Here is a 72,089-nt window from a genome sequence, read left to right as displayed (position 1 = left end):
AAGCGATCGCTCTCTCTGAATGAGGGCGGCCGCTTATTTTTTTTAGTGCGGCCTTCTTGTCGCTAGCTAAGCTGTGGGTTATGATCCACAGCTTAGCGACAGACCAGGGTGATGGTCGCGATGGTCAAGACCATCGCGACCATCGGGGCTTGCGAAGAGACCCTAAGGTTGGGTCTCGGCAGCCGCAAGACCCAGGGAGCTTCCTGCTCTGATTGAGCAGGAAACTCCCCACTGACATCACTGCTGATGTCAGTGTGGCCGCCCACAAAATGGCAGGCGTTCGCTTGGGAACGCCTCCGTTTGTGTAGCCCCCCCGGCCACGCCTACAAAATGGGCCAAGCTGTCGATCAACATCGACAGCCGGCCCTTTTGTAGTGAGCTCTGGAGCGAGAGAGTTTCTCTCTCGCTCCGGGGCTTGCGCACGCGCAGTGCTGCCGCTGCGTGTGTGCAGGACCAAAACATTTAACCGGTTACAAGCGCGCAGCGCTTGCGACCGGGTCTGAATGAGGTCCAATATCCCTATCACATGCTCACACACATACACATTAGGGTTAATATTGTTGGGAGCCAATTAACCTACTAGTATATTTTTGGAGTGTGGGAGGAAACCGGAGTACCCGGAGGAAACCCACACAAGCACAGGGAGAATATACAAACTCCACACAATTAAGGCCGTAGTGGGAAATGAACCCATGACCTCAGTACTGTGAGGCAGTAATGCTAACCATTACACCATCTGTAATCAAGATAATATCATATTAAACATAATAATGGGAAATAGGGGAGCCTGATGATCAGAAACACCTACAATATCCAATGCAAATCCCAGGACACTACCGAAGGACAGCCCCATAAAAGCTGCAGTGACTAACCTAGGGCAAAGAGAATCAGGGTGAGGAATTTTTTTTTACATTTTTCTCTTTTCTTCTGGGAAAGGATGGAAAAACAGAGGACAAAGGTTAGACAAAAACAACAAAAAATCCTGTACTAGTGAAACATGGCAGGGAATGGAAACCAACCAAAGTGCCTCAGGGTAGGAATGTTATGTAGTTAAACTGTGGCATGGAGAACTGCAACTAAATGCTAAGCTCCGTGTAAATGAAAAATCAAGTAAGAGCAAGCTACTAAAGGAAACATGCATAACAATCTGCAATAGAACATGTACAAAGGCGGGAATAAGCAGCTAGCACATTGAATAAAATACAATTAAGAAATACATCACAGACCTAAAGATGAACAGCAAGATCTGCCAAAAGTGTAGACTGAAAGTGAATTACTGTACTATCCCTGTCATACTGTAGGTCCACTATCCCCTTTTGCTAAGTATTGATTTTACTAAAAGGGCAAAATGTCTGTGTATTTAATCCAGTTTAGATGACATTGGTGGCAGCAGAATCAGTCAGGCAGTGGAAAAAATATTTCTTCACAAATTCAGCGATGATGGCACCACCTGTAAGCTAGGATGCATTTAAAATACTTATAGCCAGGATGCCCAGAATTAAGACATTTTCAAAAATTATCTTAAACAAAAATTCCCATGAGCTAAGTATACATATTGCATTCAGAGATCACCTAAAAATCTATGCAAACCTATGCTGGTTACCTCCTAGACCAGGGGTGGGGAACCTTTTTTCTGCCGTGGGCCATTTTGATATATAGAACATTATTTGCGGGCCAGGTGCAGACCACGCCCTGGTCTAGGAGGTAATAATTATAAAGTATGCTTACCAAAGTCAATATAGTCAGGATTTACTTTTCGTATATGAATTTAATTATGTTACGCACATTAACCTCTTTCAATGTTCCCTTTACTTTTAAGAAGGTGGATCTAGTGATTACTCCTTTCCTTAACCCATCCATGGAGAGATGGGCTTCCCATAAAACTATATTGAAAGTATATCACATTTTATGCCCCCAAACTTTTGAAAACATTTAAAAAGTTATGTGAGGCTGGATCATATCCCTCATGCATGTCTGACACTCCAACAGCAGCACTTCTGCGTTGTAAGGATCTCATTTTTCCCTGTATCAAAATATTATCTAAGGATCTTAATATGATTAGACTTAAAAATCGTCCACCCAGATCAGATAAGTTTTATATTCGGTAAATCTACATATATGAACCTCAGACAACTACATAAACATTTACAAATAATGCGTGAAGAGGTTGATAAGGCACTGGTGGTATTAAGTAGATAGGCTTACTGGAAATTTAGTGGTAAATTTACTAAGCGGCGTCTTTTTCAAGTCATTATTTCTCAGCAATTATTACCCCAAATTTAATAAATGACACTAAAAGCAGAACATGGCGTGTTTTGCTTTTAATATCAGTACTATTCTAAATTTCAGGGTGAAACCCACCAAGAAGCAGCTACTCACAAAAGTTGCTGCTTAGTAAATTTACCCCAGACACCAGTGAGTAGCATGGATGGTTAAAAAAGTAGGAAGGAGGGTTTTTTTTTTAAATATATATTTTTTTTAAAATAGACAAAAAAAATGTTTCAATATTTGTAATGTTAGGTTTTATTTTTTATGTTTGTAATGTAAATGTATATATATATATATATATATATATATAATTATTAAAAAACAAATTTTGACTTCAAAAAATAGTATTTCCCATAGAAGGATATTACTAATGATGGAAATGTAAGTAAAAACAATGGCCCTCATTCAGAGCCGTACGCTCTGAGCAGAGCGCACGCTCTGAATGAGGGCCGCCCTCCATAATTATGGAGCGTCCTCATGGACGCTCGTATAGCTGTGGGTCACCACCCACAGCCTATACGAGCGTGCAGTTTTGACCGGCGACCATCGAAACTGCGAGCCGGAGCCTGCGGTTGAGGTTTTCAACCGCAAGGCCCGGAGTGATTTTTGCTCTATCAGAGCCAAAATCACTCCCACTGACATCACTAGTGATGTCAGTGGGCCGGCTTCTGACGGTAGGCGTTCCCTTGGGAACGCCCCCGTCAGGGAGGCACGCCCCCGGCACGTCCACCAAAGGGGGCGTGTTGTCAATCAACATCGACAGCACGCCCCCTTTGATCAGACACAACGAGCGAAGGACTTTCCTTCGCTCGTCGCGTCTGGCGCATGCGCACGACGGAGCTCCCGCCATCGTGCGCATGCGCAGTGCACAACATCGACCCACTTGCGAGCGGACAGCCGCTTGCAAGTGGGTCTGGATCAGGCCCAAAGTTCTGGAATAAATCTATTAATTTATATAAATCCTTTGGATGCAAATGTTATTTTGCCATCTTTCACATTTACAGTATATTGTAACACATTTAAATGTGTTTTGCAAAAATGGACATACCCTCAACTTTCTTACTCGATTGAATAAAAAATGATATTCCAAAGATTATTAATTTCCACAGAAGGTCAGACCTTCCAGATATTAAAAATGTAATGAAGAGATTTAATTATAAATGGAAAACATATCTCGATGCTTAGAATTAGGCTAGTGAAATAGTCCAAGTTTATCTTACGAACTGAAATCTTTAAATGCCATTGAAGAGAGTATCAGGTATAATGCCATAGAAACAGGGATCCCTACAGCTGCACTAGCTGTAGGGGTGCCATATTATGGCCCGTATTCAATTTGAGGTGATAAGTCCATTTCCATGATACTTTTTCGCCGATGACGTAATTTTCGCCTGTTTATACTCTCCGCCGTATTCAATTTGGAAGACTTTTCGCCTAGGCGGAAAGCCAATGCAATGTAATAGGCGGAAAAGTTTTGCCTATGAATAGCAGGCAGAAAAAAGTGCAGAATTGGGGTTTTGGGGTGCAACTTTGTGGGAACCCCCGTGCAGCCTTCAGACAGTCCCCCAAAGGTAAACTGTGTCAAAATAAAAAAAAAAAACACATAAGAACACCCAAATCACTTTCAATTTGGGGGCGAAAAAAAAATGTTGGGGACAAAGTTAAAGAGTAACGAACTTGACTCTGGGGGGGTCCCCAAGTATGCCCCAGGTGTTTTTTTTTCATTGCAGGGGTTTGCGGCAGCTGGATTTTTCATGATTTTTTCAACTTACCAACTTTAAAATATGCCAGCCCCCATTTTCAAGTACCCCAAATTTGCTGGGATGTTATTTTCAGTAAAAAATACTCCTGAATACTATTCTGCACCACTTATACAAAAATGCTATTTAGCAGCTATTGAGCCCGTTTAAAACCACCAAATACCTTCAGCAAGCCAAATCAGGGGGTACCATAGCTAACCTCCATGTCAGAGCATCTTTTGGGGGTGTTAGGCTGATTTCCCCAAATCTGACATGACTTTCCACTTGTTTAAGTTTTGCCGGGTCCCGTTTTCGCGTACTTTCAAATTGAATATGGGGATAAGCGGGCACGCGCGCAATACTTTTCCGCCTGCAAAACAGGTGAAGTAGGCGAAAAGTCTGGGAGGTGGAAAAGTATCGCGGGTCCGCTCAAATTGAATACGGCTCTATGACATAGAAGCGCCATGCTTATATACATTGCTTCCCATTTGGGGCGATACATGAGTTACATAACAAAATTTTGCTATGGAGGCCCTAAAATATCTAGTTGCACCCCTGAATATGAGCATTTGCTCAGCAGAAGAAATAACATTATTGCAATGATTATAAAGTGTCTTTGGATGTGATACTTCATTTATGTATATATAAGGAAAACAATCAAAGCTATTCATTTGTAGCATATGGCAGTTGAAGCAATCCCATATTCCAGATGTTGTTCCTTGCACATCTGCTTCCCCCAGTGTTAGGGCTTATACAGTGTCCACGCAAATAACAATAATATACTCACGGGTATAATGTGGCTGTGTCATGAATGGTGGCAGAGACCCAAAAGTTACATTATGTTTCAGCACATAATAAAATGCAATGTTATGTACTACACAACAAATATCAGTCATGGCTTGTGCATTTTTAACATTTGTTATATATTATGTGCAAATTGACCTGGTGTCCTTTCTCTAATAGCCATAACAGTAGATTTCTTATAAAATAGTGATCACAGTCCACGTATCTCTGTCATACTATATGTAGTAGTAGCTGGGATACCCGGCATTGCCCGGGTTGAAGACTAGTCCCTGAAGTACACCTGCAGCCTTTATTTGTTTAGATTGTCCTTGCCTATAACCCATTCAATTGATCCTGAAAAGGACCATATTGTTTGTTAAGATGCATGCAAACAGTGACGTAACTATCGTGGGTGCAAGGGGTGTGGCTGCTATGGTGCCCGAGCTGCCTCTGTGGCCCACCGCTCCCCCTGTACCCAGTCACACACACAAGGTGGGCCAGTCCATTCAGGGCTACTGAGGGGGGCCCAGGTGTCAGCAATGGTAAATTGGTGCTGCCCCGCTAGCTGATTACAGCCGTCGCACTGACAGGCAGTCATGAAGAGACAGTGCCGCCGGTTGTCAGGCAATCAAAGGTTGCGGCCTGGCAGCCAATCAGCAAAGGTGGCTCCTGATTGGCTGCCAGTGCATGAGGTCTGATTTGCTTGCGACCGGCACCAGATTTAAAATGCGCCAGCACTATATGTCTATGTCTGCTGCTGTCTGCTGGAGCACCAGCTGTAATTGGCTGATGGCCCAGTACCAAATCCGCAGCTGTTGGCTACTGATGGCACACAGGAGGTGGTGAGAGGCTGCTCGAGGGACATGGGGAAGTGAGTCTTGGGGGGACATAGGGGGTCATTCAGACCCGGTCGTTAGGGCCGATGTGTTCGGACCGGGTCGATGGCCCCCCACAGAGCATGCGCACAACGGCGCCGGCACCGTCGTGCACATGCGTGAGACCTGCTACGACCGACAGCGCCGGTCATAGCAGGTCTCAATCCAAAGGGGGCGAGCTGTCGATGTTGATTGACAGCTCGCCCCGTTTGGAAGGTGGGCCGGGGGGGTGGCAGCCCAAACGGAGGCGTTCCCATGGGAACGCCTACCGTTTGGGGGAAGCCCCACTGACATCACTAGTGATGTCAGTGGAGAGCTTCCGGCTCAGACAGAGCCAGAAGCTCTCCGGGGCTTACGACAAGGGAGACCCTACCCTAGGGTCTTGTCGTAAGCCCCGATGGTCGCGATGGTCTCTGACCACCGCGACCATCACCAGAGCAGTCGTTAGAGCTGTGGGTGTTAACCCACAGCCTAATGACCGCAACAGAGGCGGGCGGTCAGGATGCAAGCAGCCGCCAAGTTTCTGAGCGACCGCTTGAATCCTCCGACCGCCTCTGAATGAGGCCCATAATGTGTAAGGGGCACTACTGTTGTATGGAATAATGTGTTATATGGGGCACTGCTACTATGTGGAATTATCTGTAAAGTGCATTACTGTGGTATAATGAGTAAGGGGCATTGCTGTGTAGTGTAAGGGGAACTACTGTGTGGCATAATGTATAAGGGGCACTACTACTGCATGACATAATGTGCATAAGGGTTACTACTGTGTGGCTCTGTGTGGCATAACCTGAATGGGGTCTGTGTGGCATAACATGAATGAGCTCTGTGTGGGGGCAAATGTATGGGGATTTTTTTTACCTCTGGGGGCTCTTTTAATATTTTGTTATGTGGCCCACAACGTTCTAGTTACACCCTTGCTTGCAAACAGAGAGGCTCTGGATTTGTTACTTGCATGAGTCATCAAGTTTTCCGAGACTATAAAAGGATACTTTTATAGCTATCTCACAGATTTTTGGTAGACTTCCAATTTCCAATTGAGCCAGCCCTGGAACCTGTGTAATCTAAGAGTGGCCCTTATTTTTAGGTTTTGTATGACAGTATGTGGCCCTGACAAAGTTCTGGTCAAACTACACCACAATGCAAAATTTGTTGGAGCTAGTTCCAAAATTCTGGCCATGCATTAAGGACAAATAGTTGGACAGACAGACACACTTTCTCACTTATTATATAGCTATATATTTTATGTAGTAATTCTGATGAATTCACATGGTATTTCTTTTCAAACTTGTAATTGCTGTGGTTGTTTTTAAAAAAAAAATTTTTAAATAGTTGCTTAGAATTATTGCCCTAGTTGAAGCTAAATCACCTCTTTAATTCTAATGTTTTAGTAAATCAAACTTTTAATGCATTGTAATTTCCAAGCATTTAATGTAGAGATAATAATTCTTGAAAAGCTTTCTGCGATGCCCAAAATTCAATAATAAAGTCTGGTTTTACAGATACAGTCATTATTTTTGAAATTATCTAGCTAGTTGCAATCATCGCAAATTATCAACCCTGGTGCCATAAAGTGGTGTTATGCCATGAACTGGTGGCACAGTAAACCTGTACCTATGTTTGTTTGCATTGGGGGGGTGGGTTGTAGTAAACTGAAAGAAAGAGCATTAATAACCAGGTAGTATGCCACAGACTAAGTTCTAGGTTCCATTCTGCTTAATTTGCTTGTAAGACATTAACTTGGCAGGCAAGACATCCAGTTTTGCTAACAATAGAAAGCTATGCAGTAGAGTTTTGATGGGTATTAGTAATGCGAAATAAGATGCATTTCAGAAATACACTAATCAGGGTAAAATGCAATGCCTGTCAGGTGTAAAATAAGACACATTGGTCTGAGTATTGTATACAGGGTACAATGATGGGCAAAATTGCTAACGAGAATGACATACATTAGGGGTGTTTATTTCAGATAAATGTAAAATGTCAGTTTAGCCATGTAACTAAGGGCCTGATTCAGAGCCGGATGCTATTTGCGGACGCTCGTTCTAAAAAAGGGGCCGGATATTTAAATTGAGCGCTCGCTCTTTGCGGTGTGTTGACGCCTCTATGTCTGAGCGAGCGTCCGAAAAATGCGCTCGCTATTTTGTAAAGATGCCCCTTCGCCGTTCGCATCACACGACATTTCTGGTATTTATTAGATTAATCGGGAACATTGAAAGGCATCTGAACTGCTCGCAGTGGTTGTGGTAGGATTTTCTTGCTGCTATCACTGTGAGCAGTTCAGGCTAAAAGACAACCAAGTGACGTGGTTGATGACGCTCCTTTACTAATTATGCACTCCCATTAAACGCCCTCTTGAACGTTAGGCATGCCTGCGTTCGGATCTCCACCAAGCACCTTCCCCTGTTACCACCCACAAACGGTACATTCTGTCAATCAAATTAGCAGTCCCTCGCTATTTTACCAGCGCACGATTTCCAATCGCAATGACTGGTTTGCGCATGCGCATTACGATCCATACGCATGCACAGTTGTGCGAACATCGCTCAGAGCGAACGAGCGGCCTCTTACGAGCCGAATCTGAATCAGGCCCTAAGTTCCTAGTTGTATAGGGAGAGACATTAGTAGAGGAACTTAGCAATATTTGTGCTGTGGTGCATTGCGAAAATGACAAAGTTGGAATTACGTCTCTCCAAGCAAAATAAATACAATTATTTACATGAGAAAGAAATTGTTACACTAACCCTACTGAGCTAACTAAAGGCTCATTCAAGCTTTGAAACAAACTTTGCAAATAGTAATGTTATATTCTCCTTATCTGAATTGTGGTGGTTCTCCTTATCTGAATTGTGGCTCCCCTGGCACCCACATCATCCTACACGTGTAACATGCTGCTTCATGCCAGTTCCAATAGTTATTATTGTGACACTTAGAACATACCAAACATTACTTTAAGTGAAAGTGGATGTTGCAGAAAAAGGCAGGACTAACAAAGTTATTAAAAAGTTACAAAAATTTTTAAAAAGTGACATTGGCATTTTAATTCATAAAAGCTAAATTACAGCAAATTTCTATCTACCTTGTACATGTCACTCCCTGTCCATGGTTCTACTATAATGTTTTGTTTTCATGCTGTGGTCTCTATTTATTATTGTCATATTTTAACTGTGGTACTTAACATATTGTATTACGGCTTATCTCTTCAATGCAGCATTAAGTGCAGCAGCCAATATGACACCCGCTGGGGAGGTCGTTTGAAAAACCACCTCTCCATTGGTGCAGATTTACCTGTTCCAATCAGTGTAACGCACGTAAAAGGGCTGCGCATGTGCAGTTAAACTGCAAAATCCCAGAAGATAAATCATACAAGATCACTGCTGTAGTGTTAATTAGTAGTGGGTATGTACAAGCCAACAGCTTATGTATGTGCTGAAGAATTCACTGGAGGCTTTGTATGCTGTATCACAAGGATAGTAGTCAGGGTTACAAATCACAAATTGAGGGGCCCATTACTGACAAAATAGGCAGGGCCCCCTCCCTGGGGAAAAGGGGAGAATTGGGCGGAACTGTGGATAATGTGGGTGAAGCTACATCAGATGTGATGCATTAATTGTAGTGTAAACCAGAGATGGCTAGACATGTTGGAGGGGGGAAGGCAAAGGGCAGGGAAGGCTAGATATTACTGTGGAGTCACAGGGCAGGGAAGACTGAACAAAGGGGGGAACTGGGCTGGGAAGGGTGGACCGGGGGACCAGGGTGGCAAAGGGCTGGGAAGCCTAGTTGGCCTAGGGGGAGGCAAAGGTCAGGGAAGGCAGGCTGGACTAGGGGAGGGGCAGGGCAGGCAGGTAGGCTGACTGGACATGGGGGGGCCACATAGAAGGCTGGCTGGACAGGGGCAGGAAACACAGGCTGGCTGGCAGGCTGGAATATGGGGGGGTACAGGGAAGACTGGCTGGACTGGATAGGACAGTGGAGAGAAGGCTGGGTGGACTGGAGGAGGGGGCACAGAGCTGGGTCCTTAGTTTTCCTCAAAGAGAGGGGGCCCGGGTGGCAGTGGAGTGACAAAGGACAGGGAAGACTGATTGGTCTAGGGCAGCAAAGGGCAGGGAAGGCCGGCTGGACTAGTGGAGGGGCAGGGCAGGGAAGGCAGGCAGGCTGGCTGGACATGGTTGGGGGGGGGCTGTAGGGAAGGCTGGCTGGACTGGGGCAGGGAATAAAGGCTGGCTGGACTATTAGGGAGGAGAGCAGGGAAGACTAGCTGGACTGGGGGAGGACAGTGCTGGGAAGGCTGGCTGGATTAGAGGGGGGGCACAGGGCTGGGTCGGCATTCCTGCTTTCTTAGTTCTCCTGAGAGAGGGGGGGCACAGGATGGCAGGCAGAACATTGGCGCTGCTGCAGTTGAACAATGGAGCCGGCCGCAAAGCTAATCACAGATCGTGGAATGGCAGCCAATCTGCAACAGCCACTCCTGATCAGCCAATCAGAAGTGGCCGTTCCTGATTGGCTGCCATTCAACGAGCTGTGATTGCCTTGTGGCCGACTCCATAGTTCAAATGCTGTAGCGCCGATGCTCTTCCTTCCTGCCTGCCGCCCTCTGGGCCCAGGACTGGAGTGGCAGCAGTCCCCCCCTGATGGTGGATTTTTTTTACTAAAACTCTGATTAGATTAGTTTATTCCAGCCCTATCAGAGGCTAAGGGGTTGCAATGCATTGCACAAATAGAGGGACTACAGGAGAAATCTCTGATTACTCTGCAGTTCCGCTCTTCTTAAATAGGGAGAAGCGATGATCATCCCTTTTTCAGCAAATCTCTGTAAAAAAAAGTTATCAGTGTTTGGTAAATCAAGCCCTATGAACTCAAGTGATGGGTCATTGTTGTGCTTTATTTATTTTATTATTTTTTTAGGTCTAGCTATGTACTGTACTGCATACACTATGTGGAAACTAATAAATAAGAGATAATAATAATAATAATAATAATAATAATAATAATAATAATAAGACACAAATAATGTTTTTTGTTAACTGTAAGATTTTACCATAGTACATACAGTATAGAAAACTATCCTAATATCCATTTACAGCAATAAACTTTCCAGCTGTCATTTTTTGTCTGTTTCATTGGTATGAAATCATTGTGTGCACAAATCCTTTGTGCTTCAGTAAGAGAATCACACAACAGTCACTCAAAGACCATTTAGACTGAAGGAGCAAAGCAAACAGTAAAAAACAGCTGTAAATCCAATAATAATTGTATCCATGCAAAATAACCATTAACTACACACTTATAAAAGTTTATGTTTTAAACATAAATTTAAACCAGTAGTGTAATGATGAACATGTTGAAAACCACTTCCTGACCATCTGTCTTTTGTAAACGTCAGGCCAGTAAGAAATGGTAGACGCTGGGGTCCACTTCTGCTGCCTCTGGAACCAGGCTGTCAATAAAAACCTCAGGTTCCAGTGATATACCCAAAGATAAATGATTTACCTCCTGGACACAAGTCTATTGCATACATAGAATTCTCATTGCATTTTCAGAATATTCAGAACCTTCATCAGGGAAGTCGTGGAAACCAGGTTGTATTAAAGTGTACTGTCTTGTATGGGGTATAGAGGAAACATTCTGGGAGACAAAATTAAATAAAATATAAATCTATTGTGATAAAAAAGTGCCCTGTTAAAAATTAGGTCATCACGTTTGCATGATGATCTAATCATGGCTACGGGACATAATGTGTGACATGGAGAGTCCAAGTGTGTCCACGGTTGCCATGTGTGAGCCAGACCTTTCTAATACTGTACTTGAAGAGGTTCCTCCTTCCACCATTTTTGTGCCCTCTGCAAATGTGAGGATGAGCGTGCTGCTCAACATGCTGACGTAGAAATTGAGGATGCTTCTGTGGAATTGCCCAGGAGGATGAGGAGGATATTTACATAGTTGTTGATAACAACAAGGATGATGAGGATGTTTGTGTAAAAACTGTAAATCAGGCAACAGTTGTTATTCATTGTGGTAAAAATCCCATTGTTGCCATTCCCCTGGGCAAAGGACCAAAAAATCCACTTCTCATGTGTGGAATTATTTCCACCCAAATCTAGACAACCTTTGCCAAGCCATTTGTAACCATTGCCATGTAACAGTGAGTAGTGGTAAGGACCTTAACCATCTAGGAACCTCCTCCATGTTACGTCACTTGCAGTGCATTCACCAAATTGGAAAGGGTATTTTAAATTCTGAAACTTTGGAGACAAAAAACGGAACGACAATCAGTCCAGTGTTAACATCCTCATTCACGATCGGAAGTAGTCCTGCATCCAATTTCATAAGAATGACTGACTCCTGTCCTATCTGTTTTTCCTCAGAAGGATCCTTGCTGCTGCTGCTGCTGTTGCTCTAGTGGATCTTCATTCCAGAAGGGGACCAGGAAGAAGACTACTTTTAAATTAACCAAACAATTGATGGTCAAAAAGTTCTTTGCAATGCTGAACAAGTATGACAGCAGACACCCAGTTGCACAGCATTTTACAAACGCCATAATAACTATGCTGGTATTAGATGTGCATCCAGTATCCACAATTAATGCAGTGGGTGTTATACAGTAAATGGAGGTCCTGTGTACCTGCTACCATGTCCCTTCTTGATTCCATTTCTCTAGAATAGTAATTCCCAATCTGTACAAGGACATTAAAAAAAACCTTATTAATGTCCTCCGAAATACCACTGTGCCCACTGTCTACTTAACCACAGATATGTGGACAAGTGGGACATTGCAAACTAAAGATTATGTGACTGTGACAGCCCACTGGGCAGGTGTATTGCCTCCAACAGTGAAAACAGAAGCAGCATCTAACAAATGCCAGCTCATTCAGAGGCAGGCTACTCTGTATATCACCAGTTTCACTAAGAGGCATAACGCTGATAACCTCTTAGAAAAACTCAGGGAAATCATTGCAAAATGGCTTACCCCACTTGGGCTCTCCTCAGGATTTGTGATTTCTGACAATGCCAGTAATATTGTGCGAGCATTACATGTGGGCAAATTCAAAAACATCCCATGTTTTGCTCACACAATTAATTTGGTGGTGCAACATTTTTTTAAAAAAAGACAGGGGCATGCAGGAGATGCTCTCGTGGCCTGAAATATTTCTGGCCATTTTCAACATTCAGCAACTGCATGTCAAAGATTGCAGAACTAGCAAGAACTGTTGAATTTGCCCTGCCATCAGCGGAAGCAAGAGGTAGCAACTAGGTGGAATTCTACCCTCTCTATGCTTCAGCAGATGGAAGAGCAGCAAAAGGCCATCCAAGGCTACACTTTGGCCTATGACATAGGGAGAGGAGCAGGAATGCACCTTAGACAAGTGCAGTGGAGAATAATTTCTGTGTTGTGCAAGTTTCTCAAACCCTATGAACTTGCCTCATGTGAAGTTAGTTCAGACACTGCCAGCTTGAGTCAGGTCATTCCCCTAATCAGACTTTTGCAAAAGCAGCTGGAGAAACTGAAGGAGGAGTTGAAACAGAGTGATTCTGATAAGTATGTCGTCGGACTGGTAGATCAAGCCCTTCATTTGCTTCACCAGGATTCAAGGGTTGTCAATCTCTTGAAATCAGATCACTATATTTTAGAAACCATAATTGATCCTAGGTTTAAGTCATACCTTGTGTCTTTCTTTCCGATGAACATAAATCTGAAAATATTCAAAGAGCTGTTGGTGAAAAAATTGTCAGCTCGGCACGTGACATGGCATCATCTCCTCCTTCAGTTTCTACAGCTGCCAGGAAAAAACTATATTTTCCTCAGTGACCCACTGCTGATGGTAATACAGATCAGTCAGTAAAAAGTAATGACATCTGGTTGGGTCTGAAAGAACTGCCTACAATGTGTGACATGTCTACTGTGACTTTGTCTGATATGGTCACCATTCAGAGAATGGTGGATGATTATTTTAGGGATAGCATTCAAATAGGCATGTCAGATTGTCCATTTCACTACTGGCAGGAAAAAGATGCAATTTGGAGTCCCTTACACAAACTGGCTTTGCTGTACTTAAGTTGCCCACCCACCAGTATGTACTCTGAAAGAGTTTTCATCGCAGTCGGTAAGCTTGTTAGTTATTAGTGTAGGAGATTACTTCCCCAGAATGTGGAAAAGATGATGTTCATCAAAATGAATTGTAAATTCCACAAGGAAGACTTTTACCAGCAATTAAGTCAAAAACTACAGAAGCGTCTATAATGATGGATTCCAGCGGGGACTAATTAATATTGTGTGAAGAAGAAGATGTACACATTGATGGGGATGATGATGATGATGGCGATCTTACCTATGTTGCAAAGCCAGTTTGTATATGGGATCATTTGCCACCAATGTCCACTGCGCGTTGGCAGCTTGTTTTGTGGGGGGTCCAAACAAACCAATAATCTCAGCCACAAGTGGCAGTCCCTGTTGATGAAGTGATTGGTTTGTTAAACTGTGAATGTCCTGTTACATATATACAACATAAGGGTGGGTGGGAGGTTTCCAATGGCCATTCCATCTTGCTCCTTTTTCCTTTCCATTATGTGCTGTTTGGGGCATTGCTGCTTGACATTTTCAATGTTATGGTTTATGAATGTCCTGAAATTGTAATGGCCACAGACATCATCTCCTGCATGCCCCATTCATTTTATTTTAAAGATAATTCTGAACCAACTACTGCTTGTGTCAACCCAGTGGCACAAGTCACACAACAGTGACATTCAGCAAAGGGTTCTCAGCCCTCAAGGCTGCTACATGGCCCAAAGGTCACATCCTGCTGCACGGCCCAAAGGCCACATCCCACCAAGAATTTCTCAGCCCTCAAGGCTGCTACACTGCCCAAAGGCCGTCTCCTGCTTCACAGCTCAAAGGCCACCTGTCATCACTCCTCACCAGCCCTCATGGCTGTAACAGCCACAACTTGTCAAGAGTTCCAGCCCTCAAGGCTGTTGCAGTACTGGTTCCTAATCACAGCTCTGTATTCCATTACTACTCAGCCTGGAGGTTGCATCAACAATTAACTATTAACTATCAATTCTTACTTCAGTCAGTGGCTACACCAATTATCAATTATCAACTATTCTTACTTCAGCCAGTGGCTGTGCCAACTCTCAACTGTCAATTCTTACGTCAGCCAGTGGCTGCACCAATTATCAAGTATCAGCTCTTCTTACTTCAGCCAGTGGCTACGCCAACTATCAATTCTTACTTCAGCCAGTGGCTGCACCAATTATCAAGAATCGGCCCTTCTTACTTCAGCCAGTGGCTGCACCAACTATCAATTCTTACTTCAGCCAGTGGCTGCGCCAACTATCAACTATCAATTCTTACTTCAGCCAGTGGCTGCACCAATTATCAAGAATCGGCCCTTCTTACTTCAGCCAGTGGCTGCACCAACTATCAAATCTTACTTCAGCCAGTGGCTGCGCCAACTATCAACTATCAATTCTTACTTCAGCCAGTGGCTGCACCAATTATCAAGTATCAACAATTCTTACTTCAGCCAGTGGTTGCGCCAACTATCAACTATCAATTCTTACTTCAGCCAGTGGCTGCACCAATTATCAACTATTCTTACTTCAACCAGTGGCTGCACCAATTATCAGCTATCAATTACATCTTCAGTCAGTGACTGTATCAATTATCAACTATCAATTCTTCAATCTTCAAGGGGTACCCCAGCCATCATCTTTGCACAGTCCTCAACTCTATTTATCAATCAGTTTTGATTCCACTTAGGAATCATGACAGCCAGCTAGCTGGATGCAACCTTTTGGCCCTTAACTAGATGAAAAAAAATCAATATTAAGAGCTTTGAGGTGGTCAAAATTAACTGGAAATTAATGAAAATAAATGTTATTCAGGTTAATAATACTGTAGGAACAAAAACAGGCCAAATTTATGTAATTTTAGCTGTTTTTATGATATTTTAAAGAAAAAATCCAGATCCAAAACCAAAAAAACAAAACATGGAAGGGCGTTTTAGCAAAACCAATCCAGATCCAAAACCAGAGGAGATACAGATCCAAAACCAACACCAAAATACGGGGGTCAGTGCACATCTCTATTTTCAACTATGCATTTTACCTGAATTATCAATGCTTAAACACAGCTGAAACTTTCAACTAAGGTTCCAAAAGGAATCCAAATACTTGCATAAGTTTGAGGAAAGATAAGCACCCTGTTTAGTTATGGAATGTTGCTAGTTTGCAGTAAAGGGTTAGGAGAGGGAAGGGGGTGTAGCTGGGGAATCGGTATGAAATATGCCGGCCGCATGGCCGGTTAGTTTCCCGGCAGCGCCTGGCCGACAACAGCAGAGTTCCCGGCAGCGGAAGCCCGACAGCTCTGGAAATCCCGATCGTGGATAGGTAAGTAATAACTAACCTAACCACCTAACCCTAACCCTCCTTAGGGGTGCCTAACCCTGACCTCCCCCCCAAGTGCCTAATCCTAATCCCCCCTCTAAGTGCCTAACCCTAAACCCCCTTCCCCGCTGCCTAAACCTAAGTCCCCCGAGGGGGTGCCTAACCATAAGTCCCCCCTGGGGGTGCCTAACCCTAACCCTCCCTCCACCTAGCCTAACCCTAACCCACCTGGGGGGGTGCCTAACCCTAAATCCCCCCCGGGTGCCCTAAACCTACCCCTCCCCCCCATGCGGCTGTCTCCTCGTGGCGCCCGGCATCCCTTCGATCGGGATGCCGGGCGCCGGTCTCCCAGCATCAGGGAAATGTCAGGTGTCTACATTTAGACGCCCGGTATTTCACGCTCGCCGGGATATGACAGTCGGGAAGCCGGCTGCCGGTATTAAGACAGCCGGCTTCCCGATTGTATACCGTAGCTGGGAGGTTGTCTATCAAAATAGTAGCTTATTTCAGATAGTAAGGTGCAAGGCCTCTACTATCTTTATAAATAGCCTGGGTGAGGAGCCATCTTCTTTTCTCCAGTTTTTCAACACCACCCACCCACCAACCCGACTAAGCTGGTTTGTATGCAATTTTTTATTTTTGTTGGACTGTGCAAATTACAAGTTTTTCCATCCAACAGGTAGAGGTGAAGCCCGGCAGGAAGCAGTGCTCCTAGGTGGCCTGTTCTGGCGTAGGAGTGCCTGGGTAGCATTTTCCTTTTGATAGCAGCAATTTGGTCATCTAGCTTAGGGAGGACCTGGCCTTGATCTTAGGGAGGGTTCAAGGCTGTGTCAATTAAGGGGGAATCGTACTGCCTCAGGCCAGTTTGCGTTGGGCCGGAATCTGCCCCTTTATTTAGTCAAATACAATCATTGGGCTTTGGCCTCGGAGCACTGCTTTCTTACTGCCACCATCCTTACAATTACAATTTGAGCAATAAATTTCGTCTGTGTCCTCTTTTAAGTCCACACAAGTGTCTGAGTAGCTATTTCTAGTTAGTACGGGTTCCGTTTTTTTATTTTGCCAAGACCCCTGGATGCTTCAGAGACCAGTGCGGGGATGGAGGTAAGTATAGGATGTTTATTCCAGGTACTCCAAACAGATTCTACTAGAGAAGAGGACTGACCAGATGGCTGCAGGTAAGTATGTGTGAGTGAGGCAGGTAGGTGTGTAATAAAGTTTTACTTTAGACGGCGTGTGTGTACTGTGTTTTTTAACATTTTAATTTACAGTGGATGTACGTGTGCTGGACGCTTGCTGGCACTTGTAGTTCCACTGTAAATTACAATAGTTTAGAACTATTTAACACATTATTACCCCCATACCCACCGCTCCAGGGGTGCAGGGTAGAGCCCTGGGCTTCAGCCAAAGCCTGGGGTTTCGGGAGAGGGTGGACCCCTTCTTGGGGGGGTCGCCACCTCCCCTGAGATCCCCGGCTTTGGCTGACTGGCTTGGTGTGATAATGCTTTGGCCCTGGAGACCCAGTGATAGGGTCTACTGGCTGTGGCATTACACCCAGGTTGGTTTGGGTCTGGTGCTGGTTTTAAATATATTTAAATATGTTTAAAACCAGCACTGGCCCTGCAGCAAGGAGCTAGTTTCTAAATTACTTGGGAACTCGTTTTGTTCCTTGTAATTTTAGGAACCAGGACTGGCTGAGCAGAGTTTGTCTTTAGTAAATTTGCGAGATGAAAAACATGGCTGAACTCACCTGAGATTGTCATCTCGACCAAACTCGATTCTTTACCCCTTAGCCTGCAGTACTGTAATAGCAAATCCCTTAATGCACCTTGTCTAGCCATCAACAATGCAAATTCATGATCTACAATTGCTCTTGTGTACATATTGCCAAACTGACAAATAGATTTAAAACCCTGACAAAAATGAAAAAATTAGGACATTTGTTAACAAAACTGTGCAGGTATTTATATATTAACATCTATATAAGATATATATTGCTAGCTTAAGTCAATAGTCTAGAGAAGACTGTACCATATATAAAAACAAGTGCTGTATATTATACAAAAGTGAATTTGAAACTTGACCCGGTTCTACTCGGTACCCCTAAATTCAGGTCTGTTCGGATTTCAGAAATCCGGACTAACACATCTCTAATTATAACGTAGTGATGATGTGATAATTTCATCCTCAGTTTTGTGTGAATTATTTTTATTTAGTATTTGCTGAGATTATATATTAGCCCAGTAAACATAACAGATATCCATCTATCACACACAACTTTAGATCACACACACTGAGTCCTTATGATGAGCATATGTAAACTAGAAACATGAATCAATCTTCTGCTATTCTTGTCTCAACTTAAATGGGGAGTTCAAGCTTTGTCACCTCCTGCTAACCTCACACCATGAAAGCCTCTTTTCAGTGAGAGCTAAGATGCCCTTTCCCAATGTCTTTGCTTAGTCTGTCACTTCCAAACAGACATTTACCAGTCAACCAAACAGGGTGGGACATAGCTAAACCTCCCACACACAGGACATAACGTCAATTCTCTACAGAGCTGTACAGTGCAGTGGAGGTAGAATCAACCAGGGAATCAATAGGATGTTTTGTTTAACACCATTGTGCATCCTCTCTTAAGTTACTTGTGGCTTCACTTAAATTAAGGGCCCGTGCATTTAAAATGTTCTCCTATTTAGCTATTTTAGTATGTGCAAACAGATGTATCCTGTATGCGTGTAGGAACACTCAGTGCCATATCTCAATAGCATATAAATGTGTCCTCATTCACCTAGCATTTTTGCTAGGCACCAATTACAGTAGATGCTCTGCCAAGGGTAGCGACTCATAACTTTTTATGAGTTTTGCATCTTATTCACATCATAGTCACATACAAAGTCGCATATAGTATACCAGGCGCACTAGGTTAGTACCTTTGGGGTAGATGTATGGAGCAGTAAAAATAGTAGAGTAGTGTGCCAGTGGAGAAGCTACCCATAGCAACCAAACAGCTTCTACCTATAATTTTATAAAATGTACTTAATAAATGCAACCTTAAAGCTGATTAGTTGCATGGGCACCTCTTCCACTGGCACACTTCTCCACTCTATTCACTGCTTCCTACATCTGCCCCTTTTTCACAACGGATTTGGTATAAAAAGCATAATGATATGTGGTGCAAGGCAGACACGGGTGGCTCATATTGGATCTCTGCCTTTTACCTTTTTACCTAGATTACTGACACACAGAAGTACATAAAATGCAAGCACCCATATTTAGCATCTCATTGCATTGTACTTTTGTGTTATATGTTAAGAAAAATCTTTGACGGGACACTTAATGCAGCTAAGGGTGAGATTCAGTTAGCCGCGGTCATATTTTGCTGGCTAATTGATCGCCATGGGCTATTCAATTAGCCCCACATAACAGGGATTTCTTTTCAGGTCTCAACCAGTGTTGACACCCATTTACATGTTCATTTAAGGGGGATTAACACAGGTATCGGGGAGAAAAAAGGAACCTAATAGAATAGCCTCAGCAATAAAGCCCAAGGCTACCTTCCTTTTTCACCCCCAATAATTTATCGGGGCTAATTGAATCTCCCACACAGTCTCAAAGTACATGGTGCGTCGAGCAGAGCTATTTGGCACAATTTGAGCAAAGGTGTATGTGGTCACTGTATTTTTAAACACATTGTAGCAGGCAATATTTATTTGTTCATAATATTTGTTAATTACTGTAGGTGCACCAAATTTGGAGATTAGTTGAAACTAGTTTTAAAGGCAAAATAGATTTTATAGAGCAACATATAAAACTAGATAACAGCATGCACAAGATTATAACAGCATGCACAAGATTTGTTGGACAATTGCAGAAGATACATATTGGTGATCCTCATCAGGTGGGTCCCTAACATACCTAATACAGACACATTATATTAATTTATCTAGGACTTACCTATAATAGAGTTCATTGAAATGCAAAGACCCATACTAATTAAAAACACCTAAGGACAGGTGGGAGGGGTTAGGCTAGTCAGAAGGGTGTCTTTACCTTAAAGTGTACTAATATTAGGGGTGTGCACCGGCCACTTTTCGTGTTTTGTGTTTTGGTTTTGGATCTGGATCTTTCTTCGTGTTTTGGATCTGGATTGGTTTTGCCAAAACCATCCTTCCGTGTTTTGGGTTCTGAGTTTTGTGTTTTGGATCTTTATTGTTTTGAAAAAAAGCATAAAAACAGCTAAAATCACAGAATTTGTGGGTTTTCCTGCTCCTATGCTATTATTAACCTCAATAACCTTAATTTCCACTAACTTCCAGTCTATTCTGAACACCTCACACCTCACAATAGTGTTTTTATGTTCAAAAGGTTGCACCGAGGTAGCTGGATGACTATGCTAAGAGATACGAGTGGGCGGCACAAACACGTGGCCCATCTAGGAGTGACATTGCAGAGGCAGACAGGATGGCAGTTTGAAAAACTAGGCCTAAAAAATGGTACATAATGCAAAGAAAAAAAAGAGGTGCAAGATGGAATTGTCCTTGGGCCCACCCACCCACCCTTATGTTGTATAAAAAGGACATGCACACTTTAACAAACCAATCATTTCAGCGCCAGGGTCTGCCACACGACTGTGGCTGAAATTATTGGTTCATTTGGGCCCCCACAAAACAAGCTGGCAATTAATATGTCCCTGCACAAACTGGCTCTACGGAGGCAAGATGTTGTCCTCATCCTCCTCATCCACCGATTCCTCACCCTCTTCAGTGTTGTGTACATCCTCATCCTCACAGAGTATTAATCCGTCCCCGCTGGAATCCACCACCACAGGTCCCTCTGTACGTTCTGGAGGCTGGTCTCCCTTGAAGAGTTGCTAATTAATTTTTTTGAACATCATCTTCTCCACACTTTGTGGAAGCCACCTCCTACGCCTTTTGCTGACAAGGTTCCAGGCTGCACTAAACACTCTTTTGGAGTACACACTGGAGGGGGGGCAACTCAGGTAAAATAGAGCCAGTTTGTACAGGGGCCTCCAAATTGCCTCTTTTTCCTGCCAGTACAGGTACGGACTGTCTGACATGCCTACTTGGATGCTGTCACTGATGTAATCCTCCACCATTCTGTCAATGGTGACAGTATCATATGCAGTGACAGTAGACATGTCAGAAATTGTTGCCAGGTCCTTCAGTCCGGACCAGATGTCCAAACTTGGTCCTGCCTGCCCTGCATCACCGCCAGCGGGTTGCTTAGTTTTTTCCTGGCAGCCCCAGTTGCAGGAGAAAATGAAGAAGGAGCTGTTGACGTGTCACATTCCACTTCAGCTGACAGTGTTTTCACCAGCAGGTCTTTGCACCTCTGCAGGCTTGTGTCGGCCAGAAAGAGAGACACCACATAGGCTTTAAACCTAGGATCGAGCACAGTGGCCAAAATGTAGTGGTCTGATTCCAACAGATTGATCACCCTGGAATCCTGGCAAAACGAATGAAGGGCTTCATCCACAAGTCCCACATGCCGAGCGGAATCGCTCTGTCTTAGCTCCTCCTTCACTTTCTCCAGCTGCTTCTGCAAAAGCCTGATGAGGGGAATGACCTGACTCAAGCTGGCAGTGTCTGAACTGACTTCATGTGTGGCAAGTTCGAAGGGCTGGAGAACCTTGCACAACACGGAAATCATTCTCCACTGCGCTTGAGTCAGGTGCATACCCCCTCCTTTGCCTATGTCATAGGTGGATGTATAGGCTTGAATGGCCTTTTGCTGCTCCTCCATCCTCTGAAGCATATAGAGGGTTGAGTTCCACTGCGTCACAACCTCTTGCTTCAGGTGATGGCGGGGCAGGTTCAAGAGTGTTTGCTGGTGCTCCAGTCTTCAGCACGCAGTCACTGAATGGCGAAAGTGGGCAGACATTTTTCGGGCCACCCAAAGCGTCTCCTACACGCCCCTGTTGATTTTCAGAAAATTTGGCACCACCAATTTTATTGTGTGAGCAAAATATGGGACGTGCTGGAATTTGCTCAGTTGTAATGCCCGCACAATATTGGTGGCGTTGTCAGATATCACAAATCCCCAGGAGAGTCTAAGTGGGGAAAGCCACTGGGCGATGATTTCCGTCAGTTTCTCTAAGAGGTTGTCGGCGGTGTGCCTTTTACTGAAACCGGTGATACACAGCATAGCCTGCCTTGGAACGAGCTGGCATTTCTGAGATGCTGCTACTGGTGATGCTGCGTAAGGTGATACATCTACCCAGTGGGCTGTCACAGTCATATAGTCCTTAGTCTGCCCTGTTCCACTTGTCCACATGTCCGTGGTTAAGTGGACATTGGGTACAACCGCATTTTTCAGGACACTGAGGACACTTTTTCTGATGTTTTTGTACAGTCTCGGTATCGCCTGCCTAGTGAAGTGGAATCTAGACGGGATTTGGAACCGGGGACACACTACCTCCATCAATTGTCTAAATCCCACTGCACCAATGGTGGACGCACGTCTAACACCAACATAGCAGTCAAGGCCTCAGTTATACGTTTTGCTTCAGGATGACTGTTGTCGTACTTCATCCTCCTCGCTAAGGACTGTTGGAGGGTCAATTGTTTAGTAAAAGTAGTGGTGTTCCTACTTCCTCTCTGGGATGATGAACAACTCCCAGCAGCAACAGCAGCAGCGGCAGCAGTAGGCGTAGCAATGCAGGATCCTCTGGAGGAATCCCGGATAGGGAGTCAGTCATGCCAGTGACATGGCCTGCAGGACTACTTCCGATCCTGACTAAGGAGGAAATTGTCGAGGAGGGAGTTGACGTGTGGTTTGCAGGAGCTTGGATACAACAGGACAATGGGATTTAGGTGTCCCTGGACTGCTTACGGTCTTAGCCAAAGTTTCTGAACTTGACAGTAACTTCTTATGAACGCGCTGCAGGTGCCGTATAAGGGAGGATGTTCCTAGGTGGTTAACATCCCTACCCCTACTTATTTCACCTTTACATATGGTACATATGGCAAGACAGTTGTTGTCCTGATTTGGATAGAAATATTGCCAGACCAAAGAGGTGGAATGTTTGGTCTTCTGCCCAGGCATGACCGTGATGGGCTTTTTCATCCCACGGACAACAACTCTCTCCCCCGGAGCCTGATTTAAACAAACCTCATCACCATCAGAATCCTCCTCGTCAACTTCCTCTTCAGCGCCAGCTATACCAGTATCCTCATCCTGTTGTACTTCAACAGTGACATCTTCAATTTGCATATCAGCAAGTGGACTGTGGGTGCTCCTTTCAGCACTTGCAGGGGGCGTGCAAATGAAAGAGCCACCTCTTCCCGTCCAGTGCTGGGAAGGTCAGGCATCGCAACTGCCACCACACTTGGGCTCTCCTTGGGGATTTGTGATATCTTCTAAGAACGCACAGTTCTTCGCTGCGCTTTTGCCAGCGTAACTCGTTTGATTTTTTTAGTGAGAGGAGGGCTTCCATCGTCATGTGAAGCTGAACCACTAGTCATGAACTTAGGGAAAGACCTTAGCCGTTCCTTGCCACTCCGTGTCGTAAATGGCATATTGGCAAGTTTATGTTTCTCCTCAGATGATTTAAATGTTTTTTTTTAAGGTCATTTTCCTGAACTTTGTCATTTGGGATTGTATGTGCCCTCTACTATGACACTGGGCATCAGCCTTGGCAGACGACGTTGATGGCATGTTGTCGTCTATGTCATGACTAGTGGCAGCAGCTTCAGCACTAGGAGGAAGTGGTTCTTGATCTTTCCCTATTTTATTTTTATTGGAGAAAGATTGGTCCTCCATTTATTGATATATACATGCGGCTAAGGCGCACACAAACACAGAAAATTATTTTTTATTTTTGTTGGAGACTAGTGCACTTTGTGGGTTACACCACCCTTTAAGAAATGAGCCAGCCGGCTCTTTACTTCTGGGAAACAGGCTCAAGCTTGGCGCTGCTCCTTTGTTGCATGTGCAGCTATAGTGCACACAATTCACAAAGACAGAAAAAAATAATTTTTTATTTTTTGTGTAGAGCACTTTGAGGGTTAGACCACCCTTTAACACACAGACGCACGCTTGGTGCAGCTGCTTTGAGGATGCATGTACAGTTCAGACAATTCACAAACACAGAAGAAAATGTTTTATTTTTGTTGGAGTGCACTTTGGGGGTTACACCACCCTTTAACAGACAGACGCACGCTTGGCGCTGCTGCTTTGAGGATGCACGTACAGTGCACACAATTCACAAACACAGAAAATATGTTTTTTATTTTTTTTGGAGTGCACTTTGGGGGTTACAGCACCTTTTAACGGTCAAGCCAGCTGGCCCTTTACTTATGGGACACAGGCGCACGCTTGGCGCTGCTCCTTTGTTGATGCACGTGCGGCCACAGTGCACACAATTCACAAACACAGAAAATAATTTTTTATTTTGTTTGGAGTGCACTTTGGGGGTTACAGCATCCTTTAACAGTCAAGCCAGCAGGCCCTTTACTTATAACACAGGGGCACGCTTGGCACTACTTTGTTGATGCACGTGCGGCTACTGTGCACACAATTCACAAACATAGAAAAAATATTTATTTTTTTTGATCTTGGGGGGAGCGCCCCTGATGGACAGAGCACCCCCTGGACAACACTACAGCACCCCTTTAGGACCGGGACACTGCACAGGACTTTGGAGTGGACACAGCCCCTATGGACAACTGACTGCACAACACAGTCCAGCCAGCCCCTATGGACTTTGGAGGAGTGGACACCGGGCCTGATTCAGAGCCGGACGCTATTTGCGCTCGCTCGTTCAGAAAAAGGGGCCGGCGATTTGCGGTCAAAGTATGCGCTCGCTATTTTGTAAAGACGCCCCCTGGCCGTTTGCAACATACATCATCTCCGCTATTTATTAGATTAATCGAGTACATCGAAAGGCGTCTGAACTGCTCGCAGTGCTTGTGGTTGGATTTTCCTACCGCAATCATGCGAACAGATCAGGCTAAGAGACAACCAAGTGACGTGGTCGATGACGCTGCTTTGTTAATTATGCACACCCTTAAAACGCCCGTTTTGACCGTTTGGCACGCCTGCGTTCGGATCCCACTCCCTGTTTTCAAGCACCTTCCCCTGTTACCACCCACAAATGCTTCATCCTGCACTCAAATTAGCAGGCACTCACTATTTTGCAAACGCACGATTTCCGACCGCACTGACTGGTTGGCGCATGCGCATGATGACCCATATGCATGCGCAGATGTGCGAACATCGCTCGGAGCGAACGAGCGGCCGCTTACAAGCAGCTCTGAATCAGGCCCACAGCCCCTATGAACAACAGCAGCACAGCACAACACAGCCAGCCCCTATGGACTTTGGAGGAGTGGACACAGCCCCTATGGACAACAGCAGCACAGCACAACACGGCCAGCCCCTATGGACTTTGGAGGAGTGGACACAGCCCCTATGGACAATAGCAGCACAGTACAACACAGCCAGCCTCTATTGACTTTGGAGGAGTGGACACAGCCCCTATGGACAACAGCAGTGCAGCTCAGTGCAGCACAACACTACACTGCACTACACTACACTACACAGCCCAGCCAGCCCTAACTCCCACCCTCCCTCTTCACTGTCCACAGCTGAGTGAGAAAATGGCGCCGACGCGGGTACCTTATATAGAATCCAAAACCCGCGAGACCCGGAAGGGAGGATGATGACGTTATGCGTCGATTTCAGATCCGAGTCAGGCGAGAAAAGTCGAGCCTGACTCTGATTGGCCTCAGATCGGGGGGGCTCGGGTGGGTTAGGATTTCAGAAATCTGAACCCGCTCACCCCTAACTAATATACACAATTACTAAGGAATTAGGGGGAGGGGGTTAGACAATTGTGATTTGCAGTACCAAAAAGGAGAGGGGGTTTTTAATTTCAGATTTTGCCTAGAACATATAGGGTGTGGCTGGTGGATATGAGCCCAAATTAGGTCCTGATTTTATAACCTGAAATAACACACTGGCGGGATGCATCAATGAGAAAAATGCGGTCAAACCCTGAAAATGCGTTTGACTGCATTTCTCATATGCACAGATGCACTCCGGGGTTTGGTTGCGGTGGGTGACGCCATCTTTCTAATGGTGTTACCCATAGAAGCCTATTGGCTTCTCCCCGCAGAGTGCTGATAGAGGGATCCAATCGGATCCCTCCCAGCACCCCCCCCCGGCACACGCGACCTTCTGCACATGCGCAGAAGGACGCCAGAGGGGCTTCTGGGTCATAGACCTGGAAGTCCTTCCACAGCAAAGGGCCACTGTTATCAACAGAGTGGTCCTTTGCAGGGATCATCATGCATACTGGCATTAGCAGCGCCGGCATGCATGCAATGCCCGGCGGAATGCATCGCATTGTGAGTGCGATGCGACATTCATCCCACCTAACTCATAACACCAATATTTCTTAAATAGATGGAAACTGCAGTATCTGTATACAATTAGGACAGCAATATTGGCCATGAAAAGCATGAATGAAATACACAAATCGGCATGATCACATACCAGTAGTTTTACTATTACAGAAACAAATACACACTGAGCCTGATTCAGAGGCGCTCGCAAAAGGCGAGAGCTTGCTCTGAATCAGGGCGGACACTTTTTTTTAATTCCTGGCCTCCTGACTGCTCGCTAAGCTGTGGGTGACCATCGGGCTTGCGACGAGACCCTTGTGGTAGGGTCTCGTTCCCGCAAGCCCCAGTGAGCTTCCTGCTCTTATAGAGCAGGAAGCTCACTACTGACATCACGAGTGATGTCAGTAGGGCCGCCCACAAATGGCAGGTGTTCCTTCAGGAACGCCTCCGTTTGGTCAGCCACCCCCCCCCTCCCCGCCTACAAAACGGGGCGCGCTGTCGATCAACATCGACAGCCGCCCCATTTGTAGCGAGCCCCGGAGCGAGTGAAATTCTCACTCGCTACGGAGCTTGCACATGCGAGGCGCTTGCAAAGTGCCCCACCATCGACCCGCTTGTGAGCGCATAGCGCTTGCGAGCAGGTCTGAATCAGGCCCACAGTTTGTAAGTGTCTTAATTATCACTGCAGTCTGATTAGGGGTACAGCCTTCCCAATTACTAAAGCAATCAGAAAGATGCACAGAAAACACACTTTGCCTGATGAATGTAGTAATGGTGGCTTTTGATATGAATAGTGCCCAATACTGATTCCTTTGTTACACCATTATTAACTTAGCCGACTGAGTATTTTCCATTTACAAATACTCTATGTTTGTACAACCCGTTTATCTGAATCAGAGATGAGTTATATTTTTAAAACTGTTCATAGGAATATTATTCTCATTCTACATTTGTGTGTGGAATTTCACACATTCTCTCTGGCAGAATTTGGCCATTAATGTTCCGCATGGAATTCCCCCAATCACTTTTGTTCTGTCCAAAATATATTTTTGTTATGTAGGGATACAGTATTTTCCTTATTATACCCTGATCAAACAATGGAGCAGAAGGAATTGACACTGGGGGTGATTCAGCACTGGATAGAATTGCAAAGCTGCATGAAAGCAGCTTCATCTTTGCTATTATGTTAATGCAGCAGGAGGTGTCATGACCTAGTACATTCATTAATGATCCAAGCTGCGTGATCCTTGACTGTCTTTGTGACCATGGAGTCACACAGGCCAGCCATCGCAGATGTCCAAAAGAGGCCAAGAAATCTGTTTGCCGACGAAGATCTTGGCCCATTACCTCCCCCCCAACAGTGGTGACATGTCTCTGTTTTGGAAAACGAAGGGCGTTGCCACCCTTTTCCATACACAAATGACAGCAGACTGTCAATCACTGACAGTCTGCTGCTCTGCATCCAATCATGTTTGACCCACTCTGCACATTCACACAACAGGTCCTGCGCACGCACAAACTCCAGACTATCGGGAATCTGTGTTCAGCAGCGTACTACCATGCACTGCTGAATGAGGCCCACTGTCTGCAGTCCCAGCTCTATATACAGACTATAAATTCCACCGAAAGTGCGAAAAGTCTTTGTAAAAAAATGGGGATACATTTTCTGCAGCCTTTAGCTGGCGAAAAAAAGTGCAGAATTGGGGTTTAGGGGTGTAGGCTTAAAAAAAATAGCCTGTACCCCTGGGAATGTCCCCTAAAAATAATGTGTCAAAAAAAGTAAAAAAAAAAATATCGGGACACCCCAAAAAATTTTTATTTTGGGGTTAATAAAAAAACTGGGGAAACAAATCCTAAAGTAGCGAAATAGATTCCAGAGGGATTTCAAAGTATGCGCAGATGTTTTTTTGAAGAATTTAAAAAAATCATTTTAGTGACTTAAAAATATGCTTGCACCCATTTTCATGTACCCCAAATTTGATGGGTATAGCTATTTTCCCCCAAAAAAATCCTAAATGTTATTCTTAATCACTTCTTCACAGGCGCATTTATGCACCTGCCGCAGCTATTTAAAAACCTAACTTCAACTTCAGCAGGTAAAAAACGAGGGTACCCATAGTGATCCCTCATGTCTGGACATCTTTAGGGGGGCAAGGATGATTTCCCAAAAATTTACATTTTTTTTCGCCGCTTCAAGTTTCGCCGGGTCCCATTTTCGCGTCCATAGGAATTGAATACGGCAATATCGGGCACGCGCGCGATACTTTTCCGCCTGGAAAACAGGTGAAGGAGGTGTAAAGTCTGGACTTTTTGCCTCAAATTGAATACGGGCCTTAGATTGATCTAAAAAATTTTTCATATTTTTCAACCTCTAAATCAGACCCCTTAAGCGACTAGTCACATTTCTTTTTCTTTTGTACTAACACTAAAGTACCAGATAATCAATTATGAATAGGTATTATATACCATTCACCACCATTTACTGTATGCTAAAAGTTTCCATAACCTCATAATGGTTGAGACATCATTCATTAGATCAATTTAATCTATTGTTCCTTGAACTATTGCAGATAAACTTGAGGATTTATTGCAGATATATATGTCAGGAATTTCAGTCTGATTCAGCAGCATACGCAATTGCAAGTACATACGCAGCAATTGTTAGCCATTGCGCATACGTATGAACCTCACTGCGAATGCGTGACGATCACACTGCGATTACATATGCACATAGGAATCCTTTGCAGAGTGAGTGAAAGGCTGTCAGCATTTGGAGGTGGTGACGAGGGAATGGTTGGAGAAACGCAGGTTGCCTGTCTGTTTGGAAGCCATTTCCTGGGTGTGCATAAATGAGCCATTACAATGGCATACGCAGCTTGTGTACTCACTGCGTGCGACGAGACTTGCAGTTTCTGTTTTCAGTTTGACCGAGCTATAGTAGTAATTGACACACATACCGATAAATGTTTAAAGAAGCATCTGTTTGACACGCGGCAATGGTGAGGTGAACAAGCCTTCTTTCGGGCAAAACGCGCGTCCTCTCTACTTACTATACATATTTTGAGAATCAGTCCTTGCACGGACTGGACTCCAAGTGTCTACTTATGTTAGCTGACGGACTTCCGTGTCTAATCAGTGACTGTGCTTCATAAATCAGCAGGCGCTATGTTATCTTATGTTATTTTTGCTAACTAAAGGACCTACATGTCTGATCAGTACTTAAACTTTAATATAATGAATAACATGGTAATCTAAATGAACACACAACACTGATTTTGTGATTAGTCTTTATCTGATATCCCAACAATGATGTGATTATTGATCCCTCTTTCTATGACAAATTTACATTTTCTATAAGATTATATCCCTATTGGTGGGACTTGGATACTATATGAAGCAGGTTATAGCAGCAGTATCAGCAATAAACCATGTTTGATAAAGATTTTTAATTTTGGAACATGCAATACAGGTACCTTTATAACTATATTTGAGCATAATAAGGTGGTAACACTATTACTAAGTGATGTTGATTTGCACGGTTGTTTAATACCAATTAATATATGGAATCATTGCGAGGTTCTTGAGATACTTGCCGATAATTGTTGAATATCTCTGTTACACATGCCTTATCATTTATGTCAAATACGTGGATTATGTTGATATATGATATATATGATACATATGGATTAATTATACAGTAAATTCTAATATGTATGTATGTAATAAATAAAGTATGCTCATGCATCACTTTTTTTGAACTTTTATTTTATTAATAAAATGGACTTTTCATTTGAGACGGTCCTACATTCATTTTTGCTTTAACTGTGTGCAAGTAAGATTGTCACCTCCCCTGTTATTTTAAACCTATAGCCATACATTACTGGATCTGCCCAATCTCCTCTGATCTTGGAAGCTATACAGCAATAGACCTGGTTAGTTCTTGGATGGGAGACCACTTGGGAATACCAGGTGCTGTAGGTCAAAAGAGAATGACTGGGATAAAATGGTAATTATAAAACCAGTCTTTTTTTGTGTGAATAGTGTACTTATGATGTGTTACTGGACCATTAAATCCACAAAGACAAGTATGTCTGTCTTATGCAGAATCATTATATAATAAAAAATAAAGCATTAAGTGGATTGCAGATTGTATTTAATATTTTCGTCACATATTTTTCAGGTGTTATATATCCAACACTTGTATTCTATAACAAAAGTTTTTTTGTTGCAGGTGTTTACTAATTAACATCTGTAGAAATTAATAAATTTATATGGGTACCTCACAATTTTATTGGTACATAATAAAGGTTACATTTTAATTTGATCTATTTATGCATTTTCATTAAGTGTGCCCCAGCAACTAGCCCTACTTTCCTCCTTTTTTTTTGGGAGTTTCTGTGTATGGTCAGATCTGCTGAAATTGTGCGTGACGGGCCGATGTGCTTTGATGGTACCGATGTATACTCAGGACTGCGAGGTATTACGGATAAGAGAAAGCAGCAGTGGGTGTCTATGCTGGCTATACTGTGGCAGGCATTAACATATTTTCGCAGCTTTATTATGTGCGATTACGCAGCTGTGATAGCAATTACGATACATAATCCAAGCGCTTCACTCCAGTTCTATCAAGAGGATTATTATTATGTATTATGTACATTTGACTTATCATTTGACTGATTAGACTTAATCACTAGTATGCTACAACACAGTATATCATATCATCCTGCATTGGTTAATATGGGTTTAATTTATTGGTTATTATCCAAGAAAGACATTAAGGCTGCATCGAAAAAAAAAGGTCTCCATAGAGAATTCCGTAGGGGGGGCATTGTGTTTAAGGGGCTACACCTCAAAATCTTTAGAAGGTACCGGGCTGAAATTTGACAAGGAGTGGTAGAACTGTCGCTCAGTACTGCATGCCACATTTCAGGGCAAAAAACATATAAAATGAGGATTTGGGAGTAATCTAAAGCTCCAAGTGTCACTTTTTTCTGACATTCTCAATTAGGACAACTTTTCTGCTCTTCTCTATGGGTTTTTTTTGGGAAGGCATAACTCATGGTAGGGGGAGAATTTAGACTTGGGGTTTGTTTTATTAGGTAGCTATTATGCCAGGGTACGTGCTTTTGGGGTTCAGGTAAATTAGAAAGTTACAGTTTTTAAACTATTACCTCAAGAATGCGTCACTGAATAGATAGGAAATTTCAACTTATAGTGCAGCCGCAGTAGGAGCCTCCAGCAGGTGTATTCACTGTGGCTTCACTTGGGTGCAACAAGATGGCTGCCTTTTGTGGGCAGTAGCTGGGGCCAGGTCCAGGGGGAAGGAAGCCGGCGTTTGCTGCGGCTGGGATGCGGGGGAGAGGGGGAAGGGGTTAGCGGGTGTTAGCTGCGGCCGGGAACTGGGGTCGGTAGTGGGCATTAGCGGCAGTGTAGCAGGTCCCGCATATGAAGCACAACGAGCACCAGGCTTTTCAGAACCAATCTTTGTTGCCAAAATACAGGGGACAAATGATGTAGGGGTCCCCCGTATTCAGTGCAACCAGCACTGGGCTCTGAGCCGGCCCTGGTTCTGGAAATACAGGGGGAAAAATGCGTAGTGTCCCCCCTGTATTTACCAGAACCAGCAACGGAGCCTTTCTAGTGGGGGGTGATGCCACAACCAGGGGATCCCTTTCACTGGGCCCCCCAGCCACAGCATCACCCCTAATCACTAGTCAGCCAAGGTCGGGGATCCCTGGGGAGCTGTGGACCCCCGAATAAAGGGGTCCCCCTCTCCAGAATACCCCAGGCCCAGGCTGATAGCCCGGTGGCTATCCTCGGCACCCCTTGGTGATGGGTGCCGGGTTGATTGTTTAGTGTTGTGCAAGTAAAGTTAAAATATAGTCTTTTGCTGTGGAGCTACAGTTCCCAGCAAGCCTCCCCCACTTGCTGGTACTTGGAGAACCACAAGTGTCAGCATGCAGGACATTACAAGTCTGCTGGTATCTATAGTTCCACAGCAAAAGCAATATTAAAAAACCACAGAACACAAACAACGTAGAAAAGTGCAATTTTATTAAAACATACACACACACATGTACTCATACATGCACACACTTTCTCACATACTCACCTATGTATACCTGCAGTTATTCTGTGCTCCAGTAGACAATCCAATTGAGTACATATAATAAAAATTCCAAACACACCTCCTCCTATGCATGGATCTGTCCTCTTAAGGCAATCCAGGGATTTGGGGAAAAAAAAGGAAAATACCCGGACCGGGATCCCTGGCCTGGGCTGACTAGCACTCAGGGGTGATGCTTCAGCTGGGGGGCCTGGTGAAAGGGCTCCCCTGGCTGAGGCATCACTTCCTGCTAGAAAGAGTCCGGTGCTGGTTCTAGTAAATACAGGGGGACCCTACGCATTTTCCCCCCTGTATTTCCAGAACCAGGACTGGCTCAGAGCCCAGTGCTGGTTGTCCATTCAGTCTTGTCGGTTGAAGACTACCCAATAGGAATGTCCAATGACTCTCTCACTTCAAAAGTTCTTGTGTCATGTTGCCACCTCTGGTGCCCACATGTAGCTTATCCACTCCAAATCCATCTGAATTCATCTGATGTACCCCATAAAAGTGTCTTGCAACAGACATAAATTGTTTAAACTTTTCCAGGTTCCTTCTAGAATTTCTTATTGAACCTTCATGTTCCAACATCCTCTGCTTGAGTAGTCTCGTTACCATACCAATATAAAATTTATTACATGGGCAAATTATACAATAGATGACACTTTTCATTTTGCAATTAATTAGATCTTGAAAGCAATATTACCGTATTTGTTCTTAAATTCTGTTGTATGGTACATTTATTTATATATACCTGTTTGAAAGGTGACAGGAGCTTATTGGTTGGTACTTTAACTTTTTTCTCTCTCCAAGGCTTAGTAATTTTACCCCATTGCGAGAGACATTTATCATCATAGTGAAACTTTGTTATATAAGATTTATATACAGTGCGGCTAAATACAAAGAGATTTGTTTATGTCTAGGTGATGTGGCTGCTCCACTGATTTGAATGGAACAATCCAGTTAATTCCATTAATCACACCTAAGCACTCACTCATATTGTTTGATTGATGTCATGTAGTGACACTTTGTTACATACGTGTGGCCAATACTGGCAGAGCCTAAGGATATTTCTCATGAAAGACCGTCATTTTACTAGTGACTAATAACTTATGGAGTTTATTAAACCAGTCAAATGTACATGAAATAAAAGGATTATTTATAGGTCTGAGGAGCTCATTCAGACCTGCTCGCTAGATGGTTCGCTCGCACCTAGCGTATGCAAATCCAGCACACGCTCAGCAAGGCAGGCGATCGCACGCAAGGCATTAGCTCACCCACTATGTTCTGGCGTGCGATCACTTTGTATAAGCAGATGCCCACCAGCCATTCATAAGACGCCCGCTTGCTCACGTCATCTCCAGGAAGTGCATGAAAACATTGGTACATCAAGCACCATCAGAAGCGATCTCAGCGCTTGAGGTTGACTATACCCTGCCACAAGCAGTGCGATCACTTCAGTGTGAAACTCAACCAGGTGATGTGTACAATGACGCTGCCTGTTAATTATGTACGCCTCTGAAATGGCATTGAGACGCTCAGGCACCTCTGCGTTCGCACCTCTTCTCCCCCATCACTAGTGGCCTGCCCCTGTCACCAGCCATAAATGGCTTCTCCTGTCACTCACTCTGGTGGGCAGTCTATGCGCAACGAGCGATCACTTTCCGTTCTCTTGCACTGGTTCGCACACGCGCACTGCGATTACACTGTGATCAAATGATCACTATTAAACTTAACATTGCCCTCCCTACAATATAAATAGAGATATGTATTGCCACCTAATATTGTCTCTTCTAGAATATAAATTGATATATCTATAACTACTTTGAAGCGCAAATATAGCACTTTCTATACAGGTGTCATGGATATCAGCATGTATCACTAACAGTGACAATAGGACAGAGTTCCATTTACTATATTATTAACTATTAATAATACTCCTTTTGCACTGTTGCAATAACCCAGGTTATTGCTGGGTCTGTCTGGGTAGCAGTTCAGTGGAAAAGGGTCCCTGAAAAATAACCCGGGTCAAGCTACACCAGGGTTGGACACGGGATGGACCTGGGTAATGGTGCAGTGTTAATGGCGTGACCGGGTTATCCGACCCTGGTCATGCCTAAAGAGAGCTGATTGGTGGCTCTGTAGCTGTCACCTCCCACTTTTTATGACCTCACAAGTTTAGCAAGGCAGACCCGGGTTCAGTGTGAATGAGGTTGACCCAGGAATTACCCGAATCGAAGGTGCAGTGTAAACGGGGTCTGACCTGGGTTGGAATCATGTACGAAAACCCAGGTCAGATCCGGTATTTGGGTTTGGGTTTAATGATAAAATGTATTGTGTCCCTGTCCTCTTACATGGTTACAGCATGGAACCACCTATCAGAACCATCAACCATTTCCAATTATGATGTAATAATATGGTTGTATTCAATATAGGTTTTTAGTATACAAATAAATACACACAAAAAGGAATTGGAGACATTAATCAATCTTTATTAACTTCCATTTGTATTACTCACATTTCAAATGTTTGTAATGTATTTTGCTTGCTTGTTATTTTAGGGAACATAAATAAAAGTTATATGTTATTTACATTTTTGTCAACTGCTTTTTTTGATCACTAGACCATTACCAGATATGCAACTTGTATTTAATGCGATGAATCCTGTGAGTGGCCCATATAACGAATACTTGTTTCTTTTTTGATCTTTCAAATTCTATATAACTAAAGGTTAATTATTATAATCATAAGAAAAACTTATGACAGACAATACTAGCATAAAAATATAGGTGCATGATAATTCCTGGCTATATGTGGCTTGGTGGTGTGCATTTGGCAGATAGATATGGGAGGTCGGGAGCTAAGCTGCTCTGGAATATCATATGTGTTTGCACAGCTGGCTGATCTATACGGTTCTGAGGAGGAGAAGGAGAGGAGTGGAGGAGTGAACTCCTTTCATGCACACATGCTTCCCAAAGGTGAAGAGCAAAGAGAACTTTGTGAGGGCATTCCTTTCTTATACATGCTCCTGGGCAAACATATTTACTTATGTGCAAAAGAAAGCAGGAAAAAGGGGGATATTGATATTAATGCAAACAGCACAGTGGAATGTAAATCCCAAAGGCCTGCATTACTGACATCTGGATCCAATTCCTTTTTGTCAGTATCTGCTGTAGAGGTGCAGTCATTCTTCCATCACTTTTAATAGCAATAAAGGATACTAAACAGCATCTTCTTAAATGGTCGTTTACTGTGTTCAATAAAATCTAAACCTCCGTTGTTAGTAACCCTTATTGCTGAAATGATCCCACAAAAATGAGCCTCTGCCTCTGTTGAAACCCATATGGTACTTCTGAGCATTTCACGTATGATCTACAAAGCTGTGATGATAAAATGTGATTTAAACTTGCACATGAAAGCTCAGTGATAGAATTAGACATCTATAACTTAGGGCAGCCCTAGCCCATTTGATTGATTAATGTCTTGCATCTGTTCCAAGTAATAAAGACATACTTACTGGTTACAGACTAGATACGGACAATTTCAAGCATTTATTTGTTTTCTTTTGTATTTTGCAGATACTATAAAATACAGTATGACTACTGTTCATACAGAAAATTAGAAAATAAGGTAGGCAAATTAGCTTCTGGATATACCATGCTGGATGGCCTTATTGGCAACTATTAAACCTCATTGTAAGTTCCTAATTAAATATTTAGGGACAAAAAAGTCGAAATCAGTTGAGATATCCCCACCCCTTCTTTCTGTACATAGTCTCACTGTGTGCATAAGCCCTCCCACAAGTAGCCTAACCAAACCCTATTCTTTAAACCTTAAATACAGTATAAATTTACCCATTAAATCTTTACCCATGTACTGTAATGCGAGCTCAGTCATTTTCCACTGATCTTTTCTTGTTGCGGGGTCTTCTTTTTATTAAGTAAAATGGTCAGATAAAGTTGGGATTAGGTAATATAATTAACTATTTTTAGACATGACATGATATTTATGTTTTTCTATCATGTATGTAAAACTCCTATAATAAAAAGTATTTATCTTGATAGTGGTTTTTAGTTGCACATACTGTAGGTGTATTTGCTTAATGTCATTTTGTGCTTTTACATCAAACTATTGACCCTGTGCATGAGCACAACTTGCTCTAGTATTTTCAGTTGCAGATATCTTAAATTTGCAGCCCCTAGCTCTTTGAAAGACAGATGTCACACAATAAGAGCAAGCAGAGTACAGTAAAGGTGTGCAGAAACAAGTAATGCATGTCCCTTTGAGATTAATCCTTTTTGGGGTTATACACTCATATCATTGAAATGCATTCTGTACCAAATGCATATTTTACATCTACAAAAGACAGGTGCAGTTTTTGAGATGATGACGATGCCGTATATTTGCTCTGAACTCATACTGTAGATATTCAAGATTTAAGGTTGCATGTACATTACTGTATCTTTAGTCCTATGTAACTCAAATTAAAGTGGCGTACACATACTGTATGCATCTCTTATGTTCAACTCTAAAATCAGCCCAAAAATATTTCTGTGTGGTACATAAGATCGACAATATAAAGGTCCACAGTCAATAGGTCGACACCATATGGCCAATCTGCTATAGGTTGACAGGGACAAAAAGATTGACTGACAAAAGGTCGACAGTGCAAAAGGTCGACAGGATTAAAAGATCCACAGGTTCAAGTGGTGGATATACAAATGGTTAACACAAAAATGGTTGAATTTTTTTTGTTATTTAACCCTGATCTTAACCCTAAACAATTTGAAAAACCATAAAAACACATCAACCATTTTTGTGTCAACCATTTCAACCTGTCAACTTTTATCAGTCGATCGACCCTTTGGTCAATCCAGTTAGGTGCGAATTGCAAGTGGCTGTTTTCTCTTCAAATTCGCACAGCGAATTCCAATTCAATTAGAAACTCGCATTGAACCAGTCAGAATGAACTTGCATTTTTTCCATTCCCACCTCCCTAAAAGCTCTATTTATTAACATTATTTTTACTAAAATAATATAAAAAAGGGTGTTTTCACACCCTTTTCACATTGTTTTAGTGTCACCTACAGTTGCTAAAGGGCAATTGGAGTAGAATTCGTAAAATTCTACTCCAACCCCTAAGTATCACTTATTTTTAGTAAGCAGATCACATTTCCCATAATTGTAATGGGAAATGTGATCTGACCAAAGTTACTAAAAATAAAATGTGAAAAAATACCAGGGAAAGCCCTGTGATAATAATGCCACCTGGAGGTGGCGTTATCCAGGGTGTCCCCCGGTTACCGGGTCTCCTGCTCAGCTGTAACATGCAGAGCTGAGCCCGGAGTCGGCTCCAGTAATCAGCTGTGTTCTAAACAGAAAACACGCTGATACACTGCAAAAGAATTAAAAAAAAAAGTAACAAAAAAAACAAACTTTTGAGTACAGGGACCGGAGTTCAGGGCACCGGTGATGTCCTCCCTCCGGTCAGCTGGTTTCCCACGCTGCACTGGGGCCCAGTCATCACCTGACAGGGTCCCAGTGCAGTATGGGTTATCAGCTGACCCGAGGCCCGATAACTGCAGGTAAGTGTAATTAAGGGAGTGGGAGTCATGGGGGGGGCGCGGGGGGTCCGCAATCGTGGGGGCAGGGCGTAGAGATGGGGGCGGGGCTTGGCAACAGGGGGGGAGCAGCCGGTCGGCGCATACGCGGGGCACTTGTCATGGTATTTTTTGCAAAAATACCGTGATAAGGCTCCGGAGGGGATTCGCAGGGACAGAGCTTTCTCGCAAGCTCTGTCCCTGCAAGGGATTTGTAGTAAATCCCTGTGATACTGTATTGCCTGAATTCACAATGCGAATTCAGTCGGTAATATCACACTACAATCTGCATTACAAATGCGGATGACATTAAATAGAGCCCTTAAGGTAAAAGATGGATAGGAAAATCTTTATTTTAAGGTTAAAATGTCAGGATGAACTCCCCTAATGACAAATTAGGCAATTGGAAGTTTCCAATTAGCTTAATTAGTCCAATAATTACATGTATGTACATATAATTTTTTGCATTTAAAAAATAACACCAATCAGCCATTTGACACCATTTAAAAACTTTCAGTAGTTTCCTAATGCCTACAAACTGCATTCTATACGGTCCTGCTAACAAGATTATCAATTTTGGGGATGGTCTCCCCACTTTTTCATGCACTTCTCTCACATCGCATTTGGCAGTCAATTCTAAACCTCCACTGCGAGTACCGCAAATAGGCATTTTTGATTGGATTGCAGAGTTCTCAGGAGAGCAATTTGTGCGAAGTCTGCAAGTTTCATGAACAAACTTGCTACTCGCAATTCGCAACTAATTTGATTGACACCATAGTTTAGCAGAGTGGAAGCATTATTATTACTATTATTATTATTATTATGAATAATAATAATAATAATAATAATAATAATAATAATATTAATCATCATCATCATCATCAAATTAGTAGTAGAAGTATTTTTCACCTTTGGGTGGTACATAGGTGCCCTTACAAACTTTTGCTATAAGGCCTTCAAATACATAGTTACGGCCCTGACTATTATTATCTTTTATTTCTAAGATGCCACAAATTGTACTGAGCATCATACAGGGTAAGAATAAAAACAGTTATAGGGTATTAGAGCATAAATACATTACAAAACACCATACCATAACCTTTAGTATGATACCACAGACTGGGTAGAGCAAATTATAGAATTCAGGGGCAAGTGTAGAGGCAAATTGCTAAAGTTAGCAGGAACAAATAGGAGTGGATCGGTACCTAATGTATGGGCAAGTTACTGTAGATGAGAAGTAAACAAAGGAGTGGACCACTCGTAACATGGTGTACTGTATGCTATTTAAGAAATGTAGGAAGACCACAATGGGGAGAGACTCAAATGGGAGGAGCACCCAACATCACTCTCCAGCACTCCACGGACAGGCAGATAACTGGCTGCCACAGGCTCCACTCCTACCATTATACAGCCAGATGGCCGCCAGCAAGGAATTCACCTCTGATACCCTGGGGTTCCAGAGGATAGACTGCGCTGCAGCCCAACACGGATGAGTACTTGAGAAGCCCAGCAGCTCCCTATCTTCCAGTGCTGTGGTTAGAGCATGCACTTTCCTGGCCAATCCCAGCTGGTTGCTGGTGCAGATGGAGGGCTGGGGCTACATATATGGGCCAGCCGGTATATGTGCTGCCCCAAGGCCTCAACCTCATTGAGCATGGTAAGAGCAGAAGGAAATCATGGGCATGACATGCTAGTAGGGGGGATGGGTGACAGGTGTTTAGTGTTATATGTATAGGGGAGACAGGTGTATAGTGCTATGTGTACAGGGGATTGGAAAGGTGTAAAGTGTTTTATGTATAGGGGAAGGTGCATATTGCTATGTGTATGGGGGATTAGGCAGGGGTATAGTGTTATATGTATGGGGGGGCAAGTGTACAGTGCTAAGTGTACAGGTGCGTAGTTTGTACAATGTGTGTGTTTGTGTGTGTTTTTTTTGCCTTTGGGGGCAAATGTGTTTGTTTGTCTTTCCCTGCCGGGAACCAATGTGTTTTTTTACCCTGTCATGGACCAATGTGGTTTTTTTTTCCCCTGTCAGGTGCCAATGTGTTTTTTTCCCTTGTCAGGGGTCCATTGTAATTTATTTTTTTTCTGTTGAGGCCAGTGGTGTCCCTCCCCGTGGTGACACCTGGTGTGCATATATTTTGTAGTGATGCGGTATGGCCTCGAGGCCTGAACCCCCATTTTAATCACTCTGGGGGTTCCAGAAATGAGGACTGCCCCAGAAACCAGTCTGTGTGCAGCGCCGGCTCCCTCACTGTGTCAGCAGCCGAGTGCTGCATGTAATGCTACAGTGCAGCACCCAGCTTCTGTCACTGAGGAGGAATCAGCATTTTGGTGTAACCCATTGGCTGGTGACACCCAGGTGTGACCCGCACCCCCCTTGTGACGCCACTGGTTGAGGACAATGTGTTTGTTTTTATTTCCTATGGGGGCCAATGTGTTTATTTTTCTTTCTTGTGGGGGCCAATGTGTCTGTTGGTTTGTTTTTCCTGTGAGGCCTAATGTGTTTGTTTGTTTTTTTCCTGTGGAGACCAAAGTGTTTTTTGTTTTCCTGTTGGGGGTTATTATCTTTCATTTTTTCCCTGGGGGGGCAATGTGTTTCTTTTTTTCCACTGGGTGGGCCAAAGTGTTTTTTTTCTTGTGCAATGTTTTATGTCTGAGTTGCACTGTGCATGCATCCTGATGGTGTTTGTACAGAGTTGCAGTACAGAGTCAAACTCCATGATTGTTACACCACTGGACCCCACCCACCGGAATCACTGTAACGTGATTCATATGACTTCTTAGTGACAAACACTGACAGTAGATGGTGTGTGTGTGTGTTTGTGTGGTCCATGGCCATCTGTACAGTCCAGACGGTGCCCTCAACTACTGCTGACACCCGGAGCACCTGCTCCAGGAGCTTTGCCCTCCCTATGCCTCTGAAGAGAAGACAGTCAGACATGAGGTTCAGAGGACCCTGCTTGTCAAAGCTTACAGTCTATATTAGGACAGGTGTCAAGAAACAATGATAGAAAACAGAGTGAAAGTCAGCAAGAATAACTTCAAAGACAATTAAAACCAGGATAGTATAAAAATCTATAATAGTTGTCTAAGCAATTACATTCCTTGACTTACATAGGTACTGTCACATTATGGGGTCAGTGACTGGCAAGTAATAGACTATTTATGCAGCTAAAGAGATGCTGGAAGGTAACTATCTTACAAGAATGTACCAAAGTTTAGATCTATTATTAGTAGTGGCCCATGAAAGAGACCATTGGAAATAAATTCTAAAAATAGCAAAAGTTCCAACTTTGGAGCAATCTGAGTAGCACTGTAAATGCTAAGGTACTTTGTCTACTGGCCAGCTAAATTACATGTCTCTGTATATGATATATCTGTCTCCAAATGTAACAGAAAACTACTCTTAATAGCTAATAGATGGATCTATTGTTAGGATAAATAAACATTTTGGGCCTCATTCAGGGTTGCAAGTTATTGCAGACACAATTGAGACTTTTTACAGCGGAGATAATATACAAATGCCTTCCCCTTGTGTACTAGCGTGTGCCAGAATGTGCAAGCACTGGGATGTGCACTTTCAATGTCTGTGGATAGTTCAACTCCACCAGTGGTCCTGAACTTTACACCATCGGTGCACCATCATGTGTACCATGGACCCTTGCACCAGAATATGGCAGGCACAGTGTCTCCTTCTGAAATTCATCAGAACATTGCCTCTGTGGCTGCTGCTCTGCTTCTGAGAATGCTGCCGCATTCACTGACAAACTCTCGACACTCCCCTCAACACTCCCATGAGACTGCCTTTTTTTGCGGACACATCAGGCCACCTTCCAGCCACCACCCAGGAATGACCATGGACTTGCCTTGCCATTTCCAATACCAGCACTCCCATGCAACGCCGTACACTCAGTGGAACACATGTGCCATAGGGTTTTTTATGTTTTTTTCTGCAACAGCATTAACAACATCAACATTGCTTGCACCTGTGAAACAGGCCTAGAGCCGCACACAATGATGATGTGCATGGAGTTGAAAGATTTTCTTTGCTACTGCATAAAGATTCTTAAAATCTCGGTGGATGCTTTACACAGAGTATATGCACAAAGCCGCTGTTGCAATTCATACACAAGGGGGTAAATTTACTAAGATTCGAGATGGTCCCGATTTTCATAGTGATTTATCTCGCTGGAATTTGCCAAAATTCGGGTGATTTAATCCCTTTTCTTTTACCAAATTTACCAACAGGCGATTTGAGGCTAAACGAGTTTGCCGATGGTGAAGCAGAATGAGATATCTATCCCGAGTAACTCGTTTTGCAGGAGATTACTCACCTGAGATTGCAGTGTTTTCTCTCTGCAAATCTCTCCCAAGCTAGCAGCCAGCACATATCAGTGAGATATGTGCTTGCTGCTTGTTTGTTTTCCCTTGTAAAAATTAGAAAAATGTCTAAAAAAAATGACGTGAGGTCCCCCCCCCAAAACACTTGCCAGCCTGTCCAGGTTCTTAACATGACAGGGAATAAAATGTGGTATCATAAATGTCTTGGAAAAATGCTGGGCGGTCTTGGGCAGTGACTGGGAGGTGGCTATAGAAATGCATGAAGATGATCCATCCTATGGGTGGATTATAAGAGTGTTGCGGACATGTTGCTGAAGTGTTTCTGTACACAGATGCTCAATCGTTCATTCTGGAGGCCATACTCTGATGGAAAATCTGCACCAGCCATAGGGCTGGGCCAAGTTTCAATGGTGCAACCGATTGTGGCATTTCAAAATGCACCAGATGGTATTACAATGTCTACTGATGCCCATAGTGGGTGTTACAGTCTTTGCACATTCATATGCATGGATTACACCAGGGATGGAATTTGTAGCAGCATTTGCATAAAGTCAAGACAGGAGTTTATGTCAGAATGCATTATCTCTGTATCCCCTTTGTGTTTGTCTGTCTTTCTCCATGTTTATCTATTAGTGTATATAGTAACTCTATTTCCCATATATATATATATATATATATATATATATATATATATATATATATTTGTTGCCCTTTTGTTTCTTCCTCTTTGTGTATTTGTCTCCTACTCACTCTGACCACCAATGTGTGTTTCTGCCCCTTTTCCTTGTGATTGCTAGTCTCTGTATTGGCATTATAGGTCAGTTCCATTTTTTTATTTCATTTATATGTATGTTTTCTTTTGTCCTCTCATCCCATCTGTGCCCCAGATGCACATTTGGCAGGTTTTCCAGATGCAGAGGCAACCTTACAGTCAAATTGTCCTCTCCTGATAACATACTCTAATGGATATACAAGCACTACTGTGATACTGTGATGGTTCAGCTTCCCCATGTCATCACCGGATTCAGTATGATTGACCGCAGCTGCATACCGGCAGCAGTGAAAATCTAGATTGTCCCAAGGTAAGTATTTCCTACCCTATTCTACCCCCTAACCCTCTCTTAGGGGTGCCTAACCCAAAGTGGAGCGTTTGGAACAGCAAGGCTGGGTATAAGAACTTAGAGATTCAAAAATCCAAAGGAAATGTTGCTGGATATGTCTAAGTATAATACCAGCCTTTCGCTAAGAGACAGCCAAGAAATAAGTGCTTGTAGCTAGGTTTTCAAAACATCAATCAAACTCAATCACAGTGTAAAAAAACAAAAAATAAAGAATTGCACAAAATGTATAGGGGAAGATTTTTCAATATTTGGAGAGAGATAGAGTACTAATCAATCAGCTTCTAACTTTTATTTTACAGGTTGTGTTTGAAAAATGAAAGCTAAGAGCTGATTGGTTGGTACTTTGGACCTGCTTCAGACCCACTCGCTAGATGCATTCGCTCGCACCCAGCGTATGCAAATTCTACTAAGTGACAGCACGGCAGGTGATCGCATGGCAAGGCATAAGCACAACCACTTTGTCTTGGTGTGCGATCGCTTAGTGTATGTAGACGCCCACCAGCCTGTCATAAGGTGCCAATTTGCGGACGTCATCTCCAGGAAGTGTATGTAACCATCCGTACATTGGGTACCATCGGAAGCGAACGCAGTGCTTGAGGTTGACTATACCCTACCTCAAGCACTGCGATCACTTCAGTGTGAAATACAACCATGTGATGTGTAAAATGATGCTGCCTGTTAATTATGCACGTCTCTGAAACGGCGTTGAGACGCTCAGGCATGCCAGCCCCTGTCACCACCCTCAATCGGCTTCTCCTGTCACTCACTGCTGGGCAGTCTATGCACAACGAGCGATCGTTTCCCAATCTCTAGCACTGGTTCGTACACGCGCTCTGCGATGCATACGCATGCGCACAATGCGAACATCGGCCAGCTATGAGTGAACGCATCTTAGCGACCGAGTCTGAATCAGGTCCATTGTCTCTCTCAACTTTATCTTTCTCCAAGATTTGATAAATCTCCCCCATAGTACTGTCTGAGCTAATGCATAACGCTATCCACAAGACAAAACCCAACTCTTAACACAACAAATGGTGTAATAATGACTAGTGCAAAATGATGAGTAATATATTCCTTTATTGCATGTCCAGTGTCTGGTTTACTAATCATGTGTTGAAACTGCTATGGGTTTGAACTGCTAACAAAAATGAAATACTCAGCACATGACATCATCAGAAACTGTGTTTATAGGAAGGCTGGCAATATATAACTCTACTGTGACAAAAGTAAAAACATTTTTGTGGTTTGTACATGTGCACTTGTAATGATAACTTGCTACTTTTATTTATTAACACTTTATGATAAATGTTATGTTAATGAATTTCCCTTTCAATACTCTATGTGGACAAACAGAAATGCAACCCTGGCCACCACCACTTAACTGAACCTTAGGATGACATATAAACACAATTACTTTTATTTAATATTATTGCAGAATTTCTTAATAAGAAACTTTTCACCTAGTGGTGCCATAAAAAATGCTAATATTCTAGGGCATTGTGATTGAAGAAAGTTTGTAAACCTCTGCCTAGTGTGTAAAGTTCAGGCTTTTATAGGGGAAGTAACTTTTTTTTACAAAAAAATTCACATACTGTATAATAGATGCTCAAATAACACAGAGAACACTAGTTGGTTTTGTTACTGCTTTAACATTAATAAAAGAGAGGAACCCCACAGTACATTTACTGTACATGCGATTTGTACACCTATTGTAGGTAAATTCTCCAAAATAAGTAAAGGCAAGTTCAGATAATGGCTACATAGTTAGAGATGGACACAGCTCTCAGGAGGTGCTTCTCTTGGGGGTGCTCTATCCCACAGATACATTTATTATAACATACATTTAATGTAAATAAGATGTTATCTTTTAAATTTGGTAGTGAAATCTAGAGTGAATTCATATTGAAGTGTCTCTCTATGATTCAGTATAGGAAGGAGGAATTAGCTGTAGTACATAATATTGTTATATTTTACTGATTACATAAATAAATAAAAAAAAAATATATATATATATGTTGTTAACGCTTATATTTATATATTCAAATAGGTTATATTCATATTATTGTTTAGGTTATGAGTTGCTTGATACAGTACGTTCAGCACAGGTACAAATTAATTATGGAGAGGTGGATGAGAAACAATAGTATGTAATATACCTCCATTCCAGGACCACTTTTATATCTTTGAAAATGTCCCTTTATGAGGACAGAATGCATTAGATTATGTCCCTGCAATATAGGAGGTCCTCCTATCTCTGGCCAAAGTGTCAATCAGGATCAGAAACAGATGAATCCAGTCATGAGAGTGATCATTGAAGACTATTAGTTTCCGTAGAAGCTGAATGGAGTGATTGAATAGACGCACATTGTACTGTACATGTAAGCTGGCAACATACTTTGTACAAGAGAACACTTTCTATGTTCATATGCTAATTAGTATTGCTGCTTCAGCTACTAATAGCCATTTGGAGACACTACAGTAGCATTAACAACACAGTATAACTAACATCGAAGGATTTGATCATTATCTGTACAATTATTTTGCACAATTTACATTTAAGAATTTGACTGTTGGATTATTCTCACATTGTAAGCTCCTGGCAGAGACAGCTAAGTGGTGTTCTGGTAATCACCTGTTTTAGCTTCCTTTGACTGTTATGTTATTCTGGGATATGTAGTTTGACAACATAAATTGACGATTGAACTTAAAACTGTAAAAATTACCTGTTCATTCCATTTCATAATAAGAGATAAATCTCAATTGCCATTATTATTATTATACTAGTCATAGAATATATATTGCTTTGTTTATGTTTTAAGAAATGTATCACTATTTGATACATTGTTTGCACATATTTAGGGGCCTATTTATCATCACTTAATTTTTACAAAAGAAGGTGAATATGAACATTTTATCACAGATATCTCCTACTTACCTTCCTTTTGTGGAATGCCCCGTGAATTCATCAAGCTCTGAAAATACAATAATTTCAGAGCTTGAGTGTGGGAGCATTCGCCATCTTCAGATCCTTCCGCCGGATGTTGGTGCTCTTGTACGCATGTGTGACCTGTAGGTCACTTATGCAAACTACTATCACTGCTCCGAATGGAGCAGTGAAAAGATTCACTGCTCCTTAAAGGAGCAGTGAAGCTGCTCGTGGGGACAGCTGATTTTGCATCAGCTGTCACCGCACTGTGACACACGTGGGTCACAGCTAATGAACTGCCGCTACTTTAAAGCGGCCTCTGATTGGCTGCCGGGCCATGGCATTTCCCTTAGAGGCCCGTCTTCTGTCATTCGTGAAGTATTGGTATATGTGACAACAGAAGGGAACAGATCAACTGGCAGCAGGTAAGTATGCGTGAGTGAGGTAGGTAGGGGTATGTAATAAAGTTGTACTTTAGTTGGTGTGTGAGTGTTGTGGCTATTTAACTATTTATTTTACAGTGGGGGTACGGGTGCCAGCCCGTACCCCCACTTATATATTATATATTTTTTCACTACTATTACCCCCGTACCCACAGCCAGGGGTGTGGGAAAGAGCCCTGGGCCCCAGAATAAGCCTGGGGTACTCGGGAGAGGGGAGACCCCTTTATTGGGGGTCCCCACCCCCTTGAGATCCCAGGCTTGGGCTGACCTGTTTTTAAAACCAGAACAGGCTCAGCAGCCAGGTGCTGGTTCCTAAAATATGGGGGGACCCTGCACCATTTCCCCGCCTTAATTTATAGGAACCAGGACTAGGGGAGCAGCCCGGGACTGGTTATGTCTTTTGGGGGGGGGACCCTACGTCTTTTTTTAAAAAAACATTTATACATTGCTTCCTTGCTGAAACAAACACAAATAGCACTGATCTGTGTATGTTTCAGGGAATCGCGCAGCTCAGGAGGTGGTCTATTTGCAACTTCTATTTACTCCCTGATTTGCCTGCAAAAATGGCTGAATAGAACAAAATGAATAATGGTAAATTCCCGAGTTATGCTGAAGTGAATGAAAAGTACTTATGAATTGAGTCAATGGTGTATTCATTTTAAGTGATAAAAACGGGTTTAAAAAAAAAAATCAGCCTATTGAGGTTAAAAATCACATTCTACCTGCATTTCATCACATCTATCTATCTATCTATCTATCTATCTATCTATCTATCTATCTATCTATCTATCTATCTATCTATCTATCTATCTATCTATCTATCTATCTATCTATAAGCTTGCACTACACATTTAGTAGGCATATGAACAGTTACATTAGAAACCTAACAGATCTATAGCAAGTCACATGATCAGCCTATTGAGGTTATAAATCCCATCTTACCTGAAATTCACCAACGCGGGACCCTGGCAGGCCCCTCCAACAAAAGATTAACCGCTCCACCCCTCTTGGCGCCTCTGCACATACACACACACCTCACTTCATTTTTCTTATCCCACTAAGGACTAGATTCTTTTGTTTTTGAATTTTATTTGGCTTGGGGATCAAAGGTTCATCTTTCCTTATAAAAGGACCTGAAAACCTGTAGTCCACACACAAGAACATTTGCTTTGATCACATGACTGCTTAACATCATGTCTTGCAAGAGGCTACCAGTGGCTTTGGGAGTTAGTGCAATGAATCACCTGCATATAGGTCTTAAATTTATTTCATGACTGCCAACTCAGTGGTGCCCCCAAAATTCTGATGCCCTAAGCTGCAGCCTAATTTGCCTATTGATTGATAAAGGCACTGCACATATCAATGAATCCAGCTAGAAACCTTAGAGATTCTGATGGCAAACTCAAGTAAAAAGACTTTAATGCCATTGAACTACTGTATCTGCATAGTTTGCCCACATTCCAAGCTAATTAATGACTATGGTATAATATAAAATTGTTGATCAGTGCATGCACAGTAAATCCCAAATAAAGCAGGTCCCATTCACCTAAATGCCCTATAGCCATACCACTACCTATGATCTACCCAAATAACACCATTGGGAAAATGTTGTACATCTGCCTCTCCTCTCACACAAGTCCTCCACTGGCTCCCGTTCCCCTTCAGAACTAAGCACTTGGGTGCTTATGTCCTGTTGCTTATTTCAGAGTTGTGATTTCTAATGCAGCAATGTGTCATGATCGGGCTATGGTGGGCCTGTGTAGGTGGATTGGAAGACATGGACCAAGGTTGAGAAAGGAATTAGAGGTGGGGGGCCTGGATATATGCCTTCCTCATACACAAGTCCGGATGTTGGCTAGACCTGAGTAAAGGCACGGAGTCTAGCAACCTGGGAGGTGTTCACCAGTGAACCCTACAAGTGGGATTTGGGTTTAAGCTGCACCCAGCAAGCAGGTCACAACCCTTTTTTAAAGGTAACCGGCACAAGTGGGAAATGGAAGAACATTATCAGAGGGTATATACGGCCACGAGGTGGCATCTTCCCAGGGATTAGCTCAATGCAGCACTCCCAAGGGTGATGGGGAGGCAATTTTTCCCAAGATTTTTCACAAAAAATTTCAGAAAACTCTTAATATGGTTTTGGCAGACAAGAATCTGGTCTAAAAGTCAATTGATCAGACGTAGGAAGCTTCGGAGAATATTCTGTAGAGACTTGTTGGGTTCGTCCTGTAACAACATGAGGAAGACACTTGTGAAAACAGTTTAATGCCCAAGCCAGTACATGCATGGTGGACCAGTTCAGTGTGGGGTTGTGAGTTTTAAGCCAAGGTAGACCTAGGACTAGAGCATAGGGAGTATTAGGTAGAACCAAGAATTCTATCTCCTCTTGATTTAGGCATCCTACCCAAAGTGAAACAGGTAAAGTCACTGAAGATATAACGTATCCTAGGATAACATTGCCATCTACACTGCAGAAAGTTCCATCTTGCTAGGAAGATGAAAAACCGGGATTCCTAGTTTATGTGTCAGCGAATCAGAAATAAAATTTCCAGCGGATTCTGAGGCCACCAAGGCTTTAATATTTTTGATTTGAGTCTTGAAATGAATAGACACCAGTAGAAGACTATACAATGAATGGGAAGGCTTAGTTAATGCCCCCAACCAGATTCTCCTGGAACCAGTTAGAGTCTCTCATTTCCCGAGAGGAGAGGACAAACTTTAAGAATATGATCAGGAGCAGCACAGTAGAGGAAAAGCTTGTTCTGGAATCGGCGGGTTGTCTCGACCGAAGTCAAACAAAACTTGTTGACCTGCATAGGTTCCTCTTTAATCGGTGCACGAGAGAAAGAACATGCCCTTTACTAGCCTTCCATTCTCTGTGGTGCAAGTCAATCTTAATGCATAAAGATATTACATCAGATAATAACTCAGGAACATCTCAAGAAGCTAACTCATCCTTCATTCTCTCAGACAATCTGTTAAGAAATGCTGCCCTAAGCGCTTCATCGTTCCACTTTAACTTGGAAGCGATAGTCTGGAATTGAACCATGTAATGGCAGACTGTACGTGTCCCTTGTTAAACTCATAGGAGATCAGAAAATGCTGAGGCAGTCCAGCCTGGATCCTCAAAGATTCTTTTGAAAGAACAAATAAAATGTTCGTAATTGTAGACTAGAGGATCAGCTTGCTCCCATAATGGAGAGACCCAATCCAAGGCAGTTCTGAATAGTAGGGAGATGATCTATGCCACCTTAGACCTTGGAGTGGGGAAATTCTGGGGCAGGCACTCGAACTGTATCTTGCACTGATTGATGGAAGCCCAGGCAGCATCTGGGGTTTCCATCAAAGCGCTCAGGAGAGGCCAACTGTAGATGACACTTTTGAGTTACTGCTACTAGAGGAGTAACTGGAGCAGATCCAGAGGGAACAGGAAGTATAGTGACCAGAGTCGACTAAATGGAGAGTATTTGACCAGAGAGTTCCTGGATATATTGAGCCACCTGATGTTGTGCTGCCTCCTGATTCTCGATGCGAGAAGCAAGATTTTGTATAGTCCCTGCAGCCTGAGATCCTACTGTTTCCATAGGGCCTGTACAAACTGTCACATTCTGGCTATGGTGGTCGTCTGTAGGTATATTGGAAGACGCAGGTTGAAAAAGGAATCGGAGGCAGGGGGGCCTGGATGTATGCCTTCCTCATCCACAAGTACCGAATGTTGGCTAGACCTGACCAAAGGTGCAGAGTCTAACTTACTGGGAGGTGTTCACCAGTGACCCCTCCAAGCGGGATTTGGGTTTAAGCTGCACCCAGCAAGCAGGTCACAGCCCTTTGGTCAGGTATCTGGTACAAGTGGGAAATGGAAGAACATTATCACAGTGAAAGCACAGGAGAATGATACTGGAAGTTTTGCATGTGGGTGATGTACTAAGTCCACACACTGTAACTTCAGATGCAGAACTGGCACAGGAGATTGGCACTAGGAGATTGTACTTGGGTGATGTACTTAGTAAATACGCTGTGGTTCCAGATGCAGAACTGGCACAGGATGACACTTAGAAGAAAGTACTCGGGTAACCTACTGAGTACACACCCACACCCTGGGTAAACACTAGGTGATTATTGCTGGAAGAAAGGAGCTTGGAACCTGGAATGCTGCAACAGCTGGTATACACCAGAAGTAACAACATTGTACAGGTAACTTCCTATTGTCTGGAGCCCGGCTAAATACCCAAAGGTAGCAGTCCATTGGAGGATAGTGTCAGCTGACAGCAGCCAATGCTACCATTGGGTAAAGGGCTAATCAGGTGATGTAGACTGTCATTGCTGCATTCATGATGGTAACCACAGGAACCAAGTCATGGAGCGAGCACATGGATGTCTTAGCACACCCCAGGTATAATCCTCGGCGTGTCACTCATCACCGCATCTGGCGTCTGACCGCTCGAGAAGTCATGGGAAGCCTGCACTGAGGTGAGTAACAGCCGATCCTAGGCCACAACCTGACACAATATATAAACCTTGTCCTTGTTCTCCATTGTAAGTCTCTGGTTTCTTGTTCGCTTATTTATGAACTTTGTAGGGCGCTGTGGAACACTTGTGGCGCCATATAAAGGATAATAATAATAATAATAATAATAATAATAATAATAATACAGTGTGTAATTTCATTTGTATTGTTGCTATTAAGTACACTAAAAGGTATCTACTATAAATGAATGAATGAATATGCTAAGTTACTTTTTTGCTTTCAAAATGTTACAGGACTGCACTTTTTTCTAATTCTTCAATACAGGTCCAGAATACAGCATGGTTCCTTGGGGAAATAAATCTTCAGGTTTAACTATGTTACTACTTTCAGATCTGCATTTACATTCTTGGAAAACGTACTGTGGATTCCTAGAACAAAATATACAGGACATTAGAGATGAAACCTTTCCTGTGAGATGCTAATTACCCAGCAATCCATGGGGTATTGCTGCTTGTCAGAAATAAGATTTTCTGTCCTCCTGTAGGAGTTAATCACCAGCCAGCAGTCAGCTGGAGAGTTTTTATTTTACCGAGAAAACATTCTCTATTTCCTGTGCATGGTATTTGCTGGGCATGTCTAGTGTTATTATAATATATAGAAAGTGTATGGAAAATATAGTAGAATATTATTATTATTATTATTATTATTATATTATTATTATTATTATTATTATTATTATTATTATTTCATTGTTGATATAAATGTATTTATTATTAACAGTTACTTATACAGGACCAACATATTACGCCGTGCATTACAAAGAATATTTCGGTCATACATATCAGTCACCTCCCCGGAAGAACTTACAATTTATATTCCTTACATCATTACCACACATACACACTAGAGTTATTTTTTTGTCAAAAAACAAATAACATATTAGTATGTTTTTGTAGTGTGGGCGGAAACCAGAACACGTAGAAGAAACCCATGCAAACACTGGATAATCAGCCATCTTGCCTAGATGACCTTCCTGAATCTGAAAGGCTGCATACTGTATACTTGGAATACTTGGAAACGGACCACACTCTAAGGAGAAAGAAGAGTGGAAACTCTGAAATGTTGGCATTAACAAGCTTGTCATTTTCCAATATATATATATATATATATATATATCTATCCAGAAAACCGGCACTCAATCACTTAGTAAATTTGGGCATTCCCTCCTGGCCATAGACCGCAGCTGTGTCCGGATATACAGAGAGGAATAACGGGCAGCACTCACAGGACTTCACATCAGTCAGCAGAAAAATAAGGAGACGCTACTCCATATGTAGATTAACATTTCAGTTGTTATTTCATCTTTCATCAGAATCAAATGATGTAATACAAAAAGTTTACCTTTATACTGCCATCCCTTCACAAAACCGCGCTGAGAGCCTCCTCCCCGGTCAGGGCGATGAATATTGACGTCACCAACCGGCGACGTGAGCTCCCTGGCACCTCCTGCTACCAGGGGGTAGCCTAGCGATGGCAACAGCAACAAACACCCATAAGCATGATCATAAAGAAACAAGACCGCAACATTAATGCATCGGATACATACAAATACTGCATATACTACATCTACTGTAACATTCTATGTAGCTAATTATGTTAGATCAATGTAGCATTCATCTTACTGTGTGGATAAAGTCCAGATAGAATGGCTGAAAAAAGAGAATCTATTAGTAACTATAAATGCCGGGCTATTGCTATACATAGCTAATATTTTTAATTCAAGTTAACCAAAGACAATAACACAAAAAAGCCAAGGAAAATATAGATGGAGATTATATTTAAAGACTATTCAAACTAAGTTGCTTGTTCAGTCCATGGGGGACATGGAATAAAGGCGGTGTATCCACCTAGCCTTCATCTTCAGGAGTGATTTGCCACGATCACCTCCACTTAACCGTTTCGGTGCCTGGTCTATGATCTTATACCTAAGAGTTGACAAATTACGCTTATACTCCTTGAAGTGCCTCGCTACTGGCTGTTCACGACCACCCACTGCCAGGCATATCGATGACCTGTGCAAGGCCATGCACTCTCTAAATTGTCTAGTGGTCTTCCCAATATAGAGAAGACCACATGGACAACGAATATAATAAATTATGTAAGTACTCTATATGGGATCCAATTCCCCCTTTATATAGTATAATACATAGAGTGTTGTGAGGTGATAATGGTGAGTTCACCCAAATACAACTAATAACTTTCATTCCTTTTAGTACACAGTTTTATTAAAAACATAAAATCACATTTAAAACTTATTCTCACATATAGACATTTTGACCATTGTGGGACAGATGTTAGTACACTTGCTGTATCTCTTTATGGGACAAGCTCTTTGACAGCCTGTAGGGCCCACTTTGGATCTTGATATCTTGTCACTCCTATACATATACATAAACCAACGCCTATTCTCCTTTTTAGTCGTACAGTCCAGCAACCTGAAGGACATTCAGTACAGGATAGTATCGTCTACCACAACCGCAACTTATAGATGAAAATACTTTCAAGGACCGCAATCCAGGTCAGCACACAGGGTCTCTGGGGAATCAAAGTGGATTCTTGTAATCCCAGTATAGTATCCTTGATGCATTTCTCCATCAATTAATATGACAGTTTCTTCAGAAGGTGAACAAAGTCAATCAATGCACCTCATTCTCAGATGTCCAAATACGTACAGAAATACAGTGCCGCTGACAGCAGTGATTTAACTGGCAGCTGTGTCTTGGCCCGCTGGCTGGATGGCTTCGGCCAGAAGAACTTATGGGGTGCGCATGGCCAGTGCCAGCCAGTCAAGCATTGTTGCAACCCCTGAAATGCCATCTTGCACCCCATTTTGAAAACCCCTGCACTATTTAAGAAATTAAAAAATTAACATATGTATTTAATAATCTAAATGAAAGTCAATATATGGATAATAACCACACTAATCAAATACACATGGGTATCTTACAAATACATGTAAAGTTCAGGAATACAATATAACTATATCTTATATAAACCAGCCCTGCTGCAGACAAAAAGTAATAAATGTAGATAAAATGTTACCAAAGATGGAGCTTCACAATAAATTATATATATATATATATATATATATATATTATATATAGATATTGAGATAGATAGATAGATAGATAGATAGGGTTGGGTATGAAATCCAGGTGGCTTAATAGCCGCTGAGTGAAATACAGACAGAAGGAGAAGCCTGATGGCACAGGTAAGTCACCTAACCCTACCCTTCTCCCCCTCTAACCCTAACCCTCCCTTGGGGGTGCCAAACCCTAAAACTCCTGAGGTGGTGCCTATCCCTAAGTCCTCCCAGGGGCCCTAAACCTAACCCTCCCTCCCTGCACCCTAAACCTAATCCTCCAGCCTAACCCCCCCCCCCGGGTGTACCTAATCCTAAATCCCCCAGGACTAAACTAACCCTTCCAATGCGGCTAACTGCTAAGGAGGACTGGCGTCCTTCGGCATTCAAGCATGGGGATTTAGATTGGCATCGGTATTTCAACACCTATCTTAAGTCCCATGTCGGGTTTCCACAGTCAGGATATAGACCAGTGGCATTTGGTCCGCCGGTCTATTCAGGGCTGTAACTAGGGTGGTGTGACCAGTGCCATGTCACAGGGCACCGTAGGGCAGGGGGTGCTGTTTGGGCCTGTCAATTTACCTGTTTATAATCATTCTCACTTGTAGCTTCCTCTTTTTTTATCCCCAGCATCTCCTGGCCTCCCCTGTCTCTTTTCTGGCTCTTTGCCATGAGGCATAGCCTTTTTCAGGTGCATTATCTTATGTCCCTATTTAAAAATATGGGGGGTGGGCACCAATGTTCTCTCTGGCACAGGGCACCAAAAAGTCTAGTTACAGCTCTGGGTCTATTGGCTACATCCTGATAGATAGATACCAGTTCTCAAATTAGAGGCCAAAATTCACCGATTCATGAATACATTTGAAAATTGTACAAATACAGTTCATGGAAGTGAAGTTAACCAGCAATAACCAAGAGGTCTACATGCTTATAGTTTTATAAATATAAATATTTCTTGCTTGATCTAAGGGACATTGTATTTGAATGCTACTATTTGTGATTGTGACTTGTGTTGTGGGCAGTGTCATTGTGCCAGTGGAAGAATTGGTACATGTGCTACAAGCACCACTTGAGATTTACATCCACCATTAGCAACAACTTATTTCCCTTCTCAGCTGAGCAGCTACAGCAGCAGAACACACTAGCAAGCTAAATGGAGCGATGTAGGAGCAGAGCTAAGTCTAGGGGTGTTCAACCAGTGCGGTCGCACAGGGGCACCACCCATAGAGGGCGCACCTCTATCCAACATCCCGACTTCAGCGAGACAGTACTGTCGCACTGTTCCACCTGTGGGCCGCAGTGGCCCACGGGTGATGAAATTGGGAGGTAGGGAACCCCCACCGCCGCAGCTGTGCGGCGGTGCCAGACCCCCAGGAGTCTGAATGGATGCTGCGCGCATGCGTGCGGCATCCATTCAGTGATGGGAGAGGGTTGGGGGAAGCCTAGCTAGTGAAGCTTCCCCCCAGCCTGACGTTATTTGGAGACAAGCCATGCGGGCATGCCCCCTAATAACATCAAGTAGGGGGCATGGCCTATGGTAATTAGGCCACACCTCCATTTTTAGTCATGAGTAGCTTCACCATGTACGAAGTAAGGGCGCCGTATTAAAAGCTGGCACAGGGTGCTCCGACCCCAGGAGCCGGCCCTGGAAATAAATTGTTGTTGCCTCTCTGCTATCAATGCCAGAGAACGATTGGATCTCCCCAATCAAAGCATCAACAATCAGTGGCAAAACATTGATGGCCATTCTTACAGAGATACATGTAGCAATTTATAATCTCCCAGCAATTTCTCTTAGAAGAGGTGGGTAAAGCAGAAGTCCCTCCTTGCCAATTATATCATAATACGGATGCTGCTACTCCTAGTTATAGATAGTGTTATGCCTTAAGCATTATTTGTTTCATATTCATGTATTTCTATATAAGCTCCATCTAGTGGGCAGCCTAGTGTAAGCTTAACTGAACTCTCAGACTTCAGTTGTTAGTTCTCAATGCACCATGAGTAGAGGATAATGCAGAGATCCATCCTAGATTTCGTATAGTCAGCAGAAGTGCACGTATTCCTCCCCTTAGCAAAGCATCAATGGTGAGATCTAGTGACAAGTTTTTTTAGTTATGTTTTCATGTTGTTTGCATTACATCAGTTCACATTTTAATTGCATTCATTGTTAGTTTTGCATTACTGTTTTACCACTTGAATTTACATTATTTTCCTATTACTACAATAAACACTATTCTTCAGATCTTCAAATTTAGATTGGATTATTGAAAAGTAGGAGTGATTATGTTGTCTGCCGAATTATATATAGACCAGTGGCATAACTAGGGGGCTCACTGTCGGAACAGCGGCGAGGGGGGGCACCGCCGTCCGTGTTCCAGGACAGTGGTCTTAATCAGTGTAGTGTGGACTGCACTGAGTGCAGTCCACACTACACAAAAACAAACACACTGCCACTGGTGCACTCGTACTACCCGCCGGTGGTGTGTCTGTGTTAGCAGCAATGAAAGTCAGATGGACTCTCATTGCTTGCTGCACCACGGCTGGAGCCGGGCTAGAGCTAACTCATGAGCTCTGCCTTCCAGTACCCAAAGTGAGAGATGGGAGAGATGTCATGACGTCTCTCCCATAGTGCCAAATGGGAGGATGGAAGAGCAAGCGGCGGCGGGAGCAGGAGCAGGGATTCAGGTAAGTGTTGTTTTTTGTTTGTTTGTGTCTTTGTACTATATATGTAAGGGGCACTGCATAGGGGGATCACTACTGGGGGCACTACATAGGGAGGACCACTACTGGGGCCCCTGTATAAGGGCCATTTCATTGGGGGGCCACTATTGGGGGCACTGTATAAGGGGCACTGCATAGGGGGACCACTACTGGGGGCACTGTATAAAGAGCACTGCATAGGGGAGACCACTACTGGGGGCCCTGTATAAAGGACACTGCATAGGGGGAACCACTACTTATGGCATTGTATAAGGGGCACTACTGGGGGCACTGTATAAGGGGCACTACTGGGGGCACTGTATAAGGGGCACTACTTAGGGCACTGCATAAGGGGCAATGTATAAGTTTCACTGCTGGGGCCACTGCATAAGGGGCAATATTGGGGGCACTATATAAGTGTGCACTACTGGAGGCACTGTATTAGGGGCACTACTGGTGGCACTGTATAAGGGTCACTACTGGGGGCACTGTATAAGTTTCATTGCTGGGGCACTGCACAAGGGGCACTACTGGGGGCACTGTATAAGTGTGCACTACTGGGGGCACTGTATAAGGGTGCACTACTGGGGGCACTGTATAAGGTCACTACTGGGGGCACTGAATAAGGAGCACTATTGGGGGCACTGTATAGGGGGCACTGCATAAGGGGCACTACTACAGGGGGCACTGTTACTGGGGACATTGCATAAGGGGCACACCTACAGTGAGCATTGCAAGAGGGGCACTACTACTGGGGGCATTGAAATGCATATAGAATGAAAAGGAATGTTTCCAAAGTGACGAGAGATGGTGGTGTCTCATGTTGACATGCCCCAATTTTTCAGTGGCCACACCCCTTTTGACATGTGACCATGCTGGTCTGCTTCTGGATTCAGTCTATTCTTGGATTTTGTCTTGATTGACAATAGAGAACTGAATCCTGATTCACATAAGTATGTCGAGGCAAATGGAATGAGGACATGGAGTGATTTTCTACCAAGTCTTGGAAACATATCTAGTGCTGAACACCAGAGCTCCTCCAAAGTATTGCTTTCAAATTGTATTTCAAGAGAGCCATTTGTCTGCAATTCAATAAAGTCTTCTTTCAACGCTTCATCATCTGACATTTTCTCCAAATTATAGAAATATGGATTTATGATCCAATCATCTAAAATCATTACGTTTTTAGCAGCAAAATGACAATCAAATGATTCTGACAGCATTTCCAAATTAGTCACAATTAATTAATGCACTGTAGGAGTTATGGCTGCAGCATCACCAACCATCTCTTGTAGGGAAATTTGAGAGATTGCCTCTTTCCACCCTTTGCCGCCAAGAACTAACTTTTCTTTGAAAGTGGTCAACCTTTCACAAGCCTTCAATATGTTCATACCTTGTCTTTGAAGATAATCACTCAGGTCATTCATGCAGGTGAAAATGTCAGCCAAGTAAGCCAGCATTTGGTTGAAGTATGTGATTTGTATTAAGAGTAAGGAAAAGAAGAGAGAGGAAAACACCACTGTACAGGTAGAAGTACTACTCAGAAATTAGAAAGATATAACCAGATCACATTCATGCTCCTGCATAAATACTTAGATTTCTTGATGCAGTTCAAATAAGTGTGTAAAAGCTTTTCCTCTCGACAACCAATGGACTTCTCTGTGGAAAAGTAAAACAGAATGCTCACTTCTGGGAAAATGGTTAAAAGATGCAATGATCAAAGCATGCTCCCTGATTCAGTTGATGATCTTCACACAAGTATCGAGGACTATCTTCAAATTTGGAGACAATGGACCTCATTCAGAGTCGTTCGTAGCGGCCGCACGGTCGTACGGGCTACGGCCGCAAAAACATAAAGGAAGCGATCGTATGGCTGGTCGATCGTAAACAAAGTGACGCCCATTCGTTAGCACTGCACCTCCTCTAGCTACCGACTGATCTGATCGAACGAACGAGACAGTCGTTGTCAGGCGCTGTCAGTCGCTGTATGCTAATTATGTTGTGATGGTTGCGGCCGTATGTGTTGTATTGATGGTCACATGTCATGTTTACATGGACTATCGAACAGCTTGTTATTAGCTTGTTGTCAATTATCTAATTAATTGCTGTTCTTTTCATTCAGTTATTTTTAAGGTGTCAATAAACTTTATTGTTTTTTTTGTGGGGGTTTTCCCCGTTATCTTTTTTTTTTTTAAATTCCAAAACAAAGTAATGTTTATTATCTGTGAATGTACTGTTGCTAATTGTGTTAACTTTAAAAATGCATGTGCATTTTGCGTTAGGATCATTTGCACTCTTATGTTTGCAGTTGCACACTGCGTGTTTTATCCAATCAAATCTGACCTTATTTTTCAGGTCACATGATTAAAGGATTGTCCAATAGTGGTTTTTTTTAGGAAACTGAGTCAATATTTTAGCCAATCATCTTTATTTTACCCCATGTATATTTCATGTTTTCTGTAAAACCTGCCATTGCCATCATGAGAGCCGCGACCTTTACCGATCGGGAATTATCTATCCTCGTAAATATTTTGGACAGGCGGCTTACAAACGCCCAGCCTCCCATTTCCAACCGCTTAAAGTGTGCGGCCTATGTGGAGGTGAGGAGAGCCCTTCGCCGTGCGGGATTTCAGCGCAATATAGCGCAACTAGAGAGGCGGAGGTCCGATTTGCGCCGCCGGTCACCAGTCATTTTGGCTAATTTGCGGGCGCGATTACGCAGATGTAAGTATGTGTTTGTATAAATGTTAAAATTAATGGACTGTTAAAAATGTCTGTTCCTTTTCCAATTCTTTTATTAAATGTAAACAAACCCTCCTGTACGTTGTCCCTATTGTCCTGAATGTATAAAGTGTACTTGTATTGTGTAGCCGTAAGTGAAAACTAAACTTAGATTTTTTTATTATCTTTAAATGTTAGAACCACAGCGGAGACAGAGAAGGGCCCGCAGATTTGGCCGCAATGCAGATCCCAACCTGCAGCCCTCCCCCTCACCATCCCCATCCGCTCAACCCAACCCTCCCTCCCCACCACCATACTCCCCCAGTAACCTTCCTTCCCTCTTCCAAAACTCCCCTAGTATTCCTCCCTCCCCTGCCCACTCATCCCAAATCACCTCTCCCGTGCTCGAGTCCTCAACCCAAATATCCCCTCCCTTGGATTTTTTTCAGTCCATTTCCCCTCCCACCATTCCATCAACTCCAACTCTATCGCCATCTCCATCTCCAGCACCATCTCCATCGGGTGCTTCCTTGCCAGGCTAGGATGGTATGGTTGCTTCCTTGCCCCGCTCTGATGGTATGTGTTTTTTAATATTATGTTTTTTGCCTTTTTTTTTTTTTTTTGAGTGTTGTTGTTATCCATGTTTTTTTTTTATATTTTGGCTGTGTGTTTGTTTGCATTTTTACAGTATGGGTGTCATAATCATTGCGCAGTAATCTTGTTACTCAATATTTTGTGGTTATGTTTTATGCCTGGGCCCTTTTTTTTGGGGGGTGCCGAAAAATGTATGCCTTTTGGGGTTTACAAAATGCTTTTTTTGTGTAAAAATTAATTACATTTTGATTTGTATTTTAGATTTAAATAAAACATGTCATAGAACTTGGGAAGGTGATAGGAACCAGACTAACCTTGTTAATGTTGTGTACACTATGTTTAAAATGTACTAAGATGTAACTTCATTAGGAAAAGTGATGTTAGCCATAGCAAACAAACACATTGTAGTTTTGGATTATCAACAACATTCTAGAAGTGAATACGTGCAGTGTGTTTTAAGGATATGGCCATCATGACTTAGGAATACACCCCCCAGTTGTTTATAAATCATCCCAGGGTATTTTTGATTATGCCACATAGTTAGGGTTTCAAAGTGTTTTTACACCATAAAAGTTTCAACATAATAATAATGTTGTGTGGAGTAAACTTTAGAACACACCCTAACATCATTGTGTCTACCCACTGTTTGGGACATTGAATAATGTTTAATGTTAAAATGTGGGTCAGTTTTTAGATGTTTTTAACCTACAAATAAATTTTTCTGTCCACAGATCTAACCACCATACTTGTTGGAATACGAGAGGAGCTCACTCGAGCAAGTGGCCATCTATTGGAGGCCTACTGCTGCCTACAGCGGATTGTGGGGAGTCTGGAGCAGTTTTTGTTTTTTGTTCCCTTTGTACATTTCAAAATGTTTATATTTCCAGTAAAGTTTTTGTTCTGAAAACATTTGTCCTCTTTTTTCATAAAAATTAAATGGTGTAATTCTGCATTTCAAATACTTTGTTAACAAAGCTGGGTGCCTTTCCATAGTGTAATTAATACAAAAATGTTTATTTTAACCTTAAGAACATTTGCAGTAATGTTTTTTTTGTTTTTTTGTTTGGGGTTGCCCTGCATTATCCACCTCAAAATGGGTTTCAAAATACATTTACACCAAACCTTTTTTTTTGGTAAAACATTTATTAAATAACAAACATGTTGCCAACATGCTTTTAATTGTAAAAAGCATTTAATCACAGAATCACACAAAAAAATGGCCTCAGGTTTTTATAAAATAAAGTATCTTGCTTAGTCAGAAATAAACAACAAAAGCTAAACTCAAACATAATATTTCTTTTTTAACAGACAAAATAATTTTTTTTTAGCAAAATTAACTAATGTGGTGGTATATCCGGAAAAATTATGTTAGTTGTCCAAAAACAGTACAGGGTGTTGCCAATGGGTTCCATTAGTTTTTCAGTTTCAGAAAGTGTTTTGATTTTTGATAAAAAAAAAATTAGGTTCACCTTAAAATACATTTGCTCTAAGTGTAATATTAAAAATAAACAAAATAATTATTACCTAAAAAATCTTGAAACTACAGAATCGCGTCTGCCCCCCCCCCCGACAGCATCACAACACCTTCCTCCAGGGGGCCATCCTCTGGCAAGTCATCCTCTGGCTGCATGGGTACTCGACTCCTTATTGCAATGTCATGTGAAATCTCACACAGGACCACAATGCGAGAAACCATGTTCGGCGAGTACATGAGTGCACCACCAGAGTGATGGAGACACCGGAACCGGCCCTTTAAAAGGCCGATACAGTGCTCCACCACCTGCCTGGTGGCAGTAAACGCGGCATTATATTGAGTTTGTGGCCCTGGTGTGGGATTCAAATAAGGAGTCATCAGCCAGGGCGTGCAAGGATATCCACTGTCACCTGATGGAAATGGGACACCAAAAGATCCATAAATTGTCAATGAAAACATTTTTACACTATTACTATAGCTACATACTGGATTTATACTTACCAAGAAGCTACGCGTCACCAGCTTGCAGTGTGCTTAATTTTGGCCAAATCCCTGAATGCTGGATCACGTACGCATCATGGCTGCAGCCTGGAAATTTGCCATTCAGGGAGAGGATCTGGAGGGAGGCATCACATAGCACCATTACATTTAGCAAATGGAAATGTTTACGGTTCCTATATATTTGTTCCCTGCATGCAGGGGGCTGAAGTGCTATGTGAGTGCCATCCACTACCCCTATGATGTGTGGAAAGCCTGCAATCTCAAAAACTTCTGCTTTACCACATCAAGGGCTTCTGTATCCAAAGGCATACTAATAAAATGTGCTACATGATTGAAGAATGCATCTAGCACACGCCTCAGGATCCGTGAAAATGAGGGCTGGGAGAGGCCACCCACCAGCCCCACAGTGGTTTGGAAGGACCCTGAGGTGCAGAAATGTAACACCGCCAACAACTGTGTAAGTGGTATGATTGCTGTTGGAATGTTAATCTGACTTTCTAGATCATTCTTTATTATTGAAAGAGTGTCTAGGATAATATTTGGTGGCAGGCGATAAGTGGTTACAACCACATCATCAGGCATTCCAAAAAGGGTGACAGGTGTTCTTTACAGCTTGGCCCTTGCACGCCTCCTATGCCTACGCCCAGGAGGAGGCTGAGGAAGGTTGGTGGGGGGCAACACTGCCACTATTAGCTGGCCCACATCGCTCTGTAAAATTAGAATTTAAAAAAATAAGTGGTGTTGACAAAGAATTTTCAATATTTTTCCAAAAATACTTAGCTTAGTAATAATGGTGCACATTCTTACAGGGTCGGGCTGTGCCATCTTCGGGAACCCCTACAGGTGTTGTTTGTGTATGGGTTTTTATTTTATGGAAGAAAAAGAAAATAATATTTTGAAAAAAAAAACACGTCTATTACTACTATTATTGTTAAAACAGTCCTTAAATTTGAAATTGGCCAAAATAAAAAATTGAAAACATAATTATTGTTTTATCCATAAAAACCACAAATGCATTATTAAATGTAAAAAAGACAGCATAAAACACTTTATTATTAAATACGACAAACTGTTAGGTTTTTAAAAATAGACACTTACCTGAATCCAGTACAAACTAAACTGTTAAACACCTAAAACAAAACAATATAACATGACAATAATTGTTTGAATAATGTCCTTTTTTTGGTTTTAAATTCCAAAAAATAAAAAAACAGCTTGCAGTAGGCTGGCACACTAACTGGAGTCTGCAAAGAACGTTGTTATTTTGTTCCTCCAAAAACACGTCCACCCAAACACACAAAGTAACCAGGTTTGTTAAATTTAAAACAAACAAAAAATAAAAAAACCCACCCCCCCAAACAAAAAAAAAATGGAACCCCCCAAAAAAACAAATAAAAAACCCACCCCCCCCAAAAAAAATGAAACAACAACAAAAAATGGAACCCCCCAAAAAAACAAATAAAAAACCCACCCCCCCCCCAAAAAATGAATCAACAACAAAAAATGGAACCCCCCAAAAAAACAAAAAAACCACCCCCCTAAAAAAATGAAAAAAATAAATAAAACAAAAGATGGAACCCCCCCAAATAAAACAAATAAAAAAGCCACCCCCCAAAAAAATAAAAAACCAGAAGCACCACTCAAACAACACACACAAGCACCACTCAAATAACACACACAAGCACTACTCAAACAACACACACAAGCACCACTCAAACAACACACACAAGCACCACTCAAACAACACACAAGCACCACTCAAACAACACACACAAGCACCACTCAAACAACTCCAAACACTGTAAACTCTAGCAATCCCTTACTGCACCACAAATCACTCCAACTACAACCCACAAGTAAGGGAACATTAGGCTTTGCCTTAAATAAGGCCAAAAAAAACCACAATGATTGAATAATGCAGGCAAGGTGTGCATTGTACGTAGTCAAATAGGGATGCACGGGTAACCAATCCAGGGATACGCTCACATCTCGGACAACCCACGCAGTGATTACGGAATGCAGGCAAGGTGCGCATTGTACGTAGGCAAATAGGGATGCACGGGTAACCAATCCAGGGATGCGCTCACATCTTGGACAACCCACGCAGTGATTACGGAATGCAGGCAAGGTGTGCATTGTACGGAGACAAATAGGGATGCACGGGTAACCAATCCAGGGATGCGCTCACATCTTGGACAACCCACGCAGTGATTACGGAATGCAGGCAAGGTGTGCATTGTACGGAGGCAAATAGGGATGCACGGGTAACCAATCCAGGGATGCGCTCACATCTTGGACAACCCACGCAGTGATTACGGAATGCAGGCAAGGTGTGCATTGTACGTAGGCAAATAGGGATGCACGGGTAACCAATCTAGGGATGCGCTCACATCTATAAAATAGTCATCAAAAGCACTATTCTTCATGCTCTCTCACAAGTTTTGAAAATGGCAAGCGAGGAGCATGGTGGGCAGAGGCCAAATGAGGCAGGTAAGTGTTAAACACATTTTTTTTAAAAACACAATAACAGTTCATATCTTCCAAAAATGCATTTTTTAATTTATCAAAATGAAAAAATATTGCAGGTGCTGGGAATCCACTACCACCACCAGAGGAGGAGGAGGAGGCGGAGCCAAGGCCCAGAAATCCACTGTTTTCAAGGCTAGAGCTTGAGACATTGGTGACCATGACAATGGATAACCTTGTCCATGCCCCAAGAAATATGGGGGCTGGAGCCAAAGACAGGATTTCGGAGGAGATATCCAGGGCTGTTAATGCTGTGGGGACAACCCACAGAACCATGAAAGTCATCAAAAAAAGGTAAGAAAATGATATTGTGAGTGTACTGATATTGTGAGTGTTCTATTTTTTATTTTTATTTATAGGCAAATGTTGCCCTAACAATTGTAAGTAAAATTGTGATTTAAAGCTAATTTCCTAAAAAAAACAAAATTTAATTAACAAAATGTCTATATTTAACTATATCAATGTATACATTTTTTAAAAAGTATGGTATCTGAAAAGGCTGCTACGCAAAACACAATGCTATATGTTTTAAACAATGCCCGAAAAAAATAAGTTAAAAAAGCACAAATAAACAGTTGTGTTACGAATTCCCTAATGCACATGCAAGTGAAATCATTTACAAGGTAATTAGCAGTGTTAATAGTTACAATGCACCAATCTTAGATGCTTGGTTTGTGTGGTTCCAATTAGAAACATCACAAGTAACATCGGATTAACGATTGTGCTGTTGTGGCTTACGGACGCTTCTTGCCTACCTTAGCCTGGACGATCATCCTGTTCGTAGAGTGACGTTGTCATGCATCCGCAATTCATGGTCGTACGAAGCAGATAATTTATGCACTCCCCTAAAATGCCTGGAAACGCTGAAGCACGCCTCCATTTACAGACCACCACCCCCGTATAGCCGTGCGCAGGTGCAGAAAGAAAAAACATCAGATGCGTACGACCATGCGGCCGCTACGACCAACTCTGAATAAGGTCCAATGTTTTTGCTGTTAGATGTAACTTGTACATCTAAAATTCTTCCTTTTTATCAATGCACAAAAACCAGATTTATTTCGAAGCGTTGCAGGTGCCCTATCAGTGCACACAGAACTAGAGATTTACTTATTTATTAACAGTTTCTTATATAGAGCAGCATAATCCATTGCGCTTTACAATTGGAAACATTTATAGAACAAAACAGGGTAATAACAGACAGATATATAAGTAGGAAAGCCCTGCTCGCAAGCTTACAATCTATAGAGATGTGCGCCGACCCTCGTGTTTTGGTTTTGGTTTTGGATCTGGATCTCCCCTGGTTTTGGATCTGAATCTGGTGTTGGATTTTTTTCTTTGGTGTTTTGTTTTCGTGTTTTGGTTTTGGATCTGGAATTTTTTCTTTATGAATCAAAAAAACAGATAAAATCACATAAAATGTGCCTTTTTTTTCCTACAGTATTAATAACCTCAATAACATTTATTTCCACTCATTTCCAGTCAATTTTGGTTACCTCACAGCTCACAATATTGATTTTTTTCATCTAGTTAAAGGGCCAAAAGGTTGCATCTAGCTTGCTGGCTCGAAACTGATTGATATGATTATTAATAGAGTTGAGGACTATGCAAAGATGATGGTTGGGATACCCTTGAGGATTGAAGGCATGGGCCTTCAGAGAGGACAAGGAAGTTAATGGCCTGCATTATCATGATGAATGCTGGCGGTAGCTACAACATGTGGCTCTTGGCCTTGCTCTCCTGTCATGTGACAGCCCTCCATATTTTCTGCGGTCTTGAAGCAGTGCAACAAGCACCAATAGTGTAGCCAAGGTGCGGTTACAAAATTCACACACGTGCAGTCGTGCGCACACAGAAAAAAAATATACAATGACACTATTTTTTTTGGGGGGGGGTCCAGAACTTGGGCCTAGAGCACAGATTGATCACGTCTGGAGTCAGGCAGCACTAACTTGCGTTGCCGACTTGCTAGATCTTGTGCGGCTAAGCCTAACACGCACAGACACACAGACAATCATTAGAAAAAAAGACAATTGATTTTCATTTTTTTTATGCTCCAGAACTTGGGCCCAGAGCACAGATTGATCACGACTGGAGTCGGGCAGCACTAGCTTGCAACTTGCGTTGCTGGCTGGATCTTGTGCGGTACTGCAGTTAAACCTAACACGCACGCACATACACACACAGAAAAATATAAAAGACACTTTAATTGATTTTTTTTTTTTTTACTATATATTTTTATTTTTTTTTCAAGTCCAGAACTTGGGCCCAGATGGACACAGCACCAGCCCAGATGGATCTACAGTTCTGTAGCAACCCAGATGGGCACAGCAGACATGAAAAGCATGAGCCCAGGACACAGCAGACAGCCCAGATGGATCAGCAACAGCCCAGATGGACACAGCAGACAGCAAAGTGACAGCTGTCACAGGCACCAGCCCAGAATGGATCAGCAGTCACCAGCCCAGGACACAGCAGACAGCACCAGCACCTCTCCCAGCCCTACACTACCCACCCATCCCTGTTCAGTCTCCACAGCCGAAGTGAAATGGCGTCCGTCGCGTGGTTCCTTATACTGTATACCACATTGATGATAGAGATGAAAGCTCGCGAACTGCAAGATTTCAGACTCTATCGTTTTGCCTCAGTTTCGATATCCGAGTCAGGCGGGAAACTCCAAGCCTGCTAAATTCGGGTGGGTTCGAATCTCTGGAAACCGAACCCGCTCATCTCTACATAGAACCAATTATTTTTGTATCTAAATCATGTTTGGTCAAGAAGTCTTTCACCAGCTGCATCACATCCTTTGCAGTTGTTGTTGTCTTCAGGTCCTCACGGAACAGGAAATCTTCCTTCACAGCACCATCATTGATGTACCTCAGTAATGTGATGAGCTGACTACAACTGGAGATATTAGACTAGAAAAAAAGAAAAATGAAGAAAAAGAGACAAAATTGTAGTATTGATATCTTATTGTTGGTCTTTTGCAGTGTGCTGAGGGGATTAATTTTTCATTTTTTTCAAGCACCTGCATAAGACCATTAAGTTGATCTGAGCAACCACTGTTTCATATTACTGTTCTGAGAGGCATGAATGGGACCAGCATTGGAAGGATGTGCTGGTTCCTGAAGTGCTATTTGGAGGATTCTGGGGTACCTTCATGTGTGTTGGCTCTCAATTTTGTTAAATTAATGAATGTGCTATTATCATATGGTATAAAAGTATGCAATTATGTGACCCAAAGTGGGTGCTATTATCATCGGTACAGAGACGCCTTGACACGGCCCAAATGGCTTAAACGTATCTTTGCAAATATATGTAACAAAGATCTCTGGACTTCTATTATCATGTAGTATTCAAATCTTATTGCTGATCTTTTGCAGTGTACTGGGGGATTTTTTTTTTCTAGTCCAGAGTAAACACTTTTTAAAGACCATTAAGTTGATCTGAGCAGCCACTATTTTATATAAATGGAGACATCAGTTTACTCATCCAAAATCTTCAGAGGACTAACTCTGATATCTGAGATGACTTGGTCCAAAATATCTTCACTTAAATTACTGATGTGGTTGTGAATTACATTATTTTATAGGGGCACTAGTTAAACTTTTTTCTTGCTTTTTTGCCTACAATAATAGAAGCCATTTCCACTTCACATGGCTTGACTAGATATTCTGCAACTGTGTGAGGCTTCTTTAATTTGTCCACTTTTTATGCAACTTGGTATGAAGCAAGAAGTAGTGGTTTTTCTACAAAAATTAAACCCATATTTGGGAGTGTTCCTCGAGAAGCAAATTAGCCTTTTTCATTTTTATTGTTCCAAGACCATGTCCTTCAACATAATCTCTGCCATACTTGTTGTTGAAGTGCTCCTGAAGCTCTGATGGCTTCAGTTTTGTGTTGGAAGACACAACTCTACAAAGAACAAATTGGAGTTTTTGCACACCATCATTTCTGGTTGTGCATCTAAACCAGGGCCAGCTGTAGGCATGTTCCACCTGAGCGGCCGCACAAGGGCGCCACCCACAGTGGGCGAGCTGATATTTCCTGTCTGACAGCAACCTGGCCCTAACTGTCACTCTGGCTGTCAATTCTGGCTGTTCACCCCGCTTCCTTAGGCTTTATTACAACCCACCTGCGGCCGCCCTACTGTACTAAGCCACCGGTCAGCCAGCCAGGATTGGTTAATGCTGGGCTGGGTGGGCCGGGTGTTACATCACATGCCATCCCTGCCCACACAGTCTCTGACTCCGGCGGGCAGCGGTAGTGGAGTGGACCGTTACTAGTGGCTGGGCTCTAACTACAGCGGTTGTAACTGGCTGCTGATAGCAGGCAGGCGGCAGCCATTCGCAGCCACGGGAACAGCGAGCAGACTCGGAGTAGTGAGTTGGGTCATGTGGACGCTGGTGTCCTGACCCCAGGACTGGACAGAGGAGACCTCAACGAGTTGAGGAGACCAACCGCTGGCCCCGTGACCCAGAGACTCGGTGAGTGCTGACAGTGACACAGTTACTGTCTGCTTCACACTCACAGCCTGTCCTGAGTAAAAGAGAAGTGTTTGGAGGTAGTAGATAGATGTGGTGACTGAGCTCAGAGTTAGCTGAGCTAGTCACTTCACTCAGCATTGCAGACAGCAAGTGCTGAGAGATGGGGGTGGGGTGGGTGGCTAGGGTCAAAAATCTGATGGGATCTATCAACTTCCGCTAGCTAAGGAGCCATTTCTGTGACATTGACTTCAATGGGCATTTGCTGAGCTGTGGGTGGGGACTGAACAGTAGCTGAGAGGGGAAGGGGGGTGCAAGGCTGAGGAGCACTGTGTATAAGTGACTTCACACTTCAGTGGTCATTTGCTGAACTGAGTCTGGGTGGGGTTGGCTTAAGAGTGGCTGAGGCATACTTGCCTACTTTTGAAATAAACCTTTCAGGGAGATTGTGAAGGCACCACCTATGAGCGCAGCGGTAAAGTGGACTGTAGTGCTACATCTGAGAGGCATATAATAAAAGGGACTTACATCCAAATGTAAATGAGCCCCAAATCAGTTAGTAAGATCTACTTGTTGGTGAAAACACACTGATACTTAGCAGAAAATGCATGTAGCCATAGGGATCATTGAGCCTTATACCAATGCAGGGAAATGATACTAATGATCCCATTTAAATGTATATATATCTGTTTTTTTTTAAATAACAGCTACATAATGGGGGTAAGGTGCAATCTTCAGGGAGATCGCTACTATTTCAGGGAGTAAGTATGGGCTGAGGACAGGGGCGTTTTAAGAGAGGAGGGGGCCCGTGTGAACTCCTACAGCGGTGCCCCCTCCTCTCTCCCTGGTGGCTGGCAGCCGACTGACGCGGCTGGCCAGCCACCGGAGCATTAGTAGACTCCGGGCACTAGAGTGTGCCCAGTCTACTGCGCATGTGCAGAACGCCAGAAAAATGGCCTTGGTGGCCATTTTCCGGCGTTCTGTAGACTCTAGGCACACTCTAGTGCCCAGAGACTACTGCGCATGGGCAGAACACCAGAAAATGTCTGCGGCAGCCATTATTCCGGTGTTCTGAGCAGCAGTGACACCCGACGTGGGACCACGGACAGGTAAGTTTAAAAAAATATGGGTGCAGTGTGCGGTGCGGGGCCCCCCTGGACCTGGGGGCCCGTGTGCCCCACACACACTGCACCCATTATAGATACGCCACTGGCTGAGGAGCACAGTGAGCAGATATAGTGTGTGTGTTGTAACTTAAGGTGAAATATACTGTAGATGTGACCCACCCCAGGTCACATCTATATTTCAGATTAAAATATGCTCCATGATCAGTAAAGGATACATACATTTGAATTTAGAGGACAATGTGTGTTTTCTTTTCCTACATCAGTGTTTTTTCTCCTGTGGATTAATTTATTTTATTAAAACATAGGAAATATATTAATTTTGTTCAGTTAACAAAAGCATTGGTGGTGGTGGTTCGGGAGGGGGGGAGGGGCACTCTAACATTTCTCGCGCAGGGTGCTAGTAGACCTGGATCTGGCACTGAAATAAACCCAAAAAGCACATATTCATCATTCCATCTGCTTCTTTTTGACATGGATGAAGGGGTGAAATCAGTGAAACAGAAAGACAAAAATACGAGCTAATTGACCTAATCACAAATGATGACATAACACTAAAAGCACAATTTAAAACACTAACTAAATGGCAGCACATTGGAAGACACCAATTGCACCACGACAGAGTCAATCAACGCACATCACTCTCATATGTCCAAATGCGTACAGAAATACAGTGTGCTGACAGCAGTGATGTAACTGGCAACTGTGTCTTGGCTTGTTGGCTGGATGGCTTCGGCCAGAAGAACTTGTGGGGTGTGTATGGCCAGTGCCAGCCAGTGATGTATTGGTGCACCCCTTGAAATGCCATCTCGCACTCCAATTTGAGAAGCCCTGCGCTATATAAGAAATGACAAAATAAACATGTATTTAATAATATAAATGAAAGTCAAAATACAGCTAATAACTACACTTTTGTATGTGAATTAGAGATGAGCGGTTCGGAATCCTCGGTTCAAACATTGGGAATCCGAGTCCATCAGAGCAGCAGCACAGATTCCACTTCAAGGCAAAACGTCATCCTCGCAGTGTCGGATTCTCGCGGGTTTTGTATTCTCTATAAAGCGCCATGGATGGGACTCTGTGACAATTCCATGTTAGGCACGCGGCTGTATGATGCACTCAACTCTGCTGTATAGCCTGTTCTGTGTTCAAACTCAAAAGTGGCTGTGAAGCTTAATGAAACATGCTTCTGCATGCTGTGCTGTACTCTACTGTATAGACTGTGTCCACACTCACAAGTGGATGTGCTGCTTAGTCAATATGTATAGGGAGTGCATGCTTCTGTATGCTGTGCTGTATTCTGCAGTATTGGCTGTGCTGTGTCCATCAGTAAGACATTCATATATAAACCCTGTTACTCCACGCAGTTTGAATTGAGCTGCGTCTGTAACATCAAAAAATTA

At 42.8% G+C, this 72,089-nt stretch overlaps 1 pseudogene; it reads left to right on the top strand.

The window, feature by feature from the left end:
* Nucleotides 1-30,280: 30,280 nt before the first annotated feature.
* Nucleotides 30,281-30,399, top strand: LOC148500827 (5S ribosomal RNA; annotated as a pseudogene).
* The last annotated feature ends 41,690 nt before the right edge of the window (nucleotides 30,400-72,089 follow it).

The sequence above is a fragment of the Taudactylus pleione genome, unplaced genomic scaffold (genome assembly GCF_031769625.1).
Source record: "Taudactylus pleione unplaced genomic scaffold, aTauple2 ptg000546l, whole genome shotgun sequence".
Lineage (NCBI taxonomy): Eukaryota > Metazoa > Chordata > Amphibia > Anura > Myobatrachidae > Taudactylus > Taudactylus pleione.
This window is presented reverse-complemented; position numbering and strand designations above follow the sequence as displayed.